The following is a 72,089-nucleotide window of genomic DNA, read 5'->3' as shown; positions in this document are numbered from 1 at the left end:
TTTCAGGATGACTTTCTAAGCCCAATATGGCTTCGTCTAGCTTCAAACCCACTCTCTAACTTACTGAATCAGATAAAAGTAGGGTATCAAATTCAGAGACAACCAAACAAATTATACTTTGACACACCTTCTATACATGGACAATTTAAAATTGTACACTCTTTCATCAGTAAATTTGAAGAAATTAATTCAAGTAGTAGAACTATTTTCTAGATATATAAAATGAACTTTGGACTAGATAAGTGCAGAACATTAAACATAAAGAAAGGTGCGATAGAGCTAACAGAATACAAAGCAGAGCAGCAGGATACAATACAACCAATGGATGAGTATAAAACATATAAGTATCGGGATAGCAACAAGGGAAGAAAATAGATCATAGTGTGATAAAGGGAAAATTTTTGACAGAATTTACTTCAAGGCTTAAGAATATCTGCCAAATAGAGCTCACTGGTAAAAATATAACTAAGGCAATAAACAGTTTTGTGATACCCATATTAACATATTCTTTTGGCATAACATCTTGGTCTGACACCGATCTGGAAAATTTACAAAGAAAAATGAGAAATGAAATGACACATATTAGAAAACACTATATACACTCGGACACACTTAGATAAACATTACCAAGGACAGAATGAGGAAGAGAAATAACAGACATAAAAAATTTACACAACAGTCAGCTAAAACTTCTAAGGGTATATTTTCATCAACGAGAAAAGGGATTCAGCACATCACGCGAGCATGTTCAATTCTGATAAGAAGTACACACCACCAAAATTAAATGAAAGCACAACACAGAAAAATGAAGAAATTATCACTATCGAAGAAAAAGTTGACCAATGGCAGAGCATGACCCTCTGTTGAAGACACACCCCCAATGTCTGAACAGACTAGATGTCGACAAGGAATCATCGAAAGCCTGGCCCAGGGTTGAAGACCTCTTTCCAGAAGCAGAGGGGTTCCTGTGGCAATAGACAAGTGGTTAACACACAAAAAAAATCAAACAGACATAATAAAGAACCAACAAATTCAAAATGATAAATGTAGAAAATGCCAAGAGAAACCAAAAACAATACAACACATTGCAGAATCCTGCAGCAATTTTACTCAATTTGATTACTTACACAGGCACAATCAAGTGATGAACATCATTCACCAAAATCTTGCTTTAAAATGCAAATTCTTAAAAACCTGCACATGTTACTGCCATTAGCTGTTGGCATTCAGGGCATGTCCATGTCTTGTGGTGTTCAGGGCTTTCTTCATCATGTCAGTAGATCCCTCTCAGTTTTCTCTACTGTCAATCATGCAAATAAAGGTGTGGGGGGAAGGCAGGGGAGTGGGGATGACTGGAGGAATTGGATCAGCCCATGATTTAATGCTGGAGCAGACTCGATGGGCTGAATGGCCTACTTCTGCTCCTATATCTTATGGTCTAAATCCCAGGGGGAGTTTCAGGAATACCATCACACTCAGATGTAGAAGGATTCTTCATTGCTGTTTCCATAACAATTTTGTTTTACCAGTCAGGGTTGTTTGCCTTGAGCTGAATCCCCAAACCTAGAGGATTGGTGGACTACTCTTAGTCTGGCCTCTACCCATTAATCTATTTGTCATGTGAGGTCCTGACAGGAGCCAAAGTATAAGGCCTGATTTTAGTGAACGTAGCTCTCCGTATAATTGAGGCTCACAAACCTCCAAACCATGTCAAAGTTGTGGTCCTCTTGATGGAAAAAGATTGCATTCCTTTCTATAAATACCAACCTGATCCAGTTTTAGAGTCAGTGTCCTGCAAATTATATTAAGATTGATCCATTATTACAGCTAAGACAATCCATAATAACCATCCGGATATACTATTGTAGGATAAATAGGAAGAACAATTTAGAGCCATTCCAAACACACACAACATACAGAAATCAGTAACTGAGAAACAGCTGAGTGCTGAATTAAAAGAGAAAATTGAAAGACTAAGGAATGACAGGGTGCCGATAGTAATATCTACATCTGGTATCATCCCAAAGTCACTACACAATAGCATTGAACAAATAGGCCTACACAGCAATATCTATGTAAATCTTCAGAAAGCCACAATACTAAACGTGACTAAAATAGGCAATTAGGGGGCTTCAGGTAAAAGAACCCTGAGGAGACAGTGATCACAATATGATTAAATTCAACTTGAAATTTGATAGGGAGAAAGTAAAGTCTGACGTAGCAGTATTTCAGTGGAGTAAAGGAAATTACAGTGGTATGACTGTTAATGATGACCTCTTGATTTCAGGGGTAGGATGCTTTTAACACAGAAAGTGGTGGAATGCTCTACCAGAGTTGGTGGCAGAGGCAGATACAGTAGGGACACAAGAAACTCTAAGATAGGCACATGGATGAAAGAAAAAATGGAGGTTGCATGGGAGGGAAGGGTTAGAGTAAAATGTCAGCACAACATTGTGGGCCACAGGGCCTGTACTTTGCTGTAGTGTTCTATGTTCTATGTTCTATGAGGGAGGAGATGGTCAAAGTAAATTGGAAGGAGATGTTGGCAGTGACAACAGCAGAGCAACAATGGCATAACTTTCTGGGAAAAATGAGGGGGGAGAAGAATTCCAAAAATGAAGAAATATTCAAATGACAAAATAGTACAACCGTGGCTGACAAGGGAAGTTAAAGCTAATGTAAAAGCATAAGAGAGGGCGTACAACAAAGTAAAAATTATTGGGAAGATGGAGGATTGGGAAGCTTATAAAACCCTACAGAGAGTAACTAAAAGAATCATTAGGAGGGAAAAGATGAAATATGAAAGCAAGCTAGCAAACAATATCAAAGTGGACGTATGTAAAAAAATAAAAGGGAGATGAGAGTGGGTATAGGACTGCTAGAAAATGAGGCTGGATAAATAATACCGGGAGACAAGGGGATGGCAGATGAACTAAATGAGAATTTTGCATCAGTCTTCACTGTGGAAGACACTAGCAGTGTGCCAGATGTTGAAGGGTGTGAGGAAGAGAAATGAGTGCAGATACTATTACATAAGAGCAGGTGATCAAAAAGCTGAACGTCCTAAGGGTATGTAAGTCACCCGGATCAGATAAACTGCATTCTGGGGTTCTGAAAGGGATAGTGGTAGAGAATGTAGAGGCATTAACAATAATCTTTCAAAAATCAGTGGGCTCTGACATGTTGCCAGAGAGCTGGAAAACTGCAAATGTCACTCTACTCTTTAAGAAAGGAGGAAGGCAGCAGAAAGGAAATTATAGACCAGATAGCCTGACCTCAGTGGTTAGGAAGGTGTTGGAGTCAATTGTTAAGGATGAGTTTATGGAATAATTGGTGACACAGGACAAGATAGGACGATGTCAGCATGGTTTCCTTAAAAGAAAATCTTGCCTTACGAACCTGTTGGAATTCTTTGAAGAGATTACAAGTAGGATAGATAAAGGGGATGCAGTGGATATTGTATATTTGGATTTTCATAAAGCCTTTGACAAAGTGCCACACATTTTAGCAAATTAAGAGCTCATGGTATTACAGGAAATTTATTGGAATTGTTAGAGTATTGACTGATTGGTAAGAGGCAGTGAGTGGGAATAAAAGTATCTTCTTCTCGTTGGCTTCCAGTGACTAGTGGTGTTCCACAGGGGTCAATGTTGGGACCGCTTATTTTTATGCTGTATATCAATGATTAAGATGATGGAACAGATAGCTTTGTTGCAGATGATATGAAGATTGGTGGAAGGGTAGGTAGTGTTGAGGAAACAGGTATGGTGCAAAAGGGCTTATACAGATTAGGAGAATGGGCAAGAGAATGACAATTGAAATACAATTCGGAAATTGCATGGTCATGCACTTCGGTAGTAGAAATAAATGTGCAGGTTCTTTCCTAAACAATGAGCAAATCCAGAAATCTGAGATGTAAAGGAACTTGGGAGTCCTTGTGCAGAACACTATGAAGGTTAACTTACAGGTTGAGCGGGTGGTGAGGAAGGCAAATGCAATGTTAGCATTCAGTTCAAGAGGTCGAGAGTGCAAGAGCAGGGGTGTGATGCTGAGACTTTTTAAGGCACTGGTGAGACCTCACTTTGAGTATTGTGAACAGTTTTGGGCTCCTCATCTAAGAAAAGATGTGCTGGCTTTGGAGAGGAAGCTCACAAGGATGATTCCAGGAATGAAAGGACTATCATACAAGGAATGCTCGATGGCCCTGGGTCTGTACTTGCTGGAATTTAGAAGGATGTGGGGGGATCTTATTGAAACCTTTTGAATGTTTTAAAGGCCTAGACAGAATAGATGTGGAAAGGATGTTTCCCATGGTGGGGGAGCCCAGAACAAGAGGGCACAATCTCAGGATAAAGGGAGATAGTCCAACATTCTCCATTTAATACAAAGACGTGGAGAAATTTCTTTAGCCAGAGGGGGTAAATTTGTGAAATTTGTTACCACAGGCAGTTGTGGAGTAAAGTTCACTGGGTGTATTTAAAGCAGAGATTGATAGGTTCTTGATTGGACATGGCATCAAAGGTTATAGGGAGAAGGCCAGAGTGTGGGGCTGAGGAGGGAAAAAAGGATCAGCCATTATTGAATGGTGGAGTAGAGTCAATGGGGCAAATGGCCTAATTCTTCTCCTATTTTTTCCGAAAGTTTCTTGTAATTGAGAAATGAATAAGCTTGGGTGCCCATATGTCAGATTTTACCAGCATCAACTTCTGCTTTCTTCTTTGTCAATCTTTTTATTGATTTTAAAAGAAGTACATATATACAAACAAGAGGAGGATTATCTCAAATATCTATTTCGATAACAATACATATAAAAGGTAAAATAAATATCAAGATCATATATAGTATTAATCTAATAGCATATGATAATAAAATACTCCTATCATTTTATAAAAAGAGAAAAAAGATGAAGAAACTTTTATAATTTTATATATAGGAAAACCCCCCCACTTTTCTCTATAAACAAAAACAAAAAATAATAAAAAAGAAAAAAATAGGAAAAAAAAAGAGAAAAAGGGGGACTGGCAGCCCATATTGAGAATAAAGTAAGAAAAAAGAGAAACTTTCTGATCAAATTCGAAGTTTCAAGAGAGTAACTGGGAGAGCAATAAATCAAATCATATGAAAATATTGAATCAAAGGTCACCAGGTTTCTTCAAATTTAAAAGATGTATCAAATGTCCGACTTCTTATTTTCTCTAAACTTAGACAGGACATAATGGAGGAAAGCCAATAAAAAACAGTAGGTGGATTAGAGTCCTTCCATTTAAGCAAAATGGCTCTCCTAGCCAATAAAGTTGTAAATGCTATCATCCATTGAGCGGAAACAGGAACGTATCCTGCTTCCGGTGGAATGATCCCAAAAATTGCTGTAAATAAATTCGGTTGTAGGTCCAAGTTCAAAACTTTTGATAAAGTTTTAAAGACATCTTTTCAAAAATTATCTATCTTGATACAAGACCAAAACATATGAGTTAAAGTAGCCATCTCAATATTACATCCGTCACAAATAGGATTAATATTGGGAAAAATACAGGCTAATTTATCCTTTGACATATGTGCCCAGTGTACTACCTTGAACTGTATCAAAGAATGATGGGCACAAATAGATGAAGTATTTACCAAATGAAAAATTTTATCCTATTGATTATCTGAAAGTGACTCTCAAAGTTCCAATTCCCACGCACTTTTAATTTTATCGTTAGATACCTATCGCAAATTCAATAACCATTTATAAATTATGGCTATCAGTCCTTTCTGAAATAGTTTAACCTGAAAAAGAGTATCTGTCATTGGGTGGATAAGCAGAGGGAAAATTTGGAAATAAACTACGTAAAAAATTCCTAATTCATAAATATCTAAAAAAGTGTGCATTAGATAAACCATATTTGTTCACTAACACTAACTGAGTGAAAGACATTAAACCATCCTCCATAAACAAATCCAAAAAAGTTATTATTCCTTTGGGTTTTCCAAATTAAAAAGGTCTGATCAGAAACTGATGGTTTAAAAATAATTAAGATGGATTTTACTAGAAAGAACAAAGTTATTAAACTCAAAAAATCTATGAAACTGAAACCAAACTCTTAATGTATGTTTAATAATGGGATTGAGGTCTCAACTACCAATCTTAGAAAACAAAAAGGAAGAGAAGCTCCCAGTAAGGAGGCCACCAGCATCATCTGAGAAAAAATAAATAACAATAATATTAAGTAAGCAACGAATATTGAGAATATGAGATGAAGAGTCATTAAAAGTGAATGCATGAATTGTGAGAATAGTTCAGTGATGGGGCGAGTGAAGCTGAGTGAAGTTATCCCCTCTGGTTCAATAGTTGAGGGGCAATAACTGTTGCTGAAACTGGGGGTGGGGGTCCTGAGGCAGCCCACAAATTTCAGCGACAACATAGCATGCCCACAAATCACTTCCTGATAACAGCAGTGAGAAGAGAGTCTGCACAAATGCAATGAAAAACTTACTTGCAGCAGCGTCATAGGCACATAGCATTAAAGACACAATGTATACAAGAAATGCATAAGTTATTCAGAATTTTTAGAAGAAAGAACACAATTGCTGATCAACAATCACCTGCTGATCAACTTCTGTCGGACAACTATAGAGAGCCTCCTGACGTATTGCTGTGCAGTGTGGTTTGCCAGCTGCACAGAACAGAACAGGAAGGACTTGCAGCGGGTGGTGAGGGTGGCAGAGCGGGTTACTGGCACAACATTACCCTCCCTCAGAGACATTTATACTGGCAGACTTCAAAAGAAGGCTATTTGTATTTCAAAGGATCCCACTCATCCTGGACATCACCTGTTTTCCCCTCTACCTTCTGGGAAGAGATACAGAGCATTAAGGACGAAAACAAAGAGACTCCTTAACAGCTTCTACCCACAAGCAGTGAAATGTATAACACCCCCTTCCCTTCTCCTGCCCCCCTCCTAAAACGGCGGCAGCTAAATGCATCACACTTCCAGGAATGGCAGGTGTGCAATAGTCCTACCCCCCCCCCATCCATATATTATTAATTTTGGACTGCACTCCTGAGGTTTTAGAGTTTATTTTATGTATATATTCTTTGTCATGCTGCAAAACGTTGAGCTGCTAAACAATGACAATAAAGATATTATTCTTCTTCTTCTTCTCCTTCTTAAATTGTAACAAAATAAGGAAGTTCATTTTCATGTAACTTCATCAAAGTGGTCATAGCGTTGCCTCACTGAGGAAGTGATTAAGGTTATCCAAGAAGGGAAACTTCTTCACTCAGAGGGTGATGAGAGTGTGGAACGAGCTGCCAGCGGAAATTCTGGATAAGGGTTCTATTTTAATATTTAAGAGAAATTTGGATAGGTACCTGGATGGGAGGGATACGGAAGGCTATGGTCCAGGTGCAGGTCGATGGGAGTAGGCAGATTAATGGTATGCATGGACTAGATGAGCCGAAGGGCCTTTTTCTGTGCCGTAGTGTTTGGTGACTGTAGTCTATGTCCTGATAGGGATGTGCAAGATGATAAGAGGCATACATAGCTCGATACAGCCAGCACTTTTATGTTAGGGGGAAAGGACATAGGTTTAAGGTGATTGGAGGAAGGTATAGGAGGGAGATGTCAAAGGTAGGTTTTTTACACAGAGAGTGGTGGAACACGCTGCCATGGGTGGTGGTAGAGGCAGATACGTTGGAAACATTTAAGAAACTCTTGGATAGCCACATGCATAAACGAAAAATAGAGGGCTATGTAGGATGGATGGGTTAGATTGATCATAGATTATGCAACATCATAAGCCGAAGTGCCGATACTGTTTTATGTTCTCACTGTAAATCTTGCTGACATCATCCGAATCCTATGATAAGCAAAATAACAGATTAATTGTCATCAATGGGTGAAGGGAGCTGGGTTATATAGAACACAGAATATAGCACAGTACAACACAGGAACAGGCCATTGGGCCCATAATCTTGTGCTGCCCACGATGCCAATTTAAACTAATCCCATTTACCTGCACATGGTGTGCAGTGCATTCCACCATTCCCTGCACATTTATGTGTCTGTCTAAATCCCTCCTAAACGCTGCTGTTGTACCTGATGGTGGATCCTTGCCACCCAGGCCATGCTCTCTTCGCACTGCTGCCGTCAGCAAGAAGGTACAGGAGCCTCAGGACTCACACCACCGGGTTCAGGAACAGTTATTACCCTCAACCATCAGTAGGGGTAACTTCACTTGTCCCATCACTGAATTGTTCCCACAACCTATGGACTCACTTTCAAGGACTCTACAACCTATGTTCTCAATATTATTTATTTGTGCAGTCCTTCATTCTCTTATTTATTTATTTATCTATCTATCTATTTATTTATTATTTATCTATCTATCTTTTTGTATGTTCTTGATATTTATTACTCAATTATTTATGACAGATTTTTCTTCTATATTTGCACAGTTTGTTGTCTTTTGCACACTGGTTATTTGTCCATCCTGTTGGGTGTGTTCTTTCAGTGATTAGTTTATGTTTCTTGGATTTACTGTTTATGCCCACGAGATAATGAATTTCAGCATTGTATGAATTGACTTGTGCACTTTGACAATAAGTTTACTTTGAATCTTGCAGCCACCATGACCCCAGCAGCAAGTTGCAGGCACCCATCACCCTTTGTGTAAAACATCTGCCTCTCACATCTCCTTTAAAATTTTCCTCCTCTGACCTTAAAGCCAAGCCCTCTAATATTTGATACTTCCACTCTGGGATAAGTGACTGTCTCCTCCATCTATGACTCTCATAATTTTGTAACCTTCTATCAAAGATTAAAGATGAGCTTTATTTGTCACACGTCCATCAAAACATACAGTGAAATATGTCCTTTGCATCAACAACCTATACAGTCTGATCATATGCTGGGGGCAGCCCACAAGTGTCAGCTCCTACTTGTCTGCGATAACATAGCATGCCCACAAATCACTAATGCTAACCCATACGTTTTTGCAGGCTGGGAGGAAACCAGAGCACCCAGAGGAAACCTACGTGGTCAAGTGGAGAAAGTACAAACTCTTTACAGGCAGTGGAGGGTTGTTTATCATCCAGACAGATCATTTCCTGGATAATGATATTAAGGTTGTACAGTGTGTTCCTCTTATTAATCCAAGAATCCCGTGAGCATTGTAAACCACGAACAAAGTCTCGCAACATGTCCTGGTGACATACGAGATGCTGGAATCTGGAGAAACTCAGCGTTTGTGGAGGGAAATGGACAGTCGATTTTTTGGGTTGAAACCCTTCATCTGGACTGAAAATAAAAAGTGAAGAGAGCTGGGATAAAAGATGGTGGGAAAATGAGGAGCAGGAGCTGGCCAGTGATAGGCACTCAGAGGGAGAACATACAAGCTCCTTACAGGCAGCGGAGGGAACTGAGCCCATGTCGCTGGTTCTGTTATGAGGCCCTCCACTGGTCGAGGTCGATCATGGAAGTTGCATCTTAGCATGGCATACAAGCAAGTTCGCAAGCCAGGGCAGTACGATATGTTGCCCTTACAGCAAGCTTCCTCTCTCCACACAGCTGATGAATCCAAAGGAATGGCAGAGACTGATACAGTTTGGCATCAGTGGCATCACAGGGGTTGCCAGTCAGTGTTGAACTCAATGTAGGATTTCCTTAGGGGCTCCAGCTCCTGATTTTTCCTTGGGGTTTACTCCCGAACCTTTCCCCGTGAGTGGGTGACCCGCAAGACCGCAGTGGTTGGAGATCAGAGCTTTTTTTCTCCTAGATGAGCTGCCAACCATGGCTGATGAGCCCCATCTGCCCAAAGCGATTGGTTTTAGGGCACCAGTAACCCATTTTTGCTCCTTTTCTTGACAGTTGCAACAGCTCCGCCAGACTTAGTGGCTAAGCTACACGTGAAGACCAGGAACTGGCCATGGTTGTTAGAGGCACATCAAGGGACCCAAACACTCGCAACACTCCAAGTGTGGTCTGACCAATGCTTTACAAAACCTTAGCAAATCAACAGCTGTTGTGCCTCTCAGGACAATGCTGATGAAGAATTAAATCAAACTCTCAAAATCTTGATATAGGTGATAATCTTACACCTTATAAAATAACCACAGAATGTATACTTACAGTTTTCTGCTGCTGTCGTCAGTCCACTTCACGGTTCAACATGCTGTGTGTTCAGAGATGCTCTTCTGCACCCCATCGTTGTAATGCTTGGTCATTTCAGTTATTGTCAACTTCCTGTCAGCTTAACCCAGTCTGGCCAATCTCTTCTGACCTCGCTCATTAACAAGGCATTTGCACCCACAGAACTGCCACTCACAAGGTGGGGTATTTTGTTTCTCGCACTGTTCACTGCAAATTCTGGAGACTGTTGTGCATGAAAGTCTCAGGTGATCAACAGTTTCCGAGATACCAAACCACCCCATCTGGCACCAACAATCATTCCATGATCAAAGTCACATAGGTCACATTTCTTCCCCATTCTGATGTTTGATCTGAACAACAACTGAACCTCTTGACCATGTCTGCATGCATTTCTGCCTTGAGTTGCTGCCACATGATTGGCTGGTTAGATATTTGCTTTAACAAGCAGGTGTACAAGTGTTCCTAATAAAGTGGCCACTGAGTGTATATCTTGGCCTTGACATTAACAAATTGGAAAAGGTTTCCAATTCCCGGCACTGTGTTAATGAGTACAATATTGGCCCTGGTGAGCAAAGAACCCTGCTCTATAAATAATGCTTTGTGTAACAGGTTATATGCCTGAGAATGCACAAGAAAATCAGTACCTGAAGTCCAAGCGAATCTAATGACACGCCTGTTAGATTATATCATCACTGCTTTGACTTCTGCAGGGCTATAATTTGCAATGTACTAGACAGTTCTATTGCAAGTTATAATTTAAATGTCAATTGAAATGTGCAGTAATACCTCTCATTAAATCTAGTTACACTGCCAAACTAATTGGTGTGTAGTCCAATAAGGTACCTGACAGGAGGAACTTGGGTTTCAGAAGGCTGTGACTGAATAAATAATCCCAGTGATTTGTACTCCATCAATTCATGGAGGTGGTCATCCGTTGTGTGCGACGATGACAGAAAAACCGTGTGGGAGAGTTTTTAAAGTGGAAAGGCCGTTGCACTATGGCTGTTGCACTCGCTCGGCCTCGGAAATCTGGATCCAGTGGTACGAACAAGTGTCACAACTGGGGTCTTCCTTTGCCGCAGTGGATGACTATGACACCTGTGCCTTGTCATGGCCTTCACTCTCCATGCAGTGTTGCAGAGTCATCTTCCTGGTGTTAAATCTGCAAATGAAATACAATGTTGGAAAGTATATGGTTATGCACTTTGGCAGAAGAAATAAATGGGCAAACTATTATTTAAATGGGGAAAGAATTCAAAGTCCTGAGATGCAACGGGACTTGGGAGTCCTCATACAGGATACCCTTAAGGTTAACCTCCAGGTTGAGTTGGTGGTGAAGAAGGCGAATGCAATGTTGGCATTCGTTCCCAGAGGAATAGAGTATAGGAGCAGGGATGTGATGTTGAGGCTCTATAAGGCACTGGTGAAACCTCACTTGGAGTACTGTGGGCAGTTTTGGTCTCCTTATTTAAGAAAGGATGTGCTGACGTTGGAGAGGGTACAGAGAAGATTCACTAGAATGATTCCGGGAATGAGAGGGTTAACGTATGAGGAACATTTGTCCGCTCTTGGACTGTATTCCTTGGAGTTTAGAAGACTGAGGGGAGACCTCATAGAAACATTTCGAATGTTGAAAGGCATGGACAGAGTGGATGTGGCAAAGTTGTTTCCCATGAAGGGGGAGTCTAGTACGAGACGGCATGACTTAAGGATTGAAGGGCGCCCATTCAGAACAGAAATGTGAAGAAATTTGTTTAGTCAGAGGGTGGTGAATCTATGGAATTTGTTGCCACGGGCAGCAGTGGAGGCCGAGTCATTGGGTGTATTTAAGGCAGAGACTGATAGGTATCTGAGTAGCCAGGGCATCAAAGGTTATGGTGAGAAGGCGGGGGAGTGGGACTAAATGGAAGAATGGATCAGCTCCTGATAAAATGGCGGAGCAGACTCGATGGGCTGAATGGCCAACTTCTGCTCCTTTGTCTCATGGTCTTATAGATCTAATTCACTCAGTCTGCCGGAGCTGACTTCACGTGCTAGGATGGGCGTGTCCCTATCTCATCAGGGTGTGGCTGCTGTCGAAGCAAACAGCTACTGGGAGCTACAGGTGAGAGCTGCTTGTCTGGTGGAGACTAAAGGTAACTGAGCTGCCACAGAATGGACACGACAAGCCCCTTCACCAGAGGTGTTATCCCTCCCTGGACACCACATACACCTCATTCAATATATATCCACAAAATGGTGGAGGAGCACAGCAGGCCAAGCAGCATGTATGGAAAGGAATAAACTGTCGACGTTTCGGGCTGACATCATTCATCAGGACCGAAACGTCGACTGTTTATTCATTACCATACATGCTGCATGACCTGCTGAGTTCCTCCAGCATTTTGTATGAGTTGTGCTAGATTTCCAGCATCCGCAGAATCTTGTGTGTTCAAAAGTCATATATCAGTTAGTTTGCATGTAACAGAATGTCTGAGTTGCCTCAGCGCATTAAGCATCCTCCTGGATTGGGGAGGGGCGAGGAAAACATCCTGGAATCTCTGCCTGTTGTCTGATTATTTCTCAGTCACAGAGCGCAGAGTACACTAACATACGTCTCCCAAAGGAATGAGGCAGCGTTAATATGTAAATAGGTCATATGCTGCTATCGAGCCATCAGCTCTGTGCAACTACAAGAGACACTAGTTTCTATATATGGGAAAAGCAGACAGAAAACATAAAGTTAACTACGTGCTCCGCTCAGAATCAGTACCAGGTTTAATATCACTGGCATATGTCATGAAATTTGTTATGTGGCAGTAGTACATTGCAATACATAAGAGCAAATACCATTAATTACAATAAGGAGTATACTAAAAAAAGAAAGAAGTAATTAAATAAGTAATGCAAAAAGTGAGGGAAAGTTACTGAGGTGGTGTTCAGGGATCATTGTCCATTCAGAAATCTGATGGCAGAGAAGAAGCGTCTTAAATAGTTGAGTATGTTTCTTCAGGCTCCTGCACCTCCCTCCTCCCTAATAACAATGAGAAAAAGCACGTCCTAGGTGATGGGGGTCCTTAATGATGGATAACACCTTTCTGAGGCACTATCTTTTGAAGGTGCCTTCGATGTTGGGGAGGCTAGTGTCCATGATGGAGCCGGCTGTTTAAAATTTTCTGCAGCTTTTTCCGAATCTGTGCAGTGCACTCCCCCCACTCCTCCTCTCCCCATTCCAGATGGTGATGCAACCAGTTAGAAACGGCTCACCTTTGATTATTCTGAAGCAAAGGCTGTGCAAATGGAGTCAGTCACAAAGGGATGCACTTCTAGCTATGTGGTGATTTAGATTCAATACAGTGGTCCGGAGATCGGTGCAAATCTAATCTCCCCGAACAACCCAATTAGCACTTGGCCTTTCTCGTAACCCATAAATCCATTCTGGCAAGATTTAAGTTATTTGAAATTGCAGCCTGGACCCAATAATTTATGCCAAAACTACAAGGGAAATCTTTATACAGTATGCAAATTTACCACTAGTGATGCTGACTCAATGAAGAGAAGAATGAAATGAGAAACCTTTTAATCATGGCTATCCTCACTGTAGGGAAATTGAATAGTTTTAGGCCATTTTATTTAAAAAAAAACACACATGACTCCATCTTAAAATGTTCTAGGGTGTTGCCTCTCCTCTGAAAGACTTTCCAAAGGAGGATACCACGTACAGTCAAAACAAACAGTCTGAATTGGTCCCTGATCCCTAGGGAGAGAGAGAGAGACAGAGAGAGAGAGAGGGAGAGAGAGAGAGAGAGAGAGAGAGAGAGAGAGAGAGAGAGAGAGAGAGAGAGAGAGAGAGAGAGAGAGAGAGGGGCACACAGACAGAGATGGATCGAGAGAGAGAGAGATAGAGAGACAGACAGATGGAGAGAGACAGAGAGGGAGATGAATAGCAGGAGACAGAGAGAGATAGATAAAGAATAAGAAAGATAGAGAGATGGAGATAGAGAGAGATAGAGGCAGATAGTGATAGAGACAGATAGAGAAGGAGAGATAGAGAGATATAGAGGGGGAGAAAGATAGGGATAGAAAGATAGAGATAGATAGATGGAAATTAATGGAGATGGAGGGAGAGAGAATTTATGTGAAATACAAAAATAAGGAAGTGGTTGATGTATTTCAGGGAAAGCTGGGTAAGCACACTGGGGAGAGAGGAACATGTTAAGAGTGAGATGAAGGGGGAGAGGTTCATGTGCAACTCAAACTCCGGAGTGGATATTGCCTCACTCTGTGCCATAGACTCTGTATGTTCTGGAATTGTGGAGTTGGGAGGGATATGGATTACGTACAACACAGACATGGTGAGCCAAAGGTCCTAATCCTGCACTGTACTGTATGTTTTGTGTTTCATGAGGAATATGAAAGAACCTTTGGAAATGGTGAGTCAGGTCACGAGCGGGCCATGATCTCAATGAATATGGTACAATTATGTGAATTAACCGACGCTCTCTTAAGACCATAAGACATCAGAGCAAAAATGGTCCATTCAGCCCATCAAGTCACCATTTCGCCCATTGAGACTGCTCCACCTTTTCATCATGGTGAAGAACAAGAGGATAAGACGTGAGAGAATAGGATCAATCAAGTGTGACAGTGGAAAAGTGTGTATGGAAGCGGAGGAAATAGTGGAGGTATTTAATGAATACTTTGCTTCAGTATTCACTTTGGAAAAGGGCCTTCATCAACCGTGGGATTGAGTTTAAGAGCTGAGAGGTAATGTTGCAGCTATATAGGACCCTGGTCAGACACCACTTGGAGTACTGTGCTCAGTTCTGGTCACCTCACTACAGGAAGGATGTGGGAACTATACAAGGGGTGCAGAGGAAATTTACAAGGATGTTGCCTGGATTGGGGAGAATATCTTATGAGAATAAGTTAAGTGAACTTGGCCTTTTCTCCTTGGATTAACAGAGGATGAGGGGCGACGTGATAGAGGTGTATAAGATGATGAGAGGCATTGATCGTGTGGATAGTCAGAGGCTTTTCCCCAGGGCTGAAATGGCTAGCATGAGAGGGCACAGTTTTAAAGTGCTTGGAAGAAGATACAGAGAGGACTTCAAGGATAAGATTTTTACTGGGAGAGTGGTGGGTGCGTGGAATGGGCTGCTGGCAACAGTGGTGGAGGTGGATACGACAGGGTCTTTTAAGAGACTCCTGGACAGGTACATGGAGCTCAGAAAAATAGAGGGCTATGGGTAACTCTAGGTAATTTCTAAAGTAAGTACATGTTTGGCACAGCTTTGTGGACCAAAGGGCCTGTATTGTGCTGTAGGTTTTCTATGTTTCTATGCTCGGCACAGCATTGTGGGCTGAAGGGCCTGCATTGTGCTGTAGATTTTCCATGTTTCTATGGTTGATCCATTTCCCTCTCCTGTATTCCATCATGCCCTGACTTATTAAGAATCTATCAACCTTTGCCATAAATATACCCAAAGATTTGGCCTCCACAGCCACCTGTGGCAATGAATTAAGCCTTATCAACTAATTGTTAGTTAATAGGCAATTGGTTAATTCATTATCAGTAGCCAATAAAACAAAGGTTAGGGCAAGCTGATTTGCTGTTTTGAAAAGGGTTTGGTGAGGGAGGCTTTGCTATGAAGTGGTTGAGGTATTCTGAGGCTGACTGAGTGGTCTAGGTATAGAGGATTAGCGCAGGAGCTTTGGACACCATTGTAGTGTAGTGTTTAGCTTAATGCAGAACCAGTGACTAGGGTTCAATTTCTGCAGAGTTTGTACCTTCTCCTTATGACTGTGTGTGGTTCCTCTGGTTTCCTCCCACATGCCAAAGACGTAAGAGTTAGGGTTTGTGAGTGTGGGCGTACTTCGTTGGCACTGGAAGCATAGCGACACTTGTGTGCTGCCCTGAGCACGTCTTGCTGGTTTGATTTGATGTGAATGATGCATTCACTCTGTGTTTTGATGCACATATGACAAATAAAGCTAATGTTTAATCTTCCTTTATCTTTGAAAAGCTGATTTTCACAGATTGGTACCTTGGAGGGTATTTTATTAATAAAAGGCAGGTAAGGTTAATTAGATTCTCAATCTGCTGAACCTCTCTCCTTAACTCAGCCTCTTGAGTCCTGACAGCATCCTCATAAATCTGCTCTGTACTCCTTCCTAATTAATGGCATTTTCTTGCATCAGGGTGAGTAAAACTGAGCACAGTATTCCAAATGTGGCCTCCCCAATGTCTTGTACCACAGGCTTCCATCTTGCAAGCTTTCTCTGTGAAGTATGAGATGGATTAAATTTTAATTTTATTTGTAAAAGTAAATTTATATTAAACTAAAGAAACTTGATGCCCTGAGATGCTCTGGTTCCTTGTATTGAGACCCTGTGTTTTGGCTGGTCTTCATACACTGTAATACCATTGTGAGTGGAGCCTGTTTGAACCCTTCCTTATTCTGCCCAATGAACTCTTCTGTGCATGTAGCGAGGCGGCACAGTGGTGTAATAGCGTAACGCTATTACAGTGCCCGTGACCTGGGTTCAATCAGCTGCCCTTTGTAGGTTTACCCCATGACTTGTGGGTTTCTTCTCCCAGTCCAAAGACGTATGGCTTATGGTCACTTGCATGCAATTGGGTAGAACAAACCTGTTGGGCTGGAGGGACTTGTTAACATGCTCTATCTCTAAATAAATAATAATTAAACTCTAGAACATGAGGAAATCCACAGATACTGGAAATCCAAAACAACACTGGAGGAACGCAGCAGGTCAAGCAGCATCTATAGAAAAGAGTAAACAGTTGATGATTTGGGCCAAGGCCCTTCTTCAGGACACGCTGAAACTTCGACTGGTTATTCTTTTCCATAGATGTTGCCTGACCTACTGAGTTCCTCCAGCTTTTTGTGTGTGTTGCTTAAAATTAAATTCTTCTCGTGATTTATCATTGAAAATGGTCCCCTTCCTTTTTCATTTCTTCCATGCTGTTGACCTGTGGGGTGTCAGGGGACAGATGTAGTAATCGCTGGTCAAAGTTGCCAGTTAGGACACGTTTGGAATATTGTTTGTAGTTCTGGTTTTCACAGGAAGATGGTGGGGGTGGGGGTGGGGGGGGGGGTTGCAGTGCAAAAGTGCAGAGCAAATTCACCAGGATGTTGCCTGAATTTGCACTTGTCAAAGTCAAAGTAAACACTATTATTGACTTCTCAAACTTCCGCTACTGCCCCACCTCCCCCTCGTACCCCATCCGTTATTTATTTATATACACACATTCTTTCTCTCTCTCTCCTTTTTCTCCCTCTGGCTAAACCCCTTGTCCATCCTCTGGGTTTTTTCCCTCCTCTCCCTTTTCCTTCTCCCTGGGCCTCCTGTCCCATGATGCTCTCATATCTCTTTTGCCAATCAACTGTCCAGATCTTGGCTCCACCCCTCCCCCTCCTGTTTTCTCCTATCATTTTGGATCTCCCCCTCCCACTTTCAAATCTCTTACTAGCTCTTCTTTCAGTTAGTCCTGACGAAGGGTCTCGGCCTGAAACATCGACTGTACCTCTTCCTCTAGATGCTGCCTGGCCTGCTGCGTTCACCAGCAACTTTGTGTGTTGCTTGAATTTCCAGCATCTGCAGAATTCCTCGTGTTTGCGCTTATAAGATATGTATTTCCTTTTTCCTATGGTCCACTCTCTTCTGGTATCAGATTTCTTCCTCTCCAGCCCTTGACTTTACCCACCCACTTGGCTTCACCTATCAGCTTCTAATTCTTCTTCTTCCCCTCCCTGCACCTTTTATTCTGGTGTCTTCCCTCTTCCTTTCCAGTCCTGAAGAAAGGTCTCGACCTGATACGTCGACTGTTTATTCATTTCCATAGATGCTGTCTGACCTGTTGAGTCCCTCCAGCATTTTGTGTGTGTTTCTTATGAAAATACATTTATGTTACCATATACTACCTTGAAATTCACTGTCTTGCAGGTATTTACAGGGGAAAAAAGAAACAGAAAAGAATTTACAAAAGAAATATGCACAAACAGACAAAGTATGTCAAACACCAATGCGCTGTGGACTCAACGCTCTACTCCTAAACTTCTAACATTTCTGTCCTGCGTTGCTTCAAAAAGTGATTAACCCTGACTGATGTGAGCAATTATCATGGACCTTCATTGCCTTCGGCTCAATTCGAATAGCAAGTTGACTGGGAACCCATCTCCACACTTGATTGCTTCATGAGAGTTTTGCGATAATCCCTTGATTGATGGACAGGATGTTTGATCTATGAGAATCTATCTTCGAGCTGCTTAATTGAAGATTTTGAGAGGGTGAAAAGAAAGCCAGAGCTCACAGCAATGCAAATAAATATCTGAGCACTTTCCTGCCAACACGTCACTTTGACGTTCACTGCTGTTGACATGATCTCTCACAGATACACGGTACTGAAGAATCTGCTGGCACTAGAAGAGGTAATTGGGCCCAGTCCACCTGTGCTTGCTCTCCAAATATTGGCATTTGTTGCTCTATGCTCTTCCTGCAGCCATGCAGATTAATCCTCTTCCAGCTCATCTTCCTAAAGCACCTGGTAAACTTTCCAGTTCAACCCTCTCAGGCAATGTGGTGCCTGCCTCATCAGAACTCAAAATGCAGAACTCGGGTGTAGCGCAGAGAGTAGGTTAGACCATAAGACTTTCAAGCCATTGAGTCTGCTCCACTATTCCATCATGGCTGATTTATTATCCCTCTCAACCCCATTTTCCTGCCTTCTCCCTGTATTCTTTGATACCCTGACTAATCAAGAACCTGTCAACCTCACTTTAAATATACCCAACAATTTAGCCTCCACAGCTGTCTGTGGCAATGAATTCCACAGATTCAGCTCTCTCTGGCTAAAACAAAATCCCCCTGTGTTTGATGCTGTGCTCCCTGATCCTAGACTCCCTCACCATAGGAAACGTCGTCTCCACATCCACTGGCACTAAACAGCCACTCCTTTGCTTGCATCTTCAAAAACAGCTCTATTTCCATCATTAATATCTCTATTTTCCCTTTCAGGGTTCAGAATTACATGCTGACTTCGGTTCTTTGTCGGAATGGGACCTAATCTCGGGGTGAGATGACTGGCCATTATCTGACATGCCAAGGGCACGGCCTAAGAGTTTGGCTCGCCTTTGTAACCTAGGACCTCCATGCAGAATATGACCTGTATACAGCCACACTTTGCCTTCTGTGGGCAAGTCAGTTCTGGATCCACAAAACAATGTTCCCTTGGGTCCCATGCCTACCCCTACTTTCTCAATAAGCTTTGCATGGGGTACCTTGTCAAATGCCTTGCTGAAATCCATATACGTGACATCTACTGCTCCACCTTCATCAATGCGTTTCATCACATCCACAAAAAATTCAATCAGGCTCGTAAGGCCTGACCTGCCTTTCACAGACATGCTGACTACTCCTAATGATATCATGCCTCTCCAAACGTTCATAAATTCTGCCTCTCAGGATCTTCTCCATCAACTTACCAACCACTGAAATAAGACTCATTCGCCTATAATTTCCTTGGCTATTTCTACTCTCTTTCTTGAAAAATGGAATAACATCTGCAACCCTCCAATTTTCTGGAACCTCTCCCATCCCCATTGATGATGCAAAGATTATGGCCAAAGGCTCAGCAATCTCCTCCTTCGCCTTCCACAGTAGCCTGGGGTACATCTCATTTGGTCCTGGTGACTTATCCAACTTGATGCTTTCTAAAAGTTTCTGCACATCCTCTTTATTAATATCTACATGCTCAAGCTTTTCAGTCTGCTGTAAGTCATCCCTACAATCGGCAAGATCCTTTTTTGTAGTGAATACTGGAGTAAAGTACTCATTAAGTACATCTGCTATCTCCTCTGGTTCCATACATATTTTTCCACTCTCACACTTGATTGGTCCTATTCTCTCACATCTTATCCTCTAGCTTTTAACATACTTGTAGAATGCCTTGGGGTTTTCCTTAATCCTGTCTGCCAAGGCTTTCTCATGGCCTCTTCTGGCTCTCCTAATTTCTTTCTGGAGCTCCTTCCTGTTGGCCTTGTAATCTTCTAGATCTCTATCATTACCTAGCTTTTTGAACCTTTCGTAAGCTCTTCTTCTTGACTAGATTTACAACAGCCTTTGTACACCACAGTTCCTGTACTCTACCATCCTTTCCCTGTCTCATTGGAACGTAGCCATGGAGAACTCCACACAAATATCCCCTGAACATTTGCCACATTTCTTCCATACATTTCCCTGAGGACGTCTGTTCCCAATTTATGCTTCCAAGTCCCTGCCTGATGGCTTCATGCTTCGCCTTACTCTAATTAAATACTTTCCTAACTTGTCTGTTCCTATCCCTCTCCAATGCTATGGTAAAGGAGATAGTAATCACAATTCTATCTCCAAAATGCTCTCCCACTGAGAAATCTGACACCTGACTAGGTTCATTTCCCAATACCAGATCAAGTACAGCCTCTTCTCTTGTAGGCTTATCTACATATTGTGTCAAGAAACCTTCTTGAACACACCTAACAAACTCTACCCCATCTAAACCCCTCACGATAGGGACAAGCCATTCGATATTTGGGAAATTAAAATCTCCCACCACGACAACCTTATTATTATTGCATCTTTCCAGAATTTGTCTCTCTATCTGCTCCTTGATGTCCTTGTTACTATTGGGTGGTCTATAAAAAATGCCTAGTAGAGTTATTAACCCCTTCCTGTTCCTAACTTCCACTCACAGAGACTCCGTAGACAATCCCTCCATGTCTTCCTCCTCTTCTATGGCCAGGACACTATCTCTGATCAACAGTGCCACATCCCCACCTCCTTTGTCTCCCTCCCTGTCCTTTCTGAAACATCTAAAGCCTGGCACTCGAAGTAACCATTCCTGTCCCTGAGCCATCCAAGTCTCTGTCATGGCCACAATATCATAGCTCCAAGTACTGATCCACACTCTAAGCTCATCTGCTTTGTTCATAATACTCCTTGCATTAAAATAGACACATCTCAAACCATCGGTTTGAGCACTTCCCTTCTCGATCACCTGCCTATCCTCCCTCTCGCACTGTCTCCAAGCTGCCTCTATTTGTGAGCCGACTGCCTCTTCCTCCATTTCTTCAGTTCAGTTCCTACCCCCCCAGCAATTCTAGTCTAAACTCTCCCCATAGCCTTAGCAAACCTCCCCGCCAGGATATTGGTCCCCCTGGGATTCAAGTGCAACCCATCCTTTAAGGTACAGGTCACTCCTGCCCAAAAGAGGTCCCAATGATCCAGATCTTTGGGCACAGAGCTCGGAAGAAGCAACACAACGGACTTTTAACATCATAAACCAGCGAGTTGTTTGTTATGTCTCCCCGCTTGCTGTGAAACAGGGATATCTCTTTCTCCCTTATTAGGGAGAGAGAGAACCTGTGGTATGTCGAATACCGGGTGAACACAGTCTTTGGAGGACTGCAAGTCTGTGTCTTTACTGCTGCTTTTGCTGCACGCTTGAGTGCTCGATGGCAGGTGCAGATGCTTTTTTTGCTGGTAAGGTGAGGGGGGGGTTGTTGCTTGCTGACACTTAAGCGTGGGAAGGAGGGGAGCTGGGGGAGACTTTGGGGTTCTAATATTTAACTGTCATTCATTCTTTGGGACACTCCTCTGTTTTCGTGGATGGTTGTGAAGAAAAAGCATTTCAGGATGTATATTGTACCCATTTCTCTGACATTAAATGTACCTTTGAAACTTATTCAAAATAAATAAAAACAACTCACGGCATATTTATTCCTTCACATCCATCTTCCTCAAGTCTTGTCTCACCTTTACCATTCGGATTGTCTGAGGTCCCTGAAACAGAGGGAGCTGAGGGGGTTCGGGGCTGGACTGAGCTGCTTTTAACTAGGAACTCTGTGGAGAGTTGAAACATAGAACAGTACGGTATAGTACTCTCCCCCCCCCCCCCTTTCTTTCTCCCTAGGCCTCCTGTCCCATGATCCTCCCATATCCCTTTTGCCAATCACCTGTCCAGCTCGTGCCTCCATCCCTCCCCCTCCTGTCTTCTCCTATCATTTTGGATCTCCCCCTCCCCCTCCCACTTTCAAATCCCTTACTAGCTCTTCCTTCAGTTAGTCCTGACGAAGGGTCTCGGCCCGAAACGTCGACTGTACCTCTTCCTAGAGATGCTGCCTGGCCTGCTGCGTTCACCAGCAACTGTGATGTGTGTTACAGTACAGTATGAGCCCTTCAGCCCACAATGTTACGCTGTCCTTTTACCTTACTCCAAGATCCAACCCTCCCCTCCCACATAGCCCTCCATTGTCATAGAGCATAGGACATGAATCTGAAATGTCCCCAATGTAACTGTCTCTACCACCACCCCTGACGGTGTATTCCACATACCCACCACTCTCTGAGTAACAAAGTTACCTCTGACACCTGCTCTATACTTTCCTCCGTTTATGCCCCTTCATATTAGCCACTTCTACCCTCGGAAAAAGTCTCTGATCTGCACTCTATCTATGCTACTTATCATCTTGTACACTTCTATCAAGTCACCTCTCCTCCTCGTTCACTCTGTTGTCTAGGATCCCAGGCTTGCAAGCTTATAGACAGTACCACAGATGTATGGAAGATGCTGGAAATCAGATTGTCCCACCCTTGGACTCTGCAGAGGCTCCAGCAGGTTACTGAACAGAGTAGTTGTACAGTTACATTTCATAATCTGGTCTGTACAACAGAAGCGCATATTGAATCCAAGTGGAATATGAAACTTGACAGTATATTGCATCTGGAAGCCCATGAGCCAGTCCTCATTCAGGAAGTGGAGATGGAGATAGTGAGTAACTTTAAATTCTTTATCGTTATCATATCAGAGGATCTGACCTGGAATCAGCGTGTAAATGCCACCCCAAAGAAGGCACCATGGTGCCTTTACTTTCTTAGAAACTTGCCTAGATTTGGTATGTCGCCTAAAACTTTGATAAACTTTTATAGCTGTGTAGTAGAGAGTATACTGACTGGTCTGGTGTGGAAACACCAATGTCCAGGAATGGAAAAGTCTACAGAAAATGGTGGACAGCCCAGTTCATCACAGGCAAAGCCCTCCCCATAAATGAACACACTTACACGGAGCACTGCCACAAGAAAGCAGCATCCATCGTCAACGACCCCTGCCAACCAGGCCATTGTCTCTTCTCGCTGCACAATTTATCCTCTTTTGTACATTGGTTGTTTGTCATCATGTCTTTATGTATAGTTTTTCATAAATTATTCTGTATTTCTATTTTTCCTGTAAATTCCTGCAAGAAAATGAATCTTGAGGCAGTATATGATATGGGTGTGATCACTCAAGTCCAGTATGATGTTCTCCCAAGGGGTTATTTTCCCTTAATGGAGAATGCCAGTGCGTGACTTTGTTTAATGTGGGAAGCTGATGCACGGGCAGCCACCACACAGTCATTGACTGATCAGGGTCAGGGTCCAGTGACGTGGAATACAAGACTGGGCACCCTTTGCCGTTACAGCCTTCCTCCGCCTTCATTGCCATTGTGATGAGTCATCATCTTTGGTCAGCTCCGCTGCTGAGGTCTTGCTTGGATTGCTCTTTGTCTGGAGCCTCTCCCTTGAGCTCACCACACTGGGTGACCCCACTAGGAGCTAAGCTCCAGGCGGCATCATTTTCAGGATCTCGGGAACCCACCAGGACAAGGTGATGATCCTCCGAGAAGGTACATACATGCCTTGATGGTAAATTTACTTTGACTTTGAATCGGCTCCTTGATTTAGATGACAAGGCTCGCTTAATGTGACTAATGGTAAATTTTTCATTGATATACCGATATCAGAACAGTTACTGAGGTCAAGAAACATCTGAGCAAATTTTCCGAAGTGCTGAAGTGGTCTCTGAGTCCTGATCAACCATCTTGACCCCAAAAAAAACTACTGTGCATTCACCTCCATAGACCTGCCTGATCTGCTGAGTTCCTCCAACACCTGTAGAATCTCTTGTGGTGTTTATTATGTTTGATTCCAGATAACAGTAAATCTTAATAGATAATTTTGCAAAGAAAATAGAAATACTCAATTAAATCCCTGAATTTGAGCCCGAGGCAATGAAAACTGAAGTTATTCCAGTGCCCGTGGAGAAGCCCTCTGAGAGTTTGGCAAGGAGTGTGTTTAGAGAGCTTTAGCCTGCATTTGATGCCAGGAACTCATTCAGACATGGGAACGTGAACTGGAGATCGGTGAAACCAAGCAAGCAGGTGCTGAACACATGAAGCTCCAACCTAACACTCTTCCTAAGGGGAAATTTGGCACTTTAGGATCAAACACTGAGAAAATAAATATCATCCTCAACTGTTCCAAAGTATAGAGTTGATTTTACCTATTTGAACTTTTGATTTCATATTCTACAGATTGTATCTCAGGTGAGTACAGTAATATTGTGGCTACTGCCCGAACCTACAAACACACCAATACAGGAAAACAGAGCATCCTCACCATAAAAACCATGGGTGATATGTTTATCTTCCCACTGTGATATTATTTTTGATTGCCCCAGTGTGACTTATCTTATTTTAAAGAGGTTAAAGATATCAGTTTTATTTGTACATGTACAAAACATACAGAGAAATGCATCATTTACATTGACAACCAGCCCAGTTAGAGGATGTGCTGGGGAGAGCTTGCAAGTGTTGCCACAGTTCTGGTGCTAACATAGCATTCCCACAACTTATTAACCCTAACCTGTACGTCATTTGAAAACCAGAACACCCGGAGGAAACCCATGCTGTCATGGGGATAACTTTCATACTCCTTCAGAAAGGGTAAGACACACACCAGTCCTTCTAGGGAGATCAGAAATGGAGAGAGAGTGAGCAATTTCAGGTTCATGGGTGATAATATCTCTGAGGGTCTATCCTGTGCACAACATATCAATGCAGTTACAAAGAAGGCAGCTATACTTATTCGAAGTTTGAGGAGATTTGGAAGGTCACCAAAGACACAGCAAATTTCTGCAGATGTACCGTGGAGAGCATTCTGACTGGCTGCATGACCGTCTGGTATGGGAGGGGGCTGATGGTGCTACTGCACAGGATCAAAAGAAGCTGCAGAAGTTGTGAAATTCATCAGTTCCATCATGGGCACTAGCCTCCAAAGCACCCAGGACATCTTCAAGGAGCGATGCCTCAAAAAGGCAGCATCCATCATTAAAGACCCCATCACCCAGGACAGGCCCTCTTCTCATTGCTACCATCAGGAAGGAGGTACAGGAACCTGAAAGCACACACTTAACCATTCAGGAACTGCTTCTTCCTCTCTGCCATCAATTTTCTGAGTGAACATTGTACCCATGAACACTTTTTTGCAATACTTATTCAATGTAACTATTTCATATATATATATGAAACAGTATAGAGAAAACTTACAAGGATGTTGCAGGTTCTGGAGGACCTGAGTTACACTGAAAGATTGTATAGGTCAGGACTTTATTCCTTGGAATGTAGGAGATGGAGAGGAGATTTGATAGAGGTATGCAAAATTATGAGGGGCATAGATAGGGTAAATACAAGCAGGCTTTTTCCACTGAGGTTGGGTGGGACTATAACCAGAGATTATAAATTAGAGGTGAGAAGTGAAGAGTTTAAGGGGAACATGAAGGGAAGCTTTTTCATTCGGAAGGTCACAAGAGTGTGGAACAAGCTGCCAGCACAAGAGGTGCATGCGAGCTCGATTTCAGCGTTTAAGAGAACTTTGGATGGGTATATGGATGGTAGGGGTATAGAGGGATGTGGTCCCATCACAGGTTGATGGAAGTAGGCAGATTAAATGGTTCAGCATGGATTAGATGGGCTGAAGGATCGGTTTCTGTGCTATAGTTTTCTGTGATGCTATGACAATTATATAATCACTGTAATTCAGATATTTCATTATTATTTGTTGCAATGTATTGCTGCCACAAAAACAACTATTTTCACGACAAATATCAGTGCTATTAAACCTGGTTGTGATTCTGACTCTCACAGACAACAGCAGGAATTGAACCCCGATCTTCCGATCACTGGCACTGTAAAGTGTTCCACTAACCGCTACACTACCTTGTTGACCCAGGTAACAACTTCCTGTGGCATCAGCCTGCACTGTGCAGTTCCAGTGCACTGGGGAGAGGGTCAGCGGTTGTCTTCTACACCACTGCGTTCAGTGCTGGTGATGTGGCCTCCTCTACACTGGAAAAAACAAACATAACCACCCAGCCATTTTGGGGAGCAGATGAGAGGCCACCTCGAGCTTGCCATTATCACTGTGAATTTGAGGGAATCTGGTACGTCACCAAAGACTCTTACATATTTCCGTACATGTACAGTGGAGAGTGTTCTACTGCGTTGCACCATGGCTGGTTTTGGAGGCTTACAGGATCACAAGGGGCTGTAGAGGGTTGTGGACGCAGTCAACTCCTTCATGGGCACAGCCCTTCACACCATCGAGGACATCTTCATTCCAAAGACAAATGGGTTAATAGGTTAATTTGGCTACATTTGTCTTATTGGGCCTGTTACTGTTCTGTAAGTCTCTAAATCTAAATCTAAACAGGAAGTTTTTCAAGAAAATGGCTTCCATCACTAAGGGGAAAACAACCAATATAATCAAAGACGACTCTTACCCTGGGCAATTCTCTCTTGTCCTCTCTCCTATCAAATAGAGGACACAATATCTTGAAAACACCTGCCACCAGGCTCAAGGGCATCTTCTCTTTCCCTGTTATCAGATTCTTGAAGGATGTCTCAAACACTAAAAGATGAACTCTTGATCTCCCAATCTACCTCATTGTGGATCCTGAACTGTATCTGCTGACCTGTATTACATTTTCTCTGTAGCTGTAACACTATATTCTGCATTCTGTTTGATGTACTTATGTATGGTATAATCTGCCTGGAAGACAGCGAACACAACTGTTTCAATGTATCTGGACATGTAGACACCAAAAGAACACACTGTAGAACAGTACAACACAGAAACGGGTCCTTCAGCCCACAGCGTTGTGCTGAAATAATTAAAGCTCTAACTTCAAATGAATTCATTACCAAAGTACGTATACATCACCATATACAACCCTGAGATTTCCTTCAGGCATTCACAACAAATCCATAAATTTAGCTAATTAAGCTAATGGCTACTGATTGAACAATCCCTTCTGCCAGTTCGTGGCCTAGATCTCTCCATTCCCTGTGCCTGTCTCAGAGCTCTTTAGTTCCTCTGTCGTATCAGCCTCCTCCCCCACCACGACAGCAGTACGTTCCAGGCACCCACCACTCTCTGTGTGAAAAAAAACTTGCGCCCTATGACTTCTTTGAAGTTTCCCCTCTCTCAGCTTAAATGCATGCCCTATGACACTCCTGCTTTTGGAAAAACAATATCAGCTGACTACTCTATAACTTGCTTCTCATAACTTTATAAACTTATATCAGGTTTTGAACTTAGAGAAAAGATACTGGCTGTTGGAAAATAAATCAACAATATACAAATACCAAATTAGTTAAATAGATTTGATAAAAGCTTTATCTCCAGAAATGCAGTGTCTGAAGACTGGTTGTGAGTGGTGTAGGTATGCTCCTTCAGTACAATGTATGTGCAATACCCTGTGAGGGTGAGGAGTTGTGACTGTGGATAGCGAATCTGTAAGGCCTCCACTGGTCAGCGTCGACCATGGATACTGCATCCTAGTTGTCTAGATACTCAAGCCAGGGTGGTACAATATGGAGAGCAAGCTGTTGCCCATCCAGAAGCTTCCCTCTCTCCACGCATCTGATGAACCCAAAGGAACAGCAGAGACTCATACAGTTTGGCACCAGCAGCTTTGCAGAAATTGCCAGTCAACATTGTACCCAATGTGGGACAGCCTCAAGGGCTCCAGCTCCAGATTTTTCCTTGCGGTTTTCTCCTGAAGCCTGCCATATAGTTGTAAAGCAGCGGAGTTTTCCTTCTCCAGGATGAACTGTCAACCACAGATGGTGAGCAATGTTCCCTCGAAGGCGTGTGTGTGTGTGCACAGATTTTGCAACTAGTGCACAAAAGATACTTGAACTGCACACACAAGATTGCTGCCCTCTACCTCATTGGCATGCTAAGTGTATTTAACGATTTTACACAATCACATTCCCTTTTCCAGTTTCTGTTGCGGATGGTGTTAACAACGTGGAGTTTATGATGATGTGTGTGCAGATTTTAGAACTGCCTTATTCATACTATTTTTACTGAAGACACTTTTCAGCATGCACATGTTGTTCTCACTGGGCAAAAAATTGCACAACACCAGACTTTTGCACACACTGGTCATTACAAATTAGAGGAAAGATGGCTGATGAGCCCTATCAGCCTGGAGCAACTGGTTTTAAGGCACCAGTCCCACCTTTTCCCCTTTTCCTGTCAGTAGAGAATGTTCTGTCTGGCTTAGAAGCTAAGCCACATGTGAAGGCCAGCAGCTAGATTTGGTTGGCAGAGGCTATTTGAGGTGCACGCCATTGGGAGCTTATACCCCATTACTGGTAACAACCTTAAGGAACTGATGTATCTGTAATTGTCTTGATTCTGGTTTGAAGGTCGGTGGCAGGAGGTGGTGGGGGAAGTGGTAAAAGAGAAGTTCAGGTGAAATTTAATTTAGGAGAAATAATTATTTAGAATTAAATGTTAGAAGCATGATTAAAAGAAGTTTATAGAATATTCAAAAAATGCCATTGTGTCTAAATCTACAAACTCCATGAAGATCCTTCAAAGTTATTGTGCAAGGTGATAGGGTTGTTGAGAACGTGTATGGTGTGTTGACCTTCATTAGTCAGGGATTCGGTTCAAGAGCTGTGTGGAAATGTTGCAGCTCTATAAAACCCTGGTTAGACCACGCTTAGAATATTGTGTTTTGTTCCAGTCGCCTCATTATAGGGAGGATGTTGAAACTTTAGACAGGGTGCAGAGGAGATTCACCAGGATGCTGCCTGGAGTAGAGAGCGTATCTTAAGTTGAGTGAGCTAAGGATTTTCCTCTTTGGAGTGAAGGAGGATGACAGATGACTTGATGGAGATGCACAAGATGATAAGAGGCGTAGATTGAGGAGACTTTTTCCCAGGGTGGAAATGGCTACTATGAGGGGGCATAATTTTTAGGTATTGGGAGGAAAGCATTTGTGGGTTTAAAGGTGTTGGCATTTTACGAGAGATTAATGGGTATGTGGAAGACCCTGCTGGGGGTGGTGGTGGTAGAAGGAGATACATTAGAGACATTTAAGAGATTCTTACATTGGCACATAGATGATAGAAATACAGAGGGCTATTTGGGAGGAAAAGGTTAGATTGATATTGGTGTAGGTTAAAAGTCTGGCACGTTATCGTGGGCTGAGGGACCTGTTATATGCTGTACTGTCTACGTAAATGTAGGAGACATACAAAGCTCTGTAGAAGTTTCAAATACTAGAAGTGGGGCAACTGGACAGAGAGGCAAATGGTGTTTATTTCAGGGAAATGTGAGGTAATGGATTTTGTGGGTGTGAAACAAGGCAAGGGAATTGGTAATAAATTGGAGCATATCAAGAGTTATTGAGGAACAAAGGAAAATTGGAGTGTACATTACATGCTTAGGCCCATAAGAGCAGTGGGACAAGTCAATAAAATATTTAAATCAGAATCAGATTCATTATCACCAACTGATGTCATGAAATTCATTGTTTTGTGCAAGAGATAAAAATTATTATAGGCTGCAGAATAAATAGTTAAAAGATAGATAATGAGGGGTTCACGTATTGTTCAGAATCTGATAGTGGAGTGAAAAAGCTGTTCTTAAAACATTGACTTCACGTTGCAAGGCACAAAGATAGAGGTTCACGGTATTTATACTGAAGAGAGCACAGAGGTTTACCACAATGCTTCCAGGTATTGTAGCAGTGAGCAAAGATTAGATAGGCTGTGCTTGATTGCCTTGGAATTTAGAAGGCTTTGGGGAGACAATCAAGGTGTATAAAATGGACTAAATAGCACAGATTTATTTCCCTTTACAGAAGAGTTAATAAGGGGGGGGGGCAGATCTATAAAGTAATCAGAGCAAAGGAGCTCCCTGGATCCTGGAATGCAGAAAGTTCAAAATCCAAAGTAAATTTATTATATACTTAACATATACAACTCTGAGTTATTATATACTTTACCATATACAACTCTGAGACTAATTTTCTTGCAGGCATTCACAGTAAATACAAGAAGCACAATAGAATCAATGAAAGACCACACCCAACAGGACGGACAAACAATCAATGTGCAAAAGACAACAAACTGTAAATACAAAAAGAAAGAAAATATATAAATAAATAGATAAGCAATGAACATCAAGAACCTGAGATGAAGAATCATTGAAAGTGAGTCCATAGCTTGAAGGAACAGTTCAGTGATGGGGTGAGTGAAGTTGAGTGAAGTTATCCCCTCTGGTTCAGGAGCCTGATGGTTGAGGGGTAATAATGGTTCCTGAACCTGGTGCTGTGAGTCCTGAGGCTCTCGTACCTCCTTCCCGATGGCAGCAGTGAGAAGAGAGCATAGCCTGGGTGGTGGGGCTCCCTGCTGATGGATGCTGCTTTCCTGTGACAATGTAGATGTGCTCAATGGTGGGGAGGGCTTCACTGGCTGGTGGGGGTCTCTGATGTATGCTGCTTTCCTGCAATAGCGCTCCATGTAGATGGGACTTGGATGGTGGGGGTCCCTGACGATGGATGCTGCTTCCCTGTGACAATACTCCGTGTAAATGTGCTCAATGGGGGGGGGGGCATTGTCACTGCTTTCCTGTGACAGTGCTCCATGTAGATATGGCTTGGATGGTGGCAGTCCCTGATGCTGGATGCTACTTTCCTGTGAAAACATTCTGTGTAAGTGTCACCTGGGTGGTGGGGGTCTTTGATGATGGGCACTGCCCTCCGGTGACAGTGTTCTCTGTTGATGTGACCCGGGTTGTGGGGGTTCCAGTGATGATGGATGCTACTTTCCTTTGACACTGCTCAGACTTCTGGAACTCCAACTTTCACACACAAAATGCTGGAGGAACTCAGCAGGCCAGGCAGCTTCTATGGAAAATAGTACAGTCGACGTTTCCGGCTGAGACCCTTCAGCAGGACTGGAGAGAAACAAATGAAGAGTCAGAGCTAGAAGGTGGGGGGAGGGGAGGAGAAAACACAAGGTTTTAGGTAAAATGAGAGGGGGTGAAGTAAAGAGCTGGGAAGTTGTTTGGTGAAAGAGATACAGGGCTTGGAGAAGGGGGAATTCAACAGGAGAGGACAAAATGCCATGGAAGAAAGAAAAAGGGGAAGGAGCACTGGTGGGGGGGTCAATGAGCAGACAAAGAGATAAAGTGAGAGAGGGAAAATAGGATAAGGAATAGAGAAGTGGGAGGGCATTACAGGAAGTTAAGGAAATTGATGTTCCTGTCATCAGGTTGGAGGCTACCCAAATGGAATATAAGGTGTTGCTCATCCAACCTGAGTGTGGCCTTATTGCAATAATAGAGGAGGCCATGGACTGACATGTGGGAATGGGAATAGGAAGTGGAATTAAAATGGGTGGCCACTGGGAGATCCCACTATTTTGGCGGATGGAGCATATGTGCTCGGCAAAGTGGTCTCCCAATCTGCATCAGGTCTACTGATATACAAGAAGCTACAACCGCAAAAGACTAACAGGTGAAGTGTTGCCTCACCTGGAAGGTCTGCTTGGCGCCCAGAATGGTCCTAAATTTGTCTGGTCCATTTCGTTACAATGACGACTGCATTGGTGCTGGTTCCTGCACCCATGTGGAGCTTGTTGACTTCATCAACTTTGCCTCCAACTTCCACCCTGCCCTCAAATTTACCTGGTCCATTTTTGACACCTCTCTCCCCTTTCTCGATCTCTGTCTCTATTTCTGGAGACAGATTATCTACTGATGTCTTTTGTAAATGCACTACACCTTTTCCCACACTGTTACTTATAAGAATGTCATCCCCTCCATTCCTCAATCTCTGCTGCATCTTCTCTCAGGATGAGGCTTTTCATTCTAGAGCAAAAGAGATGTCCTCCTTTTTCAAAGAAAGGGTCTTTCCTTCCTCCACCATCAACATGGCCCTCAAATGCATCTCTTCCATTTCACGCATGTCTGTTCTTACCCCATCTTTCCGCCACCCTACCAGGGATATGGTTCCTCTTGTCCTCACCTACTACCCCACCAGCCTGTGTCCAGTACATAATTCTCCAGAACTTCCGTCGTCTCCAATGGGATCCCACCACCAAACACATATTACCTCCCCCACCCACTTTCTACAGGGATTGCTCTCTATGTGACCCCCTTGTCCATTTGTCCCTCCCCACTGATCTCCTTCCTGGCACTGATCCTCGTAAGTGGAACAAGTGCTACACCTCCTCATCGCTACCATTCAGGGCCTCAGGTGAGGCAACACTTCACCTGTGAGTCTGTTGGGGTCATCTGTTATACCTGGTGCTCTCGGTGTGGCCTCTTGTATATTGGTGAGGCTGGCCCTGCCCCAGATTGGGAGACCGCAGTGCAGGGCATCCACTCCGTTGTCAGAAAAAGCGGGTTTTTAGAAGCATCTCCCAGTGGCCATTTTAAATCCACTTCCCATTCCGACATGTCCATCCTTGGCCTCCTCTACTGTCATGATGACGCCATACTCAGTTTGGAGTAGTACTTTATATTCTGTCTGGGTAGTCTCCAACCTGATGGCATGAACATCGATTTTTCAAACTTCCAGTAATGCCTCCCACTTCTCTATTTCCCATCCCCCCTCGCCTGATCTCCTTGCCTCTCCATCGCCTCCCCCTGGTGCTCCTCCCTTTTTTCTTTCTTCCATGGCCTTCTGTCCTCTCCTGTTAGACTCCCCCTTCTTCAGCCCTGTATCTCTTTCACCAATCAACTTCCCAACTCTTAACTTCACTCCTCCCGCCTCCAGTTTCACCGATCACCTTGTGTTTCTTCCTCTCCTCTCCCCACCTTCTAGCTCTGTCTCCTTGTTTTTCTCTCCAGTCCTGCTGAAGGGTCTTAACCCGAAACATCAACTGTATTCCTTTCCATAGATGCTGCCTGGCCTGCTGAGTTCCTCCAGCATTTTGTGTGTGTTGCTTGGATTTTCAGCATCTGCAGATCTTTTCTTGTTTGTGATTGGAACTCCAACTTTATCCAGATTTTCTCATCGAATCTAAATATATACAAACAAACAATATCTCCGTGAAAACAAACGTGTCAGTTGTACTTGATTATGGATGTTTGTCGAAGAGCCTTCAGAGTTTCACATAACATTAAATAATTTATGATGAAAATATCTGTGTGGGCAAACAGCCAAGAATTTAAACTATAGTTTGATTAAAAAGAAATGTCTTGCTTTAATTTCACAGCCTCTACTGGTGACTCTTTTCTGACTGTATCTGTTGCTATGAACCGCAAGTGAGTGACGTTGTTATATTTCTGCTGTCTGTTTGTTTTGCCACACTGAAAAGTCACTGCCAACATAGGGAAAACTTGCTTATGTAGTGTTCTCAGGCATGGAGCCTTTGTGTAAGCTGGAGAGTTGCAGAATGATGAGTTTTAGTGGCATTGGTGGATAGTGTAGAAGGTCAGGCAACATTTATGGCATTGTGGTTGATGCAGAAGGTTACCAAAGGATACAGCAGATCAGTTGCAGATATGAGTAGAGAAATAGCAGATGGAGCAAAGTGTGATGTATGGCACTTAGGAAGATCAAATATAAGGGGACAGTACAGTGTCAGTGGCAGAATCATAACAGAGTAGATGAGCAGAATGATTTTGAGATCTAAATCCATAGACCCCTACAAGTGGCTACACAGGTTGTTCGGGTGGTAAAGAAGACATATGGCATTCTTAGCTTTCTTATCTTTAGTCAATGCATTGAGCTCAAGAATATGGAAGTTACTGTATGATACAACTTCATAAAACTCTGGCTAGGCCACAAATGGATTCAGTACTAGATGCCCCATTGTAGGAAGGATGGTGAGCCTTTGGAAAGGGTGAAGAACAGTTTTATCAGGATATTGCCTTGATAAGTGGGCATGAGCTTTAATGAGAAGTTGGACAAACTTTTTTTTGCTAGAGTGACAGAGTGAGGCAGGAACATATAAGGTCACAAGGGGCATAGATAGGCTAGACAGCCAGTACCATTTTTCAAGTATCAAAATGTCTCATTCAAGAGGGCATGCATTTAAGGTGAGAGGGCCTTTCAGTATCTAGTTTGTTTTAATGACATCCTCCCTCATCCTTCTGAACTTTATCGTGTACAGGCCCAGAGAAATCAAAGGCTCCTCATATAAGCAACCTTCCATTCCAGATTATTCTTGTGAATCTCCTCTGCCCACCTCCAGATCCAGCCTATCCTTCTGCAGATACAGGGCCCAAAACTGCTCACCATATTCCAAGTGCAGTCTAATCAATACCAAAACAAGCTTCAGCCACGCACTTTTAGATTCTAGTCCTTTTGAAATGAAAGCCAACTTTGTATTTGCTTTCCTTACGACCATCTCAACCTACAAGTTAACCTGAAGACCATAACACATAGGGGTAGAATTAGGCCATTCAGCCCATTGAGTCTGCTTCTCCATCCAAAACTGGCTGATTTATTATCCCCCTCAGCTCCATTCTCCTGCCATCTCCCTGTAACCAATGCACCCTGACTAATCAAGAACCTATCAACATTCGCTTCAAATATACTCAATGACTTGACTTGCATAGCCATCTGTGGCAATGAATTCGAGCTAAAGAAATTCCTTCTCATCTCTGTAATAGAGGGATGTCCTTGTATTCTGAGGCTGTGTCCTCTGGTCCTAGACTCCCCCACTATAGGAAACATTCTCTGCACATCCACTCTATCGAGGCATTTCAATATTCAATAGGTTTCAATGAGACGGACCCTCCTCCCCCCACCGTTTCAGTGAACACAGGCCCAAAGCCAGCAAATCCTCCTCCTATGTAAACCCTTTCTTTTCTGGAATCATTCTTGTGAACTTCCTCTGGACCCTTGCCAATCCCAGCACATCCTTTCTTAGATAAGAGGCCCAGAACTGCTCACAGTACTCCAAGTGCAATCTGACCAATGCCCTGTCGAGCCTCAGCATTACATCCTTGCCTTTATATTCTGGTCCTCTCGAAATGAATGCTTAAGGGAATCCTGTACTCGGAATCTCAAGTCCCTTTTCACCTCTTATTTCAGAATTATCTGCCAGGTTAGAAAATAGTCTACACCTTTATTTCTTCTACCAAAAGGAGAGTTTGATGGCTGGTCAATCCTTCAGTTGTCAGTCTGAGTGGCTAAGGATAAAAGGAAAAAGTGATGGACCAGTATTGCCTGCAGAAGGAATATGATCTCAGCTCAGTGGAACACCAGTTATGAGAGAGGATATGAGACAAGAAGATTTCAAAGCCGAAGAATGAATTGAGAATCACCTACTGACTCACTTGTAAAGGCCAAAATCCTACAGAAATAAAAGATTGTGGAAAGCCCCAGGCTAATTTCATCTAACCTGCTGATCATTAGATCTATTAGTGATACAAGGTTTCCTGCAAATGAACAATCGCAGCTCTGTGCGGGACAAGGATCTGGGATATTCTCTGTGGAGAAAGGTTTGTAGACGGTCTTATATCAAAGATCCAAGCTCAGACAGGAGAAAACTCTGTATAAATTCCACATTGATATGAGGTACTGGGGGAGGGTCACACTGAGAGAGGGTCACACTGTGTGAGGGGCATTACCGAGGGAGAGTTACATTGACAGAGGGATGGTACTACAGGAGGGTCACATTGTTAGAGCGGTGGGACTGATGGAAGATCACACTGAGGGAGGGGCAGTACTGAGGGAGGGGTTGTATTGAGAGAGGATCACACTGAGGGAGGGGTGGTACTGAAGAAGGATCACACTGACAGAGGAGTGGGTCTGAGGGAGGATCACTGTGTGAGGGGCAGTACTGATGGAGGATCACACTGTGGGGGGGGTGGTACTGATTGGAGTATCACACTGTTTGAGGGGTGGTACTGAGGAGAGTCACACTGTGGGGGGGCGGTACTGATTGGAGGATCACATTGTTTGAGGGGTGGTACTGAGGGGGGGGTCACACTGTGGGAGGGTGGTACTGAGGGAGAGTCACACTGTGGGAGGGGTGGTACTGAGGGAGGGTCATACTGCGGGAGGGGTAGTACTGATGGAGGGTCATACTGTGGGGGGGTGGTACTGAGGGGGGGCTCACACTGTGGGAGGGTGGTACTGAGGGGGGGGCTCACACTGTGGGAAGGGTGGCAGTGAGGGAGGGTCACACTGTGGGAGGGGTGGTACTGAGGGAGGGTCACACTGTGAGGGGGTGGTACTGAGGGAGGGTCACACTGTGGGAGGGGTGGTACTGATGGAGGATCACACTGTGGGAGGGGTGGTACTGAGGGAGGGTCACACTGTGAGGGGTTGGTACTGAGGGAGGGTCACACTGTGGGAGGGGTGGTACTGATGGAGGATCACACTGTGGGAGGGGTGGTACTGAGGGAGGGTCACACAGTTGGAGGGGTGGTACCGAGGGAGGGTTACACTGTGGGAGGGGTGGTACTGAGGGAGGGTCACACTGTGGGAGGGGTGGTACTGAGGGAGTGTCACACTGAGGGAGGGGTGGTACTGAGGGAGGGTTACATTGTGGGAGGGGTGGTACCGAGGGAGGGTTACACTGTGGGAGGGGTGGTACTGAGGGAGTGTCACACAGTGGGAGGGGTGGTACCGAGGGAGGGTCACACTGTGGGAGGGGTGGTACCGAGGGAGGGTTACACTGTGGGAGGGGTGGTACTGAGGAAGAGTCACACCGTGGGAGGGGTGGTACTGAGGGAGTGTCACACTGTGGGAGGGGTGGTACTGATGGAGGGTTACACTGTGGGAGGGGTGGTACCGAGGGAGTGTCACACTGTGGGGAGGTGGTACCGAGGGAGTGTCACACAGTGGGAGGGGTGGTACCGAGGGAGGGTTACACTGTGGGAGGGGTGGTACTGATGGAGGGTTACACTGTGGGAGGGGTGGTACTGAGGGAGTGTCACACTGTGGGAGGGGTGGTACCGAGGGAGTGTCACACTGAGGGAGGGGTGGTACCGAGGGAGGGTTACACTGTGGGAGGGGTGGTACTGAGGGAGTGTCACACTGAGGGAGGGGTGGTACTGAGGGAGTGTCACACAGTGGGAGGGGTGGTACCGAGGGAGGGTTACACTGTGGGAGGGGTGATACTGAGGGAGGATCACACTGTGGGAGGGGTGGTACTGAGGGAGTGTCACACTGTGGGAGGGGTTGTAGTGAGGGAGAGTCACACTGTGGGAGGGGTGGTACTGAGGGAGTGTCACACTGTGGGAGGGGTGGTACCGAGGGAGGGTTACACTGTGGGAAGGGTGGTACTGAGGGAGTGTCACACTGTGGGAGGGGAGGTACCGAGGGAGGGTTACACTGTGGGAGGGGTGGTACTGAGGGAGTGTCACACTGAGGGAGGGGTGGTACCGAGGGAGGGTTACACTGTGGGAGGGGTGGTACTGAGGGAGGGTCACACAGTGGGAGGGGTGGTACCGAGGGAGGGTTACATTGTGGGAGGGGTGGTACCGAGGGAGGGTTACACTGTGGGAGGGGTGGTACTGAGGGAGTGTCACACAGTGGGAGGGGTGGTACCGAGGGAGGGTTACATTGTGGGAGGGGTGGTACTGAGGGAGGGTTACATTGTGGGAGGGGTGGTACTGAGGGAGGGTCACACATGACAATCAGGGACTTGGGTGATATTATTTTTGATTGTGCCTGTATGTTTATCTTCTATTATATATGTGCTATGTATTATGAGTGACTAATGGTTCTGGACCTTGGCCCCAGAGGAAAACTATTTCCATCGGCTGTATTCATGTGTATGGTTGAATGACAATTAAACTTGAACTTCAACTTGAGTGAAGACACTGGGCCAAATATGGACAGTCGGTACTGGGGCTGACAGGTGAGCTTTAATTGAAGACACAAGCCCCAGGAATGGACCCATTGCGTAACCCGGGGCCTGGCTGTATTCTTTTCCTCTCCATGCTTGCATCTTCTCGAATAGTGAAGTAGGTATTGTGACTGACCAAAGGTAAGATAAACTCCCACTAACTATTGAATGCGCCCAGTAGTGTAGGTCTCAATTAGCCTCTGACCCTAACCAGAAGAATAAATGAAAGACTGTACCACTGATTGAAGGCCGAAGTTTCATTGATTCTGTTATGGTCATTATCCTATTATGGATTTATTGAGTATGCCCACAAGAAAATGAATCTCAGGGTTGTACATGGTGACACACTTTAATAATTAACTTAGTTCGAACTTTGACAACAAGTCCAGCTGATAATCTTCACTTGTGGCTTAGCTACTAAGCCCAGCGGTCTGACCACACAACAACCGTTTCAAACCGTGACAAATCTTCCTCTCCAACTTTAAACCTATTCCCTTATTTATAAGACAATAAGACCATATGACGTGGGAACAGAACTAGCCCATCGAGTCTACTCTGCCGTTCCATCATGACTGACATATTATCCCTCTCCACCGCATTCTCCTACCTTCTCCCATAACGTTTGACACTCTGACTAATCAAGAACCTATCAACCTCTGCTTCAAATATACCCAACGCTCAGCCATTTGTGGCAATGAATTCTAAAGATTTATCACCCTCTGGCTGAAGAAATTCCTCCTCATCTCTGTTCTAAATGGACATTTCTCTATTCTGAGGGTAGACTACCCCACTATAGGAAGAATCCTTTCTGCAAACACTCTAACTAAACTTTTCAATATTCAATAAGTTTCAATGAGATCCTTCCTCATTCTTCTAAACGCTGGCAAATACAGGCCCAGAGCCAGCAAACACTCCTCAAACATTAACCCTTTCATTCCTGGGATTATTCTCATGAACCTCCTCTGGACTGTCTCCAATGCCAGCACATCCATTCTTAGAGCATCATCACCATTATGTGCCATGCCATATGACATGTATATCAAGGTCTATCCATGACTATGATTGTTCTTAGCAAATTTTTCTACAGAAGTGGTCTGTGATCATCAGGACTTGTGATGTGCATCAGCTGCTCATACAAGCATCCACCACCTGCTCCCATGGCTTCATGTGACGCTGATCGTGGGGGTGGGGGGGGCTAAGCAGGTGCTACACCTTGCCCAAGGGTGACCTTCAGGCTAGTGGAGGGAAGGAGTGCCTCACACCTCCTTTGGTAGAGATATATCTCCATCCTGCCACCCATCCTTTTTTAGATAAGGGACTCAAAACTGCTCACAATACTCTAAGCACGGTCTGATCAATGCCTTATAGTGCTTCAGCATTACATCCTTGTCCTCTCAAATTGAATTTTGGGCTCCTCTACCCTGGGTAAAAGACTTTGGTCACTATACCTCCAGAATCCAGAGTGAGGTCACCCCTCAACTTCCTGTACTCCAAAAAAAGGATGTCGTAGTCTATATAGCCTCGCATTATAGCTCACCAAACTTCAAAGTCAATTTTATTATTTGAGTACATATTTGTCACCACGTACAAGCCTGAGATTCATTTCCCTGTGGGCATACTTAGCAGATCTATGGAATAGTAGCTCTAACAGGATCAATGAAAGATCAAACAGAGTGCAGAAGACAACAAACTGTGCAAATGCAAATATAAGTAAATAGCAATAAATAATAAAAACATGAAATAAAAAACAAAGAGCCTTTAAGGTGAGACCATTGGCTGTGGGAACATCTCAATGGACGGGCAAGTGAGTGTTGTTATCCCCTTTTGTTCAAGGGCCTGATGGGTGTGGGATAGTAGTCGTTCTTGAACTTGATGTTGAACCAGCCTCAGTAGCGTCCACATAAATCTTTGTTGTACCCTCTCTAGGTTAGTGAGACCTTTCCTATTGCAGGGTAAATGGAACTGCACGCAGATGTGACTTTACCACCGTCTTCTACAGCTGTAACATGGCGCGCCCCCTCACTCCTGCGCACAGTATTCTGACCGATGAAGGAAAGCGTGTCAAACACCTTCTTCATCACCTGTCTACCTGTGTCATGACTTTCAGCAAAGTACGCACTTGCACCACCGTGAGTGTGTGTGCAAGTGAGCTCTGATGTGAGTTGTGAGTGAGTGAGTGTGTGTGTGTGTGTTGTGTCTGTGGGTATGCATTGCCAATGAGAAACAAAAGAGAGTCTGCAGACACTGGAAATCCAGAAAAGCACACACAAAATGCTGGATGAACTCTGCCAGTCAGGTAGCATCTATGGAGGGGAAGAAACAGTCGACATTTCAGGCCGAGACCCTGTATCGGTGTTTGTGTGTGCATAAAATCCTTATGAACAGAATTCAAGGTCGAAGCGTTTGAGTCACATGCCAGTAAGAGGAATTGAAAGGCAGATTGTTTCAGTAACAGAGAAGCTGAAAGTGACTGAAGTTAAGAGCAATCTTGCTCTTCTAATGCATGAATCACTGGCAATTAGAAGGCAGGTCCAAAATGTAGTTAGGAAGGTAAATGACATTTATGCAGAGTGTTGGAGTTTAAAAATAGTGAAATTACAGTGGATTCAGATACAGATTGCTTTATCGTATGTACATCGAAACATACGGTGAAATGTGTCTTTTATGTTAATGACCAACACAACCTAAAGATGAGCTGGGGGCAGCCCATGAGTATCCCCACACATTCCAGTGGCAACATAGAATGCCCACCATGTTCAGCAGAACAACGCAAAACCACACACACACACACACACACACACACACACAGAAACATACACAAACACACACAAACACACACACACAAAAACACATACACACACACAAACACAGAAATACACACACAACCCAGACAGAGGCATACACACACGCACACACAAAACAGACACACAAACACACACACACACACACACACATACACACACACAGAAACATACACAAACACACACACACATATACACACACAAAAACACATACACACATATACACACACAAAAACACATACACACACACAAACACAGAAATACACACACAACCCAGACAGACAGAGGCATACACACACGCATACACAACACAAACACACACACACACACAAAACACAGACACACAAACACACACACACACACACAAAACACAGACAGACAGACACACAGATATACACACAAACACTCTCACACACACAAACACAGACACACACACACAAACACACATACACACAAAACACAGACACACACGAAAACACAGACACACTCACAAACACACACACACACACACACACACACACACACACAAACATACAGACACACAACACACACACACACACACATACAGAACACAGAAAGACACACACAAACACAGGCACAACTGCACACACACACACACACACACACACCCACCCACCCACCCCAGGACAGGCCACATCCTTATTAATAACTTTAATAACTGATTCTTTATTTGTTACCAGAAGGAATAGATACATAAATAATGCAAAAGAGGAATAGTGAGGGAGCGTTCATGGACCATTCAGCAACCTGATGACGGAGGGGAAAATGCTGTTTCTAAAGCTTTGAGTTCATGTCTTCATGCTCCTGTACCTGAAGACTGAGAAGTGGCCATGTCACAGATGGTAAGGGTCCTTCATGATGGATGCTGCCTTCTTGAGGCATCACCTTTTGAGGATGTCCTCGATGGTGGGGTGGTTTGTGCCGTGTTGGAGCTGGCCGAGACTACAACCCTCTGCAGTACTTTCTAATCCTGTGCATCAGTGCCTCCACACCAGGTGACGATGGTACTTGTGCTGGTACTGAGAAGTGCCCGTGGTAGCACTGCGCCTTCACCTCAGGGGTCAGGTTACGCCTGCCGAGCCAGACTCTCGTTGAAGAACTTCTCCACGCTGCATCGTTCCACAGGGACCAGGACCAACTATTCCGGCTACGTATTGCAGCTGCGGTGTATTGGGACAGGAGGGAAAACAGACGGAAGCCAGCTCTCTTCCAGCACCCCCATGTGGCTCGAGGCGGGCTTTAAGCTGCCTCTAATGCTGTGCACAATTAAAAATCAATTTGAGAGCTGCATCTGGGTAGGGGCCTGCTGTACAACTGATTTGAGACACGAACCCGGTGTTTCACTCTCTGGTGCAGTGATGTGGATAATTAAATAGAGCACCTCAAACATTCTGGGAGTTGGGGACTTCATCGTGTGTAATCACTTGCAGCAAGAGGATTAATAAGTGGTTATATTTCCCACCATATGCTCCAGCTGAATTATGAACATTTTTTACAGTCTGCTCAGCTGTCTATATGTTTACAGGAAGTTGAATAGAATAAAAGATTTTTAATGATCATTATTCCTCCCAGCAATTCAATTACAATTGTCATCGAAATCAAGAGAGATACGGTTCTTGCATTGGAAGGTCTATGTCATAGAATCATGGGTTCGTGGAGATGCATGGCATTGGACTGCAACCTTCAGCCCTCCCTGTTCATACTGAACTCAGAGCACTACAGCATAGATACAGGCCCTTCGGTCCATTTAGTCTGTGTTGAACTAGTATTCTGCCTAGTTGAATCGACCTGCACCCAGGCCATACACCTCCCGTTCATGTACTGATCCAAATTTCTCTTAAGTGTTGAAATCCAACCCACATTCCCCGGTACCGCTGGCAGCTCATTCACACTTTCACTACCCTCTGAGTGAAGAGGTTTCCCCTCAGATTTCAACTTTTACCCCTAGCCCATAACCTCTAGTTCTAGACTCACCCAACCTCAGTGGAAAAATCTTGCTTGCACTTACCCTATCTGTATCCCTCATAATTTAATATAGCTCTATCAGATCATCAGGGACCCCTACCACCCAGGTAATGCTCTCTTTTGCTGCTGCCATTAGGTAGAAGGTACAGGAGACTCAAGACACTCATCATGAGGTTTAGGAACAACTATTACCCCTCAACCATCAGGCTCTTGAATCAAAGGGGATAACTTCACCCAGCTTCACTTGTCCCAATATTGAAATGTTCCCACAGACTATAGATTCACTTTCAAGAGCTCTTTCATCTCACGTTCTCAATATTTATTGTTTATAATTATTATTTCTTTCTTTTTGTATTTGCACAGTTTGTTGGCTTTTGCACACAGTTGAACACCCAAGCTGATGTGGTCTTTCATTGATTCTATTGTGGTTATTATTCCTTTCTGGATTTATTGAGTATGCTTGCAAGAAAATGAATCTCAGGATTGTATATAATGATATATATGTGCATTGATAATAAACTTAATTTGAACTTTGAACTTTGGAAATTCCCTTCATTCTCCTACGCTCCAGAGAATAAAGTCCTAACCGATTCAACTTTTCCCCGTAACTCAGGTCCTCAAGTCCCAGCAACATCCTCTTAAATTTTCTCTGCTCTCTTTCAATCTTATTAACATCCTTCCTGTTTTATGTTTTCTTCCCATCTACATGAATTCCATTTGTCTACATTGGGACTGTTTTCTTCTAAGCCTTGCCTATTTAAAGCCTGTCTAGATGCCTCTTCCACCAGCTCCTCCAGTAGCGCATTCCTCTCTGTTGGAAAACAAAACCTACCCTTTGGAGTAAAACCTATCCATTTCCCCAATGAGGCCACTCTCAGGGTGGAGGAGCCACATCTCATATTCCATCAAGGAAACCTCCAACCTAGTGGCATCAATATTGATTTCTCCTTTTGTAATTTTATTTCCTTTTTTTTCCCTTTCCTCTCTTTCCTCTTCTTCTATTCCCCATTCTGGCCTCATACCTCTTCTCTTCACCTGTCTATCTCTTCTCCTGGTGCCTTGCCTTCTTCCCTTTCTCCCATGGTTCACTCTCCTCCAATCAGATTCCTTTCTCCCCAGCCTTTTACCTCTCCCCTCACCTGGCTTCACCTATCACCTTCTAGCTGTGCGCCTTCTCCTCCCCTTGTCTTTATATTCTGGTGTCTTTCAGTCCTGATGAAGGGTCTCAGCCTGAGACATTGAAAGTTTATTCATTTCCATACAGCCAGACCTGCTGAGATCCTCCACCATTTTGTGTTACTCTGGATTTATAACATCTGCAGAATCTCTTGTGTTTGTGGTGAGATGGTGCTGCACTGTCAGAGATGGTGTCCTTTAAGTGCAATTTCCACCTTTCACCTCGCAGTTTCTTATTTCATCATCCCCTTCTCCGCCTACTTGTTGTCGTCTAGTTAGTCCTCCTTCCCCTCTCCCTACCTTTTTATTCTGGCATCTTCCTCCTTCCTTTCCAGTCTTGATGAAGGGTCTCAGCCCGAGATGTCAACTGTTTATTCCTTTCCATGGAAGCTGCCTGACTCCCTGAGTTCCTCTGGCATTTTGTGTGCGTTGCTCTGGATTTCCAGCATCTGTAGAATCTCCTGTAGATTTCCCACCTTTCGGTTAAAAAAAAAGCAGAATGCAAACCATGTTTGAAAGGGTTAAATTATGAACGCAAATTGTGTAGATGAGGTTTATCGTGTGTCAAAGGTTATCAGGTGATCTGATTGAGACTCTGAAGATGATTAAAAGATTTGATAGGGTTGCTGCATCTAATTCATTTCTCCTGGTCATTGGAGTTTGGGGCTTGATGAGGAGAGAGTCAGCTTTTTTCTTCAGAAAGTAGGGAGGTGATGTTAGGACTGTGTACAGCTTGAGTCAGATAGCTGAAGGACAGTGTAGTTCTGGGCATCACAGTACGGGGAAGATGTGATTGCCTGTCCCTTCAAGAGGACCACAACTTTGTCATGGCATTTGGAGGCTTGCTTGCCTCAATGACCTGGAGGGCTATGTTGGGTGGAGTCAGGACTTTTTGCTTTGGTTCTTGGTAGGGTCACTCATGCCAAGCAGGTCAAAGGGTAGAGGACAGACTAAGAGTGGATGACCAGTCCTCCAGATTTGGGGGTTCAGCTCAGGGCTAACAACCGTGACTGGTCAAACAAAATTGTATTGGAAACAGCAATGACGAATCCTTCTACATCTGAGTGTGATGGTATTCCGGAGCCTCCACCTAGGACTGTAGTGTAAACCTGTAGTGACAGTAGTGAAAACTGATGGAAGTTACTGAGACGATGAAGGAAACTCTGAGCGCCACCAGAGATGGATGACCTTCATTACTGCCTTAAAGACCAATGCTGTAACAGGCAGTAAGTAATAAACAAGTGATTGCCTGTCAGAACTGTCCTGCGCTCAGCACATAGATGCAATCACAAGGAAGAATGCCAATGCCTTTACTTTCTATGGAGGTTAAGGAGACCCAGCTTGTCACCGAAACCTCTGCAGATGCAAAGTATCCTAAATGGTTGCGTCATGGTCTGGTATGGTCATCTGCATGTGCAGGAATGTGAGAAGCCACAGAGAGTAGGGAACTCTGTCCGGTGTATCAAGGATGCATCCCTCCCTTGATAATAATCCCTCGGTAGTATCTACAGGATGTGCTGTGCTTCAAGAAGAAAACATTCGTCATCAAAGATCCCCACCTCCTGACTACTTGTCTTCTCACAGCCACCATCAGGCAGGAGGAACGGAAGCCGGAAGCCCCACAGCACCAGGTTCAAGAACAGATACCTCCCTTCAACCGATCAGTTCTTGAACCAGCTTGATCACAACATTGTGACCACTTTGCACGAAGTAGGCATGTTTTGAGCTAATCATTTTCTTTCTTGTAAAAGTGTATAATTAATATTTAATTTGTTTTCATTGTGAATACTGCTTAACTGATGCTCTTTGTCTGTGATGCTGTCGCAAGTAAGTTTTCCGTTGAACATGTGCACAGATAGAACAGGGCACACTACAGCACAGTACAGGGCCTATGGCCGGCAATGTTGTTCCCACCATTTAACCTACTCCTAGATCAATCTAACCCTTCTCTCCTACATAACCCTTCACTTTTCTATCATCCATGCGCCTATCTAGGAGATTCTTAAATGCTCCTAATGTATCTGACTCTACCACTACCCCTGGAAGGGCATTCCACTCATCCACCACCCTCTGTGCTAAAAAACTTACTTCTGACATTCTTCCCCTATACTTACCTTAAAATTGCATCTCTTTCCATCAGCCATTTCTATCTTAGGGAAAAGTCTGTACCCTCAATCATTTTGAGGATGGATTTAGTGAGCTAGATCTTTTCTCTTTGGAGTGAAGGAGGATGAGAGGAGACTTAATAGAGGTGTATAAGATGATAAGAGACTTAGATAGACAGCAAGAGGTGATAGTATAGGTCTGGAGTATGTTCAAAGCTGAGTGCAGGAGACTCTTCACCAACGATGAACAAATAGATGTGAGGATCAGGCAGGTAAGTGGAGTTATGACACAGAGTGAGCCATGGCTTCGCTGATGATGAATGCTGTTTGAAAAGCTACATTCCTACTGTCTCTGAGGATCAAAGGTTCATTTATTATATAAGTATGTATCCATATACAACTCTGAGATTCTCTTCTCCAGATAGCAACGGAACAAAGAAAGAATACAAAAGTTGTTCAGAGAGAAACATTAGACCTGCTCCCCTCCACACTAAAGAGAATGGCATCCCTCCCTTGTATAAAACAGAACAAGAACATCAACCACAAACACTCCCGTCCCCCTTACAAGAAAGCTAATAGAATGCAATGAGAACATCAACGCCCAAACCCCTTCCCTCGCTCAAAAAACAGAAAGGAATGCACAAAAAACACAAGATATGAAAACCATAGGTATGAACAAGTCCACAGTTCGTAAGTACAATAGTTCAATCCATAGCACGGAACCACGGCAACACCCTCCTTCATTATCAAGAGAGAGAGAGAGACCTCTGGTACAGTTTCTTAAAATCCTCCTATGAGTGGCTCGGTAAGGAAGCTGAAATCTCAGGGGATGATGAACAAATTGTTCACTTGTTCTGGGAACTGACTTGTAAGCACAAGAGGAGGCCGCAATAAATGGATATACATCTTCTCAAAAGAAAAATGTTCGGTGAAGTTTCCCAGGGATCTGTCCTGGGGGCCCCTTTACTGTGTAAGTACTCCTCCTGTGAGCAATCAGATTTCTGAGGGGCTATTCTGAGGGTACACAACACTATTTTGCACTCTCTGTTCTAATCATTTGTGTTCTTAATATTCTTTATTGTAACTTACATAAATTTACATATATTGCACTGTAATCCTGTTGCAAAACAACAAATTTCATGACATTTGTCGGTGATAATAAACCTGATTCTGATTCTGGTCCTTATAGTCTGTGTGTATGTGTGTGTGTGTGTGTGTGTGTGAGAGAGAGAGAGAGAGATATATATATATAGAGTGAGGGCAGGTAATAATCTGATTAGTTAATCCTGTCAATTACATACATGACATAGATTTCACCAGATGGAATTTAATGCAGATAAATATACCGCTGAGATTCACAGTGAACCCGAGCCTCCTATTTTGAGTCAGGTCATTGGGTTGTGGGATTGAACTAAAAATACACAAACTTCCAAAAGGAGGAAATCTCTGGAGATATTAGGCCTGGGTAATCTCTCCCATGTCTGGCATCTGCAGACATTTGTCATGTTAGATTAGTTAGATAAACAAATCCAACATGAGAAAGTTCTCTTTAAAGGAATCGGGCAAAGAACACGAAGATCGGAATTCAGCATGTTGCCCTGTGAATGGGATATCAATCATTAACTTCACAATATGGTGGCATATCCAAACTGAATAAATCTAAAATGAAAGCCCAATTATTAGAACATAGAACATAGAATAGTACAGCACAGTACAGGCCCTTCGGCCCACAATGTTGTGCCGACCCTCAAACCCTGACTCCCATATAAGCCCCCACCTTAAATTACTCCATATACCTGTCTAGTAGTCTCTTAAACTTCACTAGTGTATCTGCCTCCACCACTGACTCAGGCAGTGCATTCCACACACCAACCACTGAGTAAAAAACCTTCCTCTAATATCCCCCTTGAACTTCCCACCCCTTACCTTAAAGCCATATCCTCTTGTATTGAGCATTGGTGCCCTGGGGAAGAGGCGCTGGCTATCCACTCTATCTATTCCTCATATTATCTTGTACACCTCTATCATGTCTCCTCTCATCTTCCTTCTCTCCTAAGAGTATTCAGGAAAATAGTCACAGCAAGGTTGGCAGGCAACATTGATGATCTTTATTTATCAGATTTATATCGAAACATCAGTGAAATCTGTTGTTTTGCATCAATGACAATCGACAAGCAGAGTCTGGGGATGTGCTGCAGGCAGCCCACAAGAGTCACCATGCTTTTGGTATCAACATAGCATGTCCACAACTTCCTAACCCTCAGCCGTACACCTTTGGAATGTGGGAGGAAACTGGAGCACCTGGAGGAAACCCACGTGGTCATGGGAAGAGCATATACACTCCTTACAGACAGTGGCAGTACTGAACCCAGCTCGCTCGCACTGTAATAGCGTTTTGTTAACTGCTACACTAACACGCTGCCCTAATCCGGAACAATTTGAATTTGATCCCAGTGTGAGAACATCCTTTGCATTGCTGATATTTATTGACCATCTGTGCTTGTCCCTGAACTGGAAGGTTAACCACATTGGTCAGTCTGGAGTCGCAGTTAAACTGGGCTAAATGAGGGTATCATAGAGTCATAGAGCATTGAAACAACACAGAAAAATATACAGGGCTCTTAGCATTGTCAATGATCTCTCTCATCCATTCAGCAATCTCTTTGACCCCTTACCAACAGAATCAGGATCAGGTTTATTATCACCGGCATGTGACATGAAGTTTGTTAACTTAGCAGCAGCAGTTCAATGCAATACATAATATAGAAGAAAAAAATGAAATAATAATAATAATAGTAATAAATAAATCTTATTCAGTAAACTTTATACAGTATATGTATATTGAATGGATTAAAAATCGTGCAAAAAACAGAAATACTATATATGAAAAAAGGAGAGGTAGTGTCCAAGGGTTCAATGTCCATTTAGGAATTGGATGGCAGAGGGGAAGAAACTGTTCCTGAATCGCTGAGTGTGTGCCTTCAGGCTTCTGTACCTCCTACCTGATGGTAACAGTGAGAAAAAGGCATGCCCTGTGTGCTGGAGGTCCTTAATAATGACACTGCTTTTCTGAAACACCGTTCCCTGAAGATGTCCTGGGTACTTTGTAGGCTTCCATCAGGCAGAAGGTACAGTAGCATTTGGACAAGAACTGTTAGGGTGGGAAGCAGCTTTTTCTCCCAGGCCCTGACACTACTGAATTTCCTGCTACCACAAGGTCTCACCGTGTATGAAGAGCCAGTGGCAATATACTGTTTACTTTTTAACTTGTGTTGTAAATGCTTCTTATTATTTGTTAATTTATTTGTGATAATGTTACCTTAAGTGCTGTGTGTACATCTTGGGCAGGAGGAATGTTGTGTCATTTGGTGATATACATGTGAGTCATATGTACTGTGTTGTGCACTTTGGACTGGTGGAACGTTGTTTCATTTGGGTTATACATCTGCAGAATTGTATGTGAGTTATATGTATTATGTTGTGCACCTTGGTCCCAACGAATGTTGCTTCATTTGGGTTATACATCTGCAGAATTGTATGTGAGTTACATGTGCTGTGTTATGCACCTTGGTCCCGACAAACATTGTTTCATTTGGCAGTATACGTGTGTGCAGTTGAATGACAATAAACTTGAACTTGAAACAGGCCCTTCAGCCGAGGTGTTTCAGTATTACCAAGATGTCCTGTCTAACTAGTCCCATATGTGTTTGGCCCAAAATCTTCTAAACCTTTCCGATCATGCGCCTGTCCAAATCCCTTTTTGAAGTTGCTATTGCACCTGCCTCAAACAGTTCTTCTGGGAGCTTATTCCACCCTCTGTGTAAAAAGAATTACCCTCAAGTTCCTAAGTCATTCTCCTCTCATCATAATCGTCCATAAACCTATTTGAGTTCAAGAGCCGTGAGGTAATGTCGCAGCTCTATAAAACTCTGGTTGGACACACTTAGCACATTGTGCTTGTTTCTGGCCACCTCATCATAGGAAGGATGTGGAAGCTTTAGAGAAGGTACTGAAGAGATTTACCAGGATGCTGCCTGGATTGGAGAGCTAGTCCTAGGAGAATCAGTTAAGCGAGATCGAGGCTTAGATCAAGTGAATAGCCAGTGCCTTTTTCCCAGAGCATCAATGGCTGATGTGAGAGGGTATACTTTGAAGGTGATTGGAGGATGCATATTGGGAATGTCAGGTGAAGGTTCTTTACACAGAGAGTGAGAAGTACGTAGAACACAGTGCTGGGGATGGTATTGGAGACAGATACATTAGGGACATCTAAGATACCCTCATATAGGCACATGGATAAAAGAAAAATGGAGGGCTATGCAGGAGGGAGGTTTAGCTTGATCTTGGATTAGGTTAAGAGGTTGGAACAACATTGTGGGCTGAAGGACATGCACTGTTTGTACTGTTCTACGTTCATTGTTATTTGAGATGCACCCACTAAGTGGTATGTTAGTTTGGAATATCTACAGTATTTATTTAGAGGTACAGCATGGAATAGGCCCTTTCAGCCATTATCCCGGCAACCCCTGACAACCTCAATTTAACCCTAACTCACCTTTTGAATTTTGAGCCCCTTATCTAAGAAAGGATATGCTGACATTGGAGAGAGTTCAAAGAAGGTTCAGGAAGATGATTCTGGGATTGAAAAGCTTATCAAATGAGGAGTGTTTGATAGCTCTGGGTCTGTACTCACTGGAATTCAGAAGAACGAGGGGGGAGCTCATTGAAACCTATCAAGTGTTGAAAGGCCTTGATAGAGTGGACATGGAGAGGATGTTTCCTACGGTGGGGGAAATCTAAGACCAGAGGACACAGCCTCAGAATAATGGAACAGCCATTTAGAACAGAGATGAGGAACATTTATTTAGCTAGAGAGTGGTGAAACTGTGCCATTCATTGCCACAGGCAGCTGTGGAGGCCAAGATATTAGATACATTTTGAGGCAGAGGTTGATAGATTCTTGATTGTTCAGGGCATGAAGGGATGCAGGGTGAAGGGAGGAGATTGGGGCTGAGAGGGAAAATTGATCAGCGGTGATGAAATAACGCAGCAGACTCGATGGGCCAAATGGCCTAATTCTGTTTCTATATCTTATGGTCTTATGGTCAATCAGAGGATAATTTACAATGACCAATTAACCTGGCCAGTATGTCTTTGAAATTGGACTCCTTACAGAAGACAACAGAATTGAACTCTGAACTTTTGTTGTCCCAAGCTCTAACAGCATTTCACTAACCACTATACAATCATGGTGCCCATATTACGATGGCACATCCTTTTCAAGAATGCTCGATCTGCAGGTTGTGCTGAATGGCTAAAGGCACATACACCGGTTTGTTTGCATTCAGTCAACATCTGTTTGCTTATAAAATCAGTAACGTGCCCTAACCTCCACTCTCAGTGCCCTGTTTCTCTCTTTTTTCTGCTTCTTTGTTTTTGGATTCAATACACACAGCGTCTCACATTCCTGGATGATCACAAGCTCGGGGATTCTAATGCAATGAGCATCTTCGAAGACTTCTTCAAGAGTCTCCTGTGGTATCTTGTATGGAAACTTCTTACCACTGTTCTGCAATTCCTCGGTGTGATGTTAACTGGATTGCTTCCTCTGTTGCATCTTTGTCATTTTCCATTTAGAGGTGGAGGGGTCAACAACTTTAAATTCCTTGGTGTTATCATTTCAGAGGGCCTGTCCTGGGTCCAGCATGTAAGTACAAATAAGGCAGGGGAGTGCCTCTACTTTCTTAGAAGTTTGCGAAGAATCGTCATGTCATCTAAAACTTTGACAAACTTTTATAAATGCACAGTGGAGAGAACATAGACTGGTTGCATCACTGGTGAGGGTCACCTTGAGTATAGTGAACAGTTTTGGGCCCCTCATCTTAGAAAAGATGTGCTGGCATTGGAGAAGGTCCAGAGGAGGTTCACAAGGATGATTCCAGGAATGAAAGGGTTATCATATGAGGAACGTTTGATGGCTTTGGGTCTGTACTCGCTGCAATTCAGAAGGATAACAAGGGATCTCATTGAAACCTTTTGAATATTGAAAGGCCTAGACTGAGTAGATGTGGAAAGGATGTTTCCCATGGTGGGAGAGTCTAGGACAAGAATGCACAGCCTCAGGGTAGAGGGGCACCCTTTCAAAACAGAGATGTGGAGGAACTTCTTCAGCCAAAAGGTGGTGAATTTGTGGAATTTGTTGCTACATGCAGCTGTGGAGGCCAGGTCACTGGGTGAATTTAAGGCAGAGATTGATAGGTTCTTGATTGGACATGGCATCAAATGTTACGGAGAGAAGACCGGGAACTGGGGTTGAGGAGGAGAAAAAAAAAGGATCAGCCATGATTGAATAGCTGAACAGACTCGATGGGCCAAATGGCCTAAATCTGTTCCTATGTCTTATGGTCTTATGGGAACACCAATATCCTTGAACGGAAAAGCTACAAAAAGTACTGCATGCAGCCCAGTCGATCACACCACTGAGTACAACGACATGGAGTGTTGTCGTTGGAAAGCAGCATCCATCATCAGTGACCCCCACCACCCAGACCATACTCTCTTCTCACTGCTGCCCTTTGGAAAGAGGTACAGGAACCTCAGGACCCACACAACCAGGCTCAAGAACAGTTATGACCCCTCAAACATCAGGCTCCGGAATCAGAGTGGGTAACTTCACTCACCCAAACATTGAACTGATTTCACAAATTATGGACTCACTTTCAAGGACTCTACACCTTCTGTTCTCTATGGTAGTTATTTATTGATTGATTGATTGATTGATTGATTGATTGATTTATTCATTCATTCATTCACTCTTTTGTATTTGCACAATTCGTTGTCTTTTGCATTCTGGTTGTTTGTCCATCCTGTTGGGTACATCTTTCATTGATTCTTTTATATTTCTTGTATTCACTGTGAATGCCTACAAGAAAATGAATCTCAGTGTTGTGTATGTTGACATACAGTATGCTATGTACTTTAATTATGAATGTTCTTTGAACTCTGATCTCTGCCCATGACATGAATGTCATAAATTTTTGATCCCTAATTGCTCACATTTAGCCCAGTGTTCTGCCAAATGGCTCTTTATATTTACTTCATAGAAATGTCTCATCACTCTCTGAATTCCTTTGGATTACCAAAGTCAAAGTCAAATTCCAGTCTATCATCTGATGCGCAAGTACATGCATGCACAGGTGCAATGAAACACACTCTTACTGCTGCATCAGAGGCACATAGCATTAGATGGAAACATTCAAAAATAAACACAACTTAAACAGAAATTATACACTATTTTTACAATAAGAACACATTAGAACAAAAAAGAGGTCCAGTTTAGTATAAGCTGATCCACGTGGCCATCGTGTTGATAAATTGTCACGATGAGGGTTTTGCTGATTGGTTCAAGGACCGATTAGTTGAAGGGATGCAGCTGGTTTTGAACCTGGTGCTGTGGGATTGCAGACTCTGTTCCTCCTGCCCATTGATAGCTGTGAGAAGATGGCATGGTCTGGATGGAGGGGATCTTTGATGATGGACGTTGCCTCCTGGAAGCAGTGCATCCTGCAGATACTACTGATGGTCTGCTGTCCATGCTTGCTGAGCATTGTCTGCCTTTACAGCCCCGTGCAATGTTTCTGCCTTTGACATATTTAGCTTGCTCAGCTGTTTTGAATAGTCATTGAGGACATTTTGAAAAGGCAGAGCCTTAAGGACCATCACCATCTGGACATGTCCTCACTAAGGACCGTCACCATCCAGGGCATATCCTCTTCTTGTTACTATCATCAAGGAGGAGCCTGAATACCCAAAATCAGTATTTTGGAAACAGCTTCTTGCTCTCCGCCATTACCTTTCTCAACAGTCCATGAACCCTTGTACACTACCTCCTCATTTGTCTTTTGCATTATTTATTTTCAAACTTCTAGAAAACTTTTATGTCTTGTACTGAATTGCTGCTACAATACAACAAACTTCCTGCTATTAAACTGATTGGGATTTTGAATCTGATTCTGGTACAGTTGACTGAGTGGTTGCCATGCCATTATAACAGGCCTTCTCACCGTGGTAGCAGACACACAACGCGGGAGGAAATCAGCAAGTCAGGCAGCATCTATGAAGAAGAATAAAGAGTTGACTTTTCAGGCTGACCCTTCACTAGGACTGGAAGGGAAGGGGGAAGATGCCAGAATAAGAAGGTGAGGGGAAGGATTACGTAATCAGAATCAGAATCAGGTTTATCATCACCAGCATGTGACGTGAAATTTGTTAACTTAGCAGCAGCAGTCCAATGAATTACATAATCTAGCAAGGAAAGAGAAAAAATAATAATAATAAATAAAATAAAACATAATAAATAAGCAAATAAATCAATTCATAGTAGTTCATAGTTCATAGTCATAGTTATAATTTATTGATCCCGGGGGAACTGTACTACATAATGTATTGGTTGGGTACAGGAGTACATTCAGCCAGAGACTCATTCCACCGAGATGCAACACATTCCTGCCTGTAGCCATCAAACTTTACAACTCCTCCCTTGGAGGGTCAGACACCATTGGCTCAATAGGCTGGTCCTGGACTTATTTCATAATTTACTGGCATAATTTACATATTACTATTTAACTATTTATGGTTCTATGACTATTTATTATTTATGGTGCAACTGTAACAAAAACCAATTTCCCCCGGGATTAATAAAGTATGACTATGACTATGACTATGAAATTAGTTTTCATTACAGTTGCACCATAAATAATTAAATAGTAATAAAACCATAAATAGTTAAATAGTAATATGTAAATTATGCCAGTAGATTATGAAATGTCCAGGACCAGCCTATTGGCTCAGGGTGTCTGACCCTCCAAGGGAGGAGTTGTAAAGTTTGATGGCCACAGGCAGGAATGATTTCCTATGAGCCTCTGTGCTGCATCTTGGTGGAATGAGTCTCTGGCTGAATGTACTCCTGTGCCCATCCAATACATTATGTAGTGGATGGGAGACATTGACCAAGATGGCATGCAACTTACACAGCATCCTCTTTTCAGACACCACCGTCAGAGAGCCCAGTTCCATCCCCACAACATCATTGGCCTTACGAATTATGTATATTGAATAGATTATTTTAAAAAGTGTGCAAAAACAGAAATACTGTATGTTAAAAAAAAGTGAGGTAGTGTCCAAAGCTTCAAAGTCCATTTAGGAATCAAATGGCACAGAGGAATACAAGCCGGCAAGTGATAGGTGAGACCAGGAGGGGCTGGGTGTCTGGAGGAGGATGGATGAAGGGTGAAGCTGGGAAGTGATGGGTAAGAAAGGTAAGGTTCTGGAGATGAAGGAATCCGATAGGAGGGGAGAGTGAACCATGGGAGAAAGGGAAGGAGGAGGGGGCACCAGAGGGCGGTGATGGGCAAGCGAGGAGAAGAGAAGGGGTAAGATGGGAGCCAGAACGGGGAATGGAAAAAGAGAGAAGGGGGCGGGGGGAGAAATTACCAGAAGTTAGAGAAATCGATGCTCATTCCACTAAGTTTGTAGTTACCCAGACGTCCCATCATGACTGCCCCTGTAGTCTAGTGTCTGGGGTGTGATTGCTGTAGTCGATAGTTTTCCACCCACTGAATACCTGCCTCCTACATTCGAATGGAATTTTCTCACATCTTCTTTGCCTTTCTCAAGGCTGTTACAATCTTACATGCATTAGATGCACTTGAAAGCTGTGCCCTGAATGTGTCCATTGAAAACCCCTCACATTGATTGATTTTGTCCAGAAACAAGCTGAAGTTTCAGAGACATGACAATTCTTTAATTCAATAAAAGACTCATTGATTGTTTCCTTGGTGTTTGGCTGTAATGTAACAAAAATTTCTAAAGGCACAAGATTAAAGTGGCTCTGAAAACTGCAATAGTATCTAAAGAAAGATTCTTCTTAAGCCTGTCACCCCCAATGGGGCATGGGCCGCTGACAACAGCTCTCCAGAGACCTCTGTTCCGCGCCAGTCTTTCAAGTCCAGTTGTAGCCCATCTGTACATCTTCTAGGCGACGATCTTTCCTCTCCTAGGGGTGAAGTCTTTGGAGCTTCTGTTGGTGTTTCTGTACCGCTGGGTTTTGACAGCATGTCCAAGTCTCCTTCCTGTTGCAGCCAGGCTTGGGACTGTCCATGGAGGAGTTAAAGGAAGATTAGATTAACTTTATTTGCCACATGTACATTGAAACATACAGTAAAATATGTTGTTTGCATCAAATCAAATCAGCAAGGACTGTGCTGGCCAGCATTTGGCATGTTGGTCACTAACTTAGCGAGCCCACAACTCACCAACCCTAACCCATATGCCTTTGGAAAGTGGAAGGAAACCAGCGCACCCACAGGAAACCCATGGAGAACGTAGAAACTCCTTACTGACAGCGTGGGAAATGAACCCGGGTCTTACAGCTAGTGATTAATGTGTGGGGTAATCCACTTTAGGATGATTAACACAGTAGGGCATACTGTGAACCACAAGTTTTACCAGTATTTTCTGCTTTTATTTTGGATTTCCATTTGTTTTGCTCTCACTGATGAATGGATGAATGACAGAGGTTTAACTGAACCTCACAAGAATGCTCCACCAAGCAAAACAAGCTTCAGATGGTGAATTACCGTGTCTGAGTTTAACTTTGTTTCCCAGTCGCCATGGATACCATATGGATGCCCAGTCATCAGTCACTGGGATCACTCACGCAGGGCTCTAACTACCACAGGATGAAACAATGGACGAAATGGTCAATCTTTCACTAGCTACAGACTCAAACAGCCGCACTGCAGGAAAACAGGCCCTTCGGCCCATCTTGTTTACACTAACCAAAGTGCTTATCTAAGCCAGTCCCATTTACCCGCAATTGGTCCTTATCTCTCTAGACCTTTCTTATTCATTTCCTAGACCACTTTCCCAACCTTAGCAGTGTTCTCTCTTTAAAAGCAGACATCGAATCAGAGGTCAACTACCATCTGAGTAGTTCTAATGGAGCCTATGCAAGACTAAGGAAAGGAGTTTTTGAAGACTGCGACCTACAGGTTTATAGGGCAGTTGTGTGCCCTACATTACTCTATGGAACTGAATTATGGACCACCTACAGTATGTACCAGAAAGCCCTGGGATTCAATACCACCAAAGATCCTTCTGAAATATATTGCCGATCAGCTGGAAGAACAGAAAAACTAACACCAGCGTACTGGAGGAGGCCAACATGAACAGCATCTCCACCACGATAAAGCAACACCAACTTCGATTGATAGGTCACGCCATCTGGATGCCCCAGACAGATCTTTTACTCCTGATTGAGGGTAGGTCAGTGAGCTCCTGGTGGGCAAAGGAAACATTTCAAAGATAACATGACATCTAAAAGGTAGGAAGATGTTGCTGTCAGTAGTCACACCTGGAGGAAATCTGTTCAAGAGGGAGCCGTGCGAAAGGAGAGCCGTGCTCCTTTCAAGCAGCAGCTGTGAAAGGAGAGACTGAACAACAAAAAGACCTGACCACAGACTACAGACACCGCTTACCCTTGTCCACACTGTACCAGAATATGTGGATACCGGATTGGCCTCGACAGTCACCTGAGGACCCACCAATAGCCAACCCCTAGGAGAACATCAGACCTGGCTTCTGCTACTACTACATCCAAGGTTCAAAAAGTTCAAGGTATATTTATTATCAAAGTATGTAAACTCTATTCAACCTTGAGATATGTCTCCTTATAGGCAGCTACAAAACAAAGAAACCCAACAGAACCTATTAAAAACACCCAAAATGCAGAAAAAAAACATTTTGCAAACAATAGAAGTAAACAAATAGCATTCAGAACTGAAATTCATGAAAGTGAGTCCACAGCTACGAAGCCAGTCATCACTGCAGCAGATTCAGGAGCCCGTTAGTTGTAGGCCATAGCCTCAGTTCAGCAGAGAGAGAAGTAAACATCGCGAGCAGTGAGCTGAAAACCGGACTGTTCTTGCCTCCAGCCCGACACCCTGACCTTATCCATCTGTCTCGGCACTTAGTAGGCCAAACAGCGAGCCATTCCTTGCTCTCAGACCTGGGGCCTGCTGCTTTGATACTCTCTCTGGCCTGAAACCTGCCACCTCGATTTGGCTTGTACACGGCACACTGCAACCATCCTGCGCCTTCGAGTCGTCAGTTCACTGCAAAAATGCTCAAAAAGTCAACTCTGAAAGGGAAATTGCAGGCTATTGACTGCAATGATCATTAATCAGAAAAGGTGTGATTAATAGATTAGTTAGTATCGTTGTTTGCTGCCAGCAAGTTGCCGCTGTGTCAGGCTCTGTGGCCCAACTCATCCATGCTTGCCTCTCTAAATATCTCCCACCCATGCAGACCCACAGACTTTAGTTATCAGGGAGGCTGGATGTCTCCCGGAATTCCCACATCTCTCACACGGGACAAAACATAGCCCCTGGACCCACTCTGTGCCCTTACAGATGAGGCGTGTCCTCAATTGGATGGGGACACTTTGGTCAGACCACAGTTAGAGTATTGTCCTCAGTTCTGGTCACATTGTTGTAGCAAGGATGTGGAATATTTAGAGGGTGCTTCCTTGGTACCTGTGGTGATGAGTCCATTCACAGCACAGGAATCTGTCCATGCTGACTATTCCAGTGGAGTGTAACCACTTCACACAAAAAAAAAATCACTGTATCCCCCTCCCTGGTGTGTTCCACATCTCCAAGGAGCACTGTAGACAAGTTCCTTTCTGGTAAGAACTTTTGTTGCATCTTATTGTTATTGTGTTTTAATTTTGAATGAGGCATCACAGAACTCATCAGTAATTGATGATGTTATTAGGTTCAAATTGAAGATCAGGTTTAATTGTCATTCAGCCTTAAACATGAATACAGCCAAATGAAACAGTGTTCCTCTGGGGCCAAGTTACAAAATACATTACCAACAGTCACACACAGCACACAGCACCTATCTCTCTGAGGCCTCCAGTTGGGGTTGTCCATGGGTGTTGCATCCTATCAAGCCAGAGCAGTGCGATATGGAGAGCGAGCTGTTGCCCATGCAGCAAGCTCCCCCTCTCCACACATCTGATAAACCCAAAGGAACGGCAGAGACCGATACAGTTTGGTACCAGCAGCTTCGCAGGAGTTGCCAGTCAGCGTTGAACTCAACGACGGACTGCCTTAGGATCTCCAGCTCCAGATTTTTCCCTTGGGGGTTTACTCCCATGAGTGGGTAGAGCCACAAGGCAACGGAGGTTTGAGATTGGAGTTTTCCTTCTTCTAGATGGGCTGCCAGACCCATCAGCCCAGAGTGACTGGCTTTAAGGTTCCTGCAGCCTGCCTTTGCCCTTCCCCCCTCAGTAGAAACGGTTCTGTCAGACTCAGTAGTTAAGCCACACATGAAAGCCAGGAGCTGGACTTGGCTTTCAGGTTCTATTTGAGATGCACACTGTTGGGGGCTTTCAATAGATAGTAGTTACTTATCCCCATTATGATCCAGGTTATGACAACCTTAAGGAACACAACCACATAATTATGATAGCAGAAAAACATAGCTGCAAAAAAAATAAATTAATAAGATAATAATATAGGTCAAGTCCCTGACTGTCAGAACCTGTAGATGGGTGGTCCTTGGATGTTGTTCTGGAGCCACGTTTCTCCAAGAGCAGTCCACAGCAGTTCTTCACATCACTCAGTGCAGCTGCAGACAATGCAATCCAGCTTTTCTCCCACTGGAGGGCAGCACCAATGGGAGGGATCAGCCCCAACCCAGTACAGAATCCTATGGCACACAGCCAGTCCTGGCATCTCCTTCCTCAGTGGCCACAGCAGGCAAGCCGAGGCATGAATGAAGGCCTGGTCTCTACCACAGTTGCTGTATCATATGACATAGGCGATCATGGTCTTTGACCATGGTCGTTCTTTGTAGATTTTTCTACAGAAGTGGTTTGCCATTGCCTTCTTCTTGGCAGTGTCTTTACAAGATGGGTGACCCCAGCCATTATCAATACTCCTTAGAGACCATCTGCCTGCTGTCAGTGGTTGCATAACCAGGATTTGTGATCTGCACTGGCTGCTCATACAACCATCCACTACCTGCTCCCATGGCTTCACATGGCCCTGACGAGAGGGGAGCTAAGCCCAAAGGTGACTTCCAGGCTTGCAGAGGGAAGGAGCATCTTAAACCTCCTTTGGTAAAGATGTATCTCCACCCCACCAGCTCAATGTTCGATTAGCACTTCATAAAACGGTTGTGAAGTAACAAGTTTTGTGCCTCTTTCCTGAGTTCAGAAAGAAACTTGGATCAAAAACATCAGAATCTGACAGTCTTTTGTTAAAAAAGTTTGCATTTCCCAAGCAAAGTCAAAGTCATGTTTATTGTTGGTGTGTGCAAGGGCAGTCAGAAACATACTTGTAGTAGCATCAAATTCATAGAAAATCAGATAAACAGCATTCACAAGAAAAAACATGAATCAAACTTGAATTAAACTCTTTTTTAACAAGAATACAATCAGAACACATAAAAACAAAGTTAAGTTTAAAGCAAAGTAATCAAATTTGTCATCGGTTTGCAAAACTCTCGTTATTTGGGTTCAGAATCAGAATCAGGTTCAATATCACCAGCAAATCTCATGAAATTTGTTGTTTTGCAACAGCAGTACAATACATAATAATAAAAACTATAAATTACAATAAGAAGTACCTATTAAAAATAAATTAAATAAGTACTGCAAAAAGAGAGGGAAAAATACTGAATAAGTGTTCATGGGTTCATTGTCCATTCAGAAATCTAATGGTAGAGGGAAGAAGGTGTTCCTGAAACATTCAGTGTGTGTCTTCAGACTCTTGTACCTCCTCCCTGATGGTAGTAATGAGAAAAGGGCATGTCCTGGGTGATGGGGGTCCTTAATGATGGACACTGCCTTTTCAAGATGTCCTAGTTGCTGGGGAGGCTAGTGCCCATGATGGAGCTGGCTGAGTTTACAACTTTCTGCAGCTTTTTCTGATCCTTGTGCAGTGGCCCCTACATGCCTGAGAGTGATGCAACTAGTTAGAATGCTCTCCACAGTTTACCTGTAAAAATTTGCAAGTGTCTTTGCTGACATACCAACTTTCCTGAAATTCCTAATGAAATATAAGCACTGTTGTGCCTTCTGTGTAATTAAATCGATCTGTTGGGCCCAGGATTAATCTTCAGTGGTGTTTATACTTAGGTACTTGAAAGTACTCACTCTTTCAAACTGCTGAATCCTTGAGGAAAGCTGATGAGTGTTCATTCGAATTCCTGTTCCTGAATTCCACAGTCAGTCCTTGGTTGTAGGCCATTTGTTTTAAGGAGTGTTCCAAAGTTTTAATTCGAAGTTCTTTCGGAAGTCAGAAAAGAGGCACAAAACTTGTTGTTTCACAATCATTTTATTAAACATTAATAGAAGAGAAAGAGTTGAAAAATGGACAGTAACAGGACCAGAGGTTAATAGCGGAAGGGAGAGAAGAAGCAACAAAAAGATGGAGAAGCCTTGTGGTCAACTCTTTTTAGATAAGAACCGTTCCATTCAAGTTTGCAGATAAGAGTTAACCAATCAGATAGGTCCTATTCAAGTAATGCAATACCAAGTGAAGTTTCCATAATCATACAAATATATATATAACTGCCTAAAACTTTTGCACAGTACTGTATTTGTCAATGTGGAGTGGAGAGCGAGTTTGTAAGTCTGGCAGGAGCAATTGATATTGGGAATGATGAGGTTGGAGAGCTGCAGAAGGGGTGTGGGACTAGTGGCAGAGACGGAGTGCCAGGGGCAAGGAGTGGTGCTGGTGAGACACCAGGCAAGGTCACTTGATTCCAAACAGTTGGTTTACTGATCATTACAGAATGTCTCTCTGGTGCTTCCCACTCCCTCCCCTCTCCCTTCTCCTTTTTCCATCTAGGATTCCCCTCTCTCTGCCCCCTTCCCACTCTCAGTCCACAATAGAGACCCATATCAGAATCAGGTTTATCATCACTCACATATGTCAAGAAACTTGTCTTTTTGCAGCATCAATACATGAATTTACTACAGTACTCTGCAACAGTCTTAAGCTCCCTAGCTATATATATGTGCCAAAGGCGTTTGCACAGTACTGTACATACTGTGCCCTCTAGGAAACATACTAAACATTTACATGTATATAAGTAGTTATAAAAATACTAGCAGGTGATTTGTTAAGCTGTGAAGAAAATAATAATTAAACAGTCTAATCCAACACTACACAGATTATTTGAAAGCTCAAGGGCTATAGGAGTGTAAAATCTGCACTGGTCCCTCTGATCAAGATGAGCCTTCCTGTTATATTGGCACTGAGCTGTGATGTCCGCTGAGGCTGTGGCTGAGACCTTAGTCATTTTTTTTTGGATCTTGGGGATGAATTTGTGAAGAGCACAGGGGGGGTAGGGATCATTTTAGGGTTTAGGGCAGGGGTGATAGGAAGTTAGTGGTCACGGCAGTAAATGAAGAGTCGGGGCAGGAGACAGTAGTCAGGGTGCACCATAGTCAAGGAGCAGCAATGCCCAGCGGTCAGTTCAGCGGTCACTGAGGATGAAGACCAGCTGTCCCTGTGGTCTGTAGGCCCTGAGGATGAGGACTGGTGACCCTAGGCCAACAAGTCCCTGGGTTGGATTATCATACAAGTCCAGAGGACGAGGTCCAGAGGTCAAAGCCCCATGTTTGGAGAATCCTGGGGTTGATACCAGAGGTCATAGGCTGAAGGTGGCGAGTCTGGAAGTTGAGGCCTGAAGTTTGAGCCTCTGGATTGATGTGTCTGGAAGTCAGAGGCCCGATGTCTGTGGGCCCAGGCCGGGGACTGAAGGTCTGAGGCCTGCTCTCTGCAAGTCTGAGAGCCTGGGGTCAAGGACTGAAGGTTGAAGGCCTGGGGTTGGAGAACTGTTTGTGTGTGAGTGGGTGAAAAAAAAGAGTTTCTGTTACTGTTGTTGTTGCTGTTTGCATTATTCTGCTGAACATTATGGGCATGCTGTGTCACCATTGGCATCACGTGCCGGCTGCCTCCAGCACATCCTTAGGTTTTGTTGGTTGTTAATGCAAACAATGCATTTCATTGATACATGTGATAAATAAATTAATCTGAATCTGAAATGAATCTTAATCTGAATTGATAATCCTTTACATATTGATCTTTGCCAATGTAGAGCGTAGCCAAAGACACAATAGCTGCAAGCAGCCAAGTGCCTCTCAAGTGGAGTTGTGGACACAGCTCAGCAGATCACAGAAGCCAGTCTCTGTTCCGTGGATCTGTCTCCACCTCTCGCTGCCTCAGTAAAGTAGCCAGCATAACCAAAGACCAAATCAACCCCGATATTTGCTCTTCTCTCCTCTCCCATCGGGCAGAAGATGCAAACGGCTGAAAAGGTGTCCCGGCTCAAGGACAGGTTCTACCCCATTGGTATCATGTTCTTGTGCGGACCTCTTGTTTGATAAGGTGGACTCTTGGCTCCCTTATGATCTTGCACTTTACTGTCTACCCCCACTGCACTTTCTCTGTAGCTCCACATCTTATTCTGCATTCTGTTATTGTTTTATCTTGTACTTTCTTGGGGTGAGGTGGAGATACACCTCTAACAAAGGAGGTGTGAGGCATTCCTTTGTTCCGCTAGCCTGCAGGTCACCTTTGGGCAGGGTGTAGCACGTGTTTAAGCCCCCAACTGATCAGGGTCACATGAAGCCATGGGAGCAGGCGCTGAATGGTCGTATGAGTGGCTGGTGCAAATCACAAGTCCTGGTTATGTGACCACTGACACCAGGTAGACAATCTCTGAAGAGTATTGATAATGGCTGGGGTCATCTGTCTTGAAAGACACTGTCCAGAAGAAGGCAATTGCAAACCACTTCTGTAGAAAAAAATTGTCAAGAATAATTATGGTCATGGAAAAACCATGGTCGCCCCTGTCATATGACAGGGCACATAATGAATGAATGATCTCAAATCACTGATGTGATGCATTTTTATCTGTACCTCTGTACATGTGACAATAATGAACCAACTTACCAATTTAACAATTTACCTCAAAATCCACTTCCACTATAACCTCTGGATAAACAGCTTTCTCCTGAACTCCTCATTAAGAGATTAAGTAATGCTGTGCAAACATCACCACAGGTCGTCTGTCTCTCCCAAGTTCGTTAACAGAGATTCCTCCCATTCACAGGATCCATCGTGATCAATTTAACAATTTACTAAAATGTCAAGGAACTGTCTGATATGCAATTTCGAGAATTTTGTGAATGTTGATGGAGACTGTACCCAACATGTATTCCACGTTACTAGAGATGAAATCAGTTAAGCAGTATCTTCTTGTGATCCAGCCTTTAGGGATCTGGTAAACTTTGGGTTAACTTTGAGCAGTGGCTCTTCCTTAAGACATGGTTCTTAACTCTGCGCACTCTGATTCAGAGCTGCCTGTTCCAGATCAACACACACAAAATGCTGGAGGGTCTCAGCAGGTCAGGCAGCTTCTATGGAAATGAATAAACAGTCAATGTTTCGGGCTGAGACCCTTCACCAGGACTGAGGAGGAAGGGAGCTGCCAGAATAAGAAGGGGGAGGAAGGGGAAGGAGGACATGCAGACAGTTCTTTACTTAATGGCAGAAAATCTCTCCCCTTTCTCCATTGGAGTCTAGACCTAATGCCTGACAGTAACTGGGAGATGGAATGATGTTGAGAAGAGGGACTCGATATAGATCTTTTGTTACAAGACCACATGTCTTGCATCATAAACACAAGGGATTCGGAAGATGCTGGAAATCTTGAGGAACACTCACAAAGGGCTGGAGGAACTCAGCAGACAGGGCAGAATCAATGGAGAGGAATGAACAGCCGAGGCCCTTCCTCAGGACCGGAAAGGAAGGGGGATGAAGCCAGCATTAGAAGTTGGCGGGAGGGATGTGTGCAAGCTGGCAGGTGATAGGTGGGACCAGGAGAGGGGAAGGTGGGTGCTGGGGGGGGGAAGGTAAAGTAAGAATCTGAGAGGTGATAGGTGGAAGAGGTAAAGGGTTGAAGAAGAAGGAATCTGGTAGAACAGTAGACCATGGGAGAAAGGGAAGGAAGAGGAGGGAGTTTATTCCTCTCCATAGATACTCCCTATCTTTTTGTATACATCTGGTCACCTGCCCCCATGACTCTGCATGCAATCTGGTGGGAAAGTCTGTTTGATGCTTCATTGAAGGACCTTAGAATTTATTTACCTATTTTAGAGATGTTGCACAGAGTAGGGCCTTTCAGCCCTTCGAGCTACACTGGCCAGCAACCCCTGGTAACCCCAATTTAAGACCGTAAGACCATTAGACAAAGGAACAGAAGTCGGCCATTCGGCCCATCAAGTCTGCTCCGCCATTTTATCATGAGCTGATCCATTCTCCCATTTAGTCCCACTCCCCCGCCTTCTCTCCATAACCCTTGATGCCCTGGCTACTCAGATACCTATCAATCTCTGCCTTAAATACACCCAATGACTTGGCCTCCACTGTCACTCGTGGCAACAAATTCCATAGATTCACCACCCTCTGGCTAAAAAAAATTCTTCGCATCTCTGTTCTGAGTGGACGCCCTTCAATCCTTAAGTCACGCCCTCTCGTACTAGACTCCCCCATCATGGGAAACAACTTTGCCGCATCCACTCTGTCCATGCCTTTCAACATTTAACCCTAACCTAATCACAGGACTATTTACAATGACTAATTAACATATCCAGTACACATTTGGACTGTGGGAGGAAACCGGTGAACCCGGAGAAAATCCACATATTCCACGGGAAGGGTGTACAGAGGCTCCTTACCTGGAATTGAACTCTGAACTCCGGTAAGCTCTACACTGTAATATCATCGTGCAAATTGCTTCGCTACCATGGCATCTCAAAATGTAGCGCAAGGCTGTATGGAAATGCTTGTTGGTGTTGTTGTTGCAAATGTACAAATTAACCTATACAGTGCTGGACCAAAGAGCAACACTTGCAAATATGACCTGGACCCCAGCCCTTCCTCACGAAACAGAAACTTTTTTTTTTAAAAAAACAGCGTATTTCATGAATCATCATAAGAAAACAGTGAGATTGACATGGGAGTGTGCATGTATGGAAGAAAGGCCAAAAATAGATAAAACGTATAATTATTGAAGAGCGTGGGAGAGCCTACAGCAGCTGTGAACAATAGTCAGACATATGGTCTGTCACTACAACATGCCGGTAGAGGCAGATGGGAAGTCTGAACTCTCTTGGCAAAAAGCAGCCGACCTGGGGTATGGCTGGCAACAGTTCCTGCCGCAGAACTTTATTTATTTCCAGTGTTTGTCTGGTTCCTCAGCCTCAACCTTTCTTGCCACCTGAAGATGGCACCTGAAAGTGTTTTCAGAGCAAGGGTTGGTTATTGATATTTTCCTGACTTGTTTGCATCACGGCCTGGTAGGGCATTCCAAACGCACAGGAATGTAAGCAGCAGTAGAGAGTAATGGGCTCTGCCCAGTACATCACGGGCACATCCCTCCCCACCATCTACAGGAGGTACAGGAGATGCTGCATCAAGAAGGCAACATGCATCATCCAAGATCCCCATTATTCAGGCCATGCCATCTTCTCACAGCTCCCATTGGGCAGGAGGTACAGAAACCTGAAGTCCCACATCACAGGTTCAAGAACTGCTTCATCCCTTCTACCATCCAGTTCTTGAACCAAGCTTCAGAATCATAATCACTACCATTTAGCAACACTATGACCACTTTGATCACTTTACATTAAAATCAACTTTGATTTTAAACACTGTAGGTTCTGCAGATGCTGAAAATTCTTGAGCAACACTCAGAAAATGCTGGAGAAATTCAGCAGGTCAGGCAGCATCTATCAAAAGGAATAAACCATCAATATTCTGGGCTGTGACCCTTCATCAGGACTGGAAAGGAAGGGGGAAGATGACAGAAAAAGAAGGTGGGGGAGGGGAAGGAGCACGAGCTGGCAGGTGACATGTGGGACCAGGCGAGGGGGAAGGTGGGGCAGGGTGGGATAAATCAAGAAGCTGGCAGGTGATAGGTGAAAAAGGTAAAGAGCTGAAAGAAGAAGGAATCTGACAGGCGAGGAGAGTGGACCATGGGAGAAAGAGAAGGTGGAGGGGAACCTGAGGGGGCGATTGGCAGGTGAGAATGGAACCAGAATGGGGAATGGCAAAAGAGAGATGGGGCAGTTACTTTGATTTTTTTTGTTGTAATTGTGATATTACCTTTTAAAATTGTGTGTGATTTATGCTTTTCTTGTTTATCTGATGCTCTGTGCCCGTGACGATATTCCAAATTGGTTTCTCTTGGTAACTGTGAATACATACACTTGTGCACATGATTCTAAACTGGATTTTCACTTTGTTCTGCCTTTCAATAAGATCGTGGCTGCTTTGATCTTGGTCTCATCACCACTTTCCATTCCCTTCAACTCTAGAATAGTCCAATAATCTGTCACTGTCTTCAATGTATTCAACGAGTTTGTGTCATTTGAATTCCAGAGTAGAGAGTTTCAATCAGACTGCCCGAAAGAGTGGGAGAGTCTGCAGTTCCTGCAATCGCTCCGTCAATCACCTCAGAACCCATGAAAATGAAGTGGAGGCAGTTATCCTCAGTCCTAAAGGACTTCCTGAGAAGAATTCCTTAGTCTGGAGTGAAGAAGACATAGAATCATAGAGAAATACAGACTAGAAACAGGCCCTTCAGCCCATCAAGTTTTCACTGACAATCAGCCACTGATTTTAGTTCAAAATTCAAAGTTCAGAGTGATTTTATTCTTAAAGTACAGATATACTACCATATACTGTACTGGCTGGAGATTCATTTTCTGCCAAGCATTTATAGGGAAAAAAACAAATGCAATAGAATTTACAAAAACCAATACATAAACAGACAAAGACTGACTAACAACCAATGTACAAAAGGAGACTAACAGTGCCAATAATAAAAGTACTGTGATTAAGAGATGTAAAATGCCCTGAAAGTGAGTCTATGGATTGTAGAATCAGTTCAGTGTTGAGGTGAGTGAAGTTATCCACACTGCTTCAGGACCCTGAAGTTTGTTGGGTAATAACTGTTCCTGAACCTCGTGGTGTGGAACCTAAGGCTTCTGCACCTCTTGTCTGATAATAGTAATGAGAAGACTCATGCAATAACAATGACAATCCCATTATTTTGTATTCTCCCTCATACCCATCAAGCCACTCCTGACTCTACAATTGCGTCATGGGTACATCCCTCCTCACCACTGGTAGCATCTACAAGACCTGATGCCTCAAGAAGGCAACACCCATCGCCAAAGATCCTCACCATCCAGGTCATGCCATCTTCTCACATCTTCACCTTTAGGACCAAGCCTTTGGGATGTTGGAGGAGATTTGAGCACTTGTGGACACAAGGAAGAACCTGCAAACTCCACATAGATCCGGAATGAACCTGGGTCCCCAGTATCATGAAGGCAGCATCTCTACCACTGTGCCACGCTCTTAGCATCAAATTTAGATGGGCAATCGTTTATTGTGAAATTGTGTCCCCAAGCTGTGGACAGCTTGAAACACTCCTGCAAGTGGGAATGTCGTCTTAGCGTTACTCTGTAACCTCCTCAGAAAAGAATACATCTGAATAACTTATTTTTATCAACCATCAACATTTAATAGTAGGTGTGTTAGTTCACAGAAAGAATGTGTATGTCAGTCATATTTCACAAACTCAAAAATTATGAGGGGTATAGATAGGGTAAATGCAAGCAGGTTTTTCACTGAGGTTGAGTGAGTACCAATTTGTACCAACCCAGGGTCAACAAAGAGCCCACTGAGGTTCCAGTCTAATCGTCCACCCTCATAACTCACCTGAAGCCTCACAGTGGCTTGTCATTTCGTCTGAGAATACCTATTTATGTTGTTGCTGTTTCAGTTTCTTGGGGAAGGACGCAACGGCCTGAGAGAAGTTGTTAGAAAAGTACTTAGAACAGGAAGAGGAACTTTGACCCGGAAAGTGTGTTGACACTGGTGAGCTGCTCCCAGCACGTCCTTAGGTTGTGTAGGTTGCTAACGCAAATGACACATTATCTATGTGGTAAGTAAACTACAGGTGCTGTATTCACCGCATGTTTCGATATCTATGTGGCAAATAAATTAATGAGAATCTGAATCTGAATCTAACCTATGGTGTCTACGGCAAATGTGATGCTGAATTCCCACCGCAGTCTGTAAAGAGTTTGTACCTTCTCCCCATGACCGCGTGGGTTCTCTCCGATTTCCTCCCACAGTCCGAAGATGTACCGGTTGGTAGGTTAATTGGTCATTGTAAATATACCATGTGATTACTAGGCAGTGAGACTCGAAGGCCCTATTCCTTGCTGTATTCCAATAAATAAGTAAATAATTAAATAGATAAATAAACAAACAAACAAATAAATAAAACTAAGTTAATTTTACCTGTAAACAATACATATCTCTCTATCCCTGTATATTCAAATGGCTAACAGCCTCTTCAACATCACTATCATATCCACCTCCACCAGTAGCTCGACACCTATCATTCTCTGTGTAAAGAACCAGTCCTGCATACCTCCTTTAAACTTTCCCTCCGTTCACCTTAAATACATGGTCTGTGATAGCTAAAATTCATGCCTTAGGAAAGACTCTGTGTTATAAACCTTTATCAGATCTCCCCTCAGCATCCGATGCTCCAGAGAAAACAACTCAAGTTTGTCCAACCTCTCCGTATAGCTCCTGTCTTCTAATACAGGCAGCATCCTGGTAAACCTTTTCCGCACCATTCCAAGCCTCCACATCCTTCCTTTAATGGGCAACTGGAACCACATCCAAATTATCAAGTTCTGATGAAGGATCTCACCCAAAACATTGACTGTTTATTCTCTCCATAGATGCTGCCTGACCTGCTGAGTTCCTCCAGCATTTTGTGTGTGTGTGTGGCTCTGGATTTCCAGCATCTGCAGAATGTCTTGTGTTTACATTTCTTCAATTGCAGCCTAATCAAAGTTTTACACAGCTGCAGCGTGACTTCCTGGCTCTTATACTCAATGGCCTGACCAATGAAGACAAGCATGCACTAGACCTTCTTTACCACCCTCTCTACTTTCAGGGAGAAAGTTGAGAACATCCTAACTTGCTGCATCACCGTGTGATATGGAAACAGCACTATGGCAGACTTACTTGCTGCCCATTTCCAATGTTGAAAGGCCTCGAAAGAGTGGATGCTGAGCGGATGTTTCTTATTGTGGGATATTCTACGACCAGAAGGCACAGCCTTAGAGTAGAGAGTAGTGAAAAGATAGCCAGAAGGTGTGAATCTGTGGAATTCATTGCCACAGATAGCTGTGGAGGCCAAGTCATTGGGTGTATTTAAGGCAGAGGGTTGATAGCTTCTTGATTAGTCAGGGAATGAAAAGTTACAGGGAGAAGGCAGGAGAATGGGGTTGAGAGTGAAATGAATCAATCATAATGTCATGGTGGAGCAGACTGAACGGGCCAAATGGCCTAATTCTGCCCCTATGTCTTATGGTCTTATGGTTTCTTCTGCTGGCATTTTGGGCAGCAATGAAGGTCCCCCATCTCTGTCTGCCCTTGGCCATCTTCTCTATTGAGCCCATTTATGGTTCAGGGTCAGCCATGCAAGTACCTGTTGGGGACTCAGGAAAATCATCACACTCGGATGTAGAAAGATTCTTCATTGCTATTTCCACAGCAGTTCAGTTTGATGAGTTAAGGTTGTTAGCTCTGAGCTGAGCCCCCAAAACTGGAGGACCAGTAGACCACTCTTAGTCTGGCCTCTACGCTCTGACCTGTTTGGCATGGGTGACCCTACCAACAGCCGAAGCATAAGGCCCTGACTCCAGTCAGCACTGAGATATGCAAGCCTCCATAGCACGACAAGATTGTGGTCCTTTTGGCGGACTGCAGCCAACAAGAGCTAGTTAAAATTGCCCAACTCATCACTGGCACCAACCTACCTACTGTCAAGGACATGCATACAGAAAGGTGCCGAAAAATGCCAGCAATATCATGGAGGGTTCCATTCCCCCCCCCCCACACGAATTATGGATGGTTTGTCCCACTTGTGCACTGAAGAATGACAATAAACAATCTTAAATCTTGAATCTTGAATCCATGGACTTGCACCATCCTGCAGCTTCTCTCTGGGCCCTGCATCACTGTACTTTCCACTGACTTTGCGAGGTTTTCTATCATTCCCTCTTCGCAACAAGCAATATAGTGTTTGAAAAGTTTTTTAAGGTTTGACATCTAAAATATATTCTTTTATTCAGTAGGAAAGTTCCCTGAGGAGTCTATCAAAACACAACAAGCCCAGAGTCAGTGCCCTTAGCAACCTGCTATTTATTTTCTGTTTTTCAATCCATGTTCCTGAGGGGAAAAAATGAGACCTTGTTTGGACAAATCGATGACTGGCAAACAATGTTCAAATGCAAGTAGTAATTTTTACACCCACTATTTAGTTTTGATTGAACCTTTTTAATTCATCGTATGGAGTGAATTGGGACTGAAATAGCATCCTGCAAGTAGATTTTATATGATCCTCTGCTGTTTGGCAGGGGACATAGTGAGAGGGATGGAGGTCCATTTGTGAATAACTCTGCTCGTTGTTTGGTTGTCTTAGCCAGGAGAGGGGGGGGGTAGTGTTCCCAATGGCATGTGCCTCAAATAGCCTCTGACAATCAAGTCCAGCTCCTAGCCTTCACATATAGTGTCAGGGAGGGGTAGCACCTCTGGCACTCAGCTCTCACCTGTGGCTCCCCGTAGCTGTTTGCATGTGACAGCAGCCACACCCCAGGCAACAACCTCAACAAGCCGGCTAAACAAGGTGAGGGTAGCCAACGGGTCTCAAACCCTCAGTGAGATAGGGAGTTGC

The sequence above is a fragment of the Mobula birostris genome, chromosome 15, assembly GCF_030028105.1.
Source record: "Mobula birostris isolate sMobBir1 chromosome 15, sMobBir1.hap1, whole genome shotgun sequence".
NCBI lineage: Eukaryota > Metazoa > Chordata > Chondrichthyes > Myliobatiformes > Myliobatidae > Mobula > Mobula birostris.
Note: the sequence above shows the minus strand (reverse complement) of the source record.